Source organism: Mangifera indica, chromosome 4 (genome assembly GCF_011075055.1).
Source record: "Mangifera indica cultivar Alphonso chromosome 4, CATAS_Mindica_2.1, whole genome shotgun sequence".
NCBI classification, from domain to species: Eukaryota; Viridiplantae; Streptophyta; class Magnoliopsida; order Sapindales; family Anacardiaceae; genus Mangifera; species Mangifera indica.
This window is the reverse complement of record NC_058140.1, coordinates 4,623,714-4,695,802: the sequence shown is the minus strand read 5'-3', so window position 1 is coordinate 4,695,802 and position 72,089 is coordinate 4,623,714. Positions and strand designations below refer to the sequence as shown.

The window sequence follows — 72,089 nt, the reverse complement described above, 5'->3', positions numbered from 1 at the left end:
ATATTTTCTAGCTTTTTGAACGATTTTTCGATTATTAATATTCTAAGGTATTTCAATGTAAAGAATTCGAATTTCAGTTTTGTTTTTTTAATTTCACCGTTTTAAGATATATCGACTCATATTTTTCAGATTTTTGAATGATTTTTTGATTGTTAACAGTCTAGGGTATTTCAACATTTAGAATTCGAATTTCAGTTTCCTTTTTTCGAATTTCATCGTTTTAGGATATGTCGACTCGTATTTTCTAGGTTTTCGATCGATTTTTTGATTATTGACATTCTAAGGCATTTCAATGTATAGAATTCGACTTTCAGTTCTGTTTTTTCAAATTTTACCATTTTAGGATACCTTGACTTGTATTTTTTAGATTTTCGAATAATTTTTTTATTATTGACATTCTAAGGTATTTTAACGTATAAAATTTTATTATTGACATTCTAAGATTTATTGACTCGTATTTTTCAAATTTTCGAATGATTTTTTGATTGTTGACTTTCTAGGTTATTTCAACGTTTAGAAATTTGAATATCAATTCCGTTTTTTTATTTTCACCGTTTTATCATAATAAAATCCTATTTTTTAAATTTTGTCATTTTTTTTCAACATTACTATATTTGTGGTTACTTGTTTGTTTTTTATGAATGTTTTACGAATTTTTAAACTTTTTACAAGATATTTCTCGTAAAAGAAAACGTGTTGAAAGTGAGTTAAGAATCCCCGATGAGTTCTGACACTTTCAGGCAAATGTGATATGTCGTGCACAACGCATGTATTATCCAAGATTAGTTCTACACTGACCCTAGATCAGCTTCAACTGTTTGAAAGGACATTTTTTAGGCATCTCTTTCGTCTACCTGAAACCAAATTCTTGGGGATATTAGTTCATGCATTTCTACTACGATAGCTACATCGGCCCTTCGTCAAAGATGAGTTATAGTTTAGGGTTAGCAGGGTTGATGTGAGATTTGGCCCGTTTGAGTTTGCTTTGTTAACGAGCATTTCATTTAACCGACGCACAACTATTTCTTCATATATTCCTCGCTCCTCTAGACATAGGATCAGAGATACATACTTTCAGGGTTGTCCAAAGGTGCAGTATCATGACATAGAGCGTGTTTTTTTGGCTAGGCCATGGGGGGATGACGATATTGACACCGTTAAGATGGTCTTACTGTATATTCTTCACATGGTGTTGTTAGGGAATGATCGATGAAAGAAGGTATTTACGAAATACTTATAGTTGGTTAATCATTTAGACGAGTTTAATTCCTACCCCTAAGGCATTGTCATATGACAGATGACGTACGAGTCTATGTCACAGGCGAGTGACAGATTATGCTCCAAACAGATGCCTGAAATGTGTAAATACCACCTCTATAGATTTCCTTTCACATTTCAAGTAAGTTTTAATTTATTGATTATATATAATAATTGGCAAAAATACGAATTGATTTATTTAAATCGTTAATGGTTATATTGCAGTATTGAATATATGAGACACTAAACACCTTATACGATTGGGTTGACCTGATTGATATCCATGCATCCCCATGGATGTTTAAGTGGCGTATGCGGGACGTCTCTAGTTGAAGTCATATAGGCATTATTTTCACTGGTGACCCGGTATGTAATCGTTAATTAATAAGTCGATTAATTATTGAATATTGCAATTATTTTGACTTATATATCTTCATGATTAGGATGATATCACATTCTCGCTTCGTCCCTCACCGATGGAGGAGGGTTTACCATGGTATGCTGATATCTGCAAGTACACTGGTTTACCAGATGCTGATTCCTCCTCATCATCTTCGATTCCTTTCATGACAAGGGACAGGGCTTCTCTAGTCTCAGGACATTTTAATATACCCGTCGAGACTTTTGGATACTTGAGGAGCCTATTCAGCCTCTTGTTCTAGAACAACCTTTTTGTCCCCCTAGAGTTTAGAGCCTACAGACCACAAACCTTGCTGGAGTTGAGGATCGTACTACCAATCCAGTCATATTAGATATTGCATTAGCGCACTAGGATGCTATGATTTTATGTGAGATTTTGAGTTTTTGCAATGATATGTCTTCACAGATGACTCGATTAGAGGATCACTGACTCATTTGGAGGACATCATCACATGTACATGTCCAGCCCCAATCGATCAGGTTGTAAAACCACATCTCATTTATTACTTATAAAATGTGTATTTCGTTATTATTTTGACAGCTATATTATCTTCGTACAGGATAGGCATGACAGTATCGGGACGACCTCTCCCATTGATACTGCAATACCATCTCATTAGCCACATGAGGTCTGTATTTAATTTCAAAAATATATTTAATGTTAAATGTTGTTATTATATTATAATTTTGTTATATATGAAATGTTACTGATCAAGTTTTATTACTATTACCTTAAGGTAGTCACCACAAGAGGGCACCAGTTGACCCTTCTGTTGCATCACCTGTTCAATCTGAAGTATGTCCCTTATCGATGAAACTCTATTTTTATGACTGTTTTGTTATCGATTAATTCATTTTATAGATTCGTATAAGGTCTTCCTCATGAAGGTCTTTCGATCAAGTCTCTGGTTGCGTCAAATCCTCCACTTAAGGTATGAAAATTATTATAGATATTATATTTTATATGAAATATCATTTACCATTTTGTTCTTTTCATGCATATAAGGGACCCACATTGAGATATTATCGATCAAGGGTTCTCCCCGAACACCTTCCCTAGAAGTTGAGGTTATGTTTTTTTAAGAAATGTCATTGATCGATTTGTCTTTCCAATTATAATGTTTATTTAACAATGTTTTGTCTCTTTTTCAGGACGAGCGATTATGGTTACTTGTTGATATCTCGAGTTCTAACAAAAGGACAGTGAATATTAGTTTACAAGAGGAGGAATTCCAAGAGGACATTTCTGAGGCCATCAATACTGAGGTATATCAATTACAATTAGTATATAAATATTCATATATATTGTTCACATAGATTTTCAAAATTACAATTTTGCAATCTATTGAGGGGGCACGCATGGTAGACTTGACCATGATTTAGGATTCTCTAGTCAAACCTCCTCCGACATACATGGAGAAGGTAACATTAATCGATTAACGTATAATTGTTACTTAGGATGAAATAATGAATTATTTATCGTTCTTCATATGTTTTTATGTATATATTTATTGTATATGCATATGTGTATGATGTACTTTATCTATCATTATATATGGATATCCTTTTGATTTCACTTTTTTAAATAATCTTGTCATGGAAATAATTATATGTGATTTGAGTGATGTTACCATCAAACATGAGATGAAATAAAGAAATACTTAAACAACTCATTCCAACAAATATAAAATGAAGAAATTATTCATACTAAAGTTATTACATCACATGTGAATACAATTACACATTTGAAACAATAATGAAAATACATCGATTACATATCACTGAAATATAACAATGATGAATCATATAACTAACAAAACTAAATATAAGCTTGTTAAGATCTCGACCCTTTGCCTTTTTTGGATGAACGTTGCGGGGCAGAGCTCGGGATAGGTGCTGGGTTTTTACATTATGTTCATACATGGCCTGATTCATGGCAACAATTGCAAATCCTAGGTGTAACAATTTCTCCTTGCAAAAGACATCGATTTTTGTTGGAAAGGTGACTCGGACGACGACTATCCAGGACAAAGGGCAGAATAACTATTTCTTCTGGTAAGTGCAACCATTCTGATTGATTTCAAAGAGGATTGATAGGTTCCTGAAATATTGCATGGTAGAATTCGGTGCAGAAGAATGGATAAACCCGTGCATTGACATTTGTGAGCCTCATGTGTCATGCAACAACGATGACATGTTTGCACAAAATACGTGAAAGCTAAAACTTTCTACACGTACAAGACATTTAACTGAAGTGCACAATACACATGTATCCACCAAAACCAACAACCTGATATGAGTAGGTGTAATTTATCGAACCTCCAAGTGTGTAAACTTTGATAGACGACTATTAATTTTCTCCTTTATCCAAAGGGTGACAAAGTTAGGACATTCATTTGTAATTTGAAAAAATATTAATAACACATTTGTTAAAAACCAAAACTAAGGGGAAAAAGTATATGATCAAAAACTTTTAATTATTAACAATTGGATACTTACTTGCATGGTTTCTCCTCTCGTAAAACCATCGTTGCATGGTACCACGAATGAACTAGAGGAGCATTGTGATAGGTAGGCCTCATGCATGTCTGACAAGGGCGTTAAATAACTCTGCAATATTAGTTGTCATGATGTTGTATTGATGTCCTTAAAAGTGTGTTATACTCCAATGCTCAAATCCAACCTCACGTAGATAAGCTCTAGCTTGAGGGTTCATCGAATCAAGAGATCGCTTCATCACCTCAAATTCTGCTTCTGTGTATAATTTTGCAGCTTTATAATATGCACCTGCAATTTATAAGGTGGTAAAAAATATAAGAACTTTATATTCAAAATGTATGAAAAAGATAAACTTTTACAAATTTTAATACTTGCTTAAAAATTTTACCTTTGAGTCTCGTTTATACTTTGTCCGCATGTTACACAAAAGATGATGACAACAACATCTATGGTGGACATCTAAAAAAGACTTCAGCCATTGCCTAGTATATATCATGATGTCGATTTGAGATTATTGCCAGCTCAGAGAGGTCATGGATGCATTCTTTAATCCTCGTGAGAAACCAACACCACATGTCGTGATCTTTTTTTTTGTCGACATCGAAACCAATGGGATATATCTGGTTATTACTGTCAAGAGCCACCACAATGAATAAATGCCCTAGATATCGACCTTTAAGGAAAGCAGCATCGATGCAAATAACATGTCGGAGATATTCTCTGAATGCATGAACGAAACATCCTAATACCATAAAAAAATTCTTAAATCGATGGTCATCATCCGTTTCAATAACAGTAATGGTGCCCGAATTAGTGTGTTATAAATTGTAGCAATAATCTGGTAAGAGCATAAATAATTCCTCTAGTGAGCCACTCAATAAATTTATAACCTAGTTTCTTGCTCGTCACGCCTGTGAATATGAAATATCAATTTTATACCAATCGACGATGTCCACAATTATTTCTTTAGGTCAATAAATTCAATCAATCAACACAAACTTTGACCATATTAATTGACCTAAAGGTCGGGCCTCAGCTTGTTTGTGATGTGGCATGATTTGATCAATTGAAGATGTATGGGTAGGAGTCATATAGTTGATTCGAAACACTTCATCGACTTTGGATTTCTTTGCATGTATATACCACTCACAATTTTCAGCCTTGCACTTAATTTCCCATTGCACCCTGTCAGACTTTTTGACCATGAACTAAAATCCTTTAAGTAAGGCAAATTGCTTCACAACATCTTTCAATTGTACTTTATAATGGAAAATATCACCAACCTTTACACTATTCTCCTTTCGAATCGATCTGATACCATCTGATGATGTTGATGGCTGTAAAGAAAAATCAATAAGCCACATAAACGGATCAGTGGGGACATTGTCAAAAAATAACCCAGAATAATTTTCACCACCTAAAATAAGATCTTCAAGCTACAAACTATCCGTACCCTCGATAACTGGTGCCATATACTCAGGTTTTACCTCTTCAGAAGGAATATCGGGTATATCATTTCCATCAAAGTCACCCCAGTCGGGAACCCTATCTTTTTCTCCATAAGCCCATGAGTTTGCAATGTACAATGTGTCATTACTGAAATCAATCAAGTTTTCCAAATCATATTCTTTTTTCATTCTACTAATTTCTTCTTTATCTTCTTTTGTCTGCCCTTCAATTAGTGTACATGTAACAAAAACAGGAATACATTCCAGTAAGTACTGAGACATATCAATAAAACCTTGAACATCTTCATCATTTTGGATCTATACGGGATAGTCGAACTCAATTTTTCTTGACTTCATTGATAGTTTAAGGTAGTTTTTCATTGGACCAATACCACAATACTCTTTCAAAAGCTCAATAAATCCCTCAAATATTGTTCCATAAGGAATTTTAATCAATTGTTTGGATCCTCTAATATATTTCATTGTGTTATTGTCACATTGAATCCATTCTCCTTAGTAACGAACCGATGCATAACCATCCATTTTAATTATCAATCCTGCAATGATAAGTTTTTAGAAATAATTATTCATTTATAACAAAAAATTCGTAATAACTATGTAAAACAGTCTTACAATTATTAATATATAAAAACCCCTCATATTTTTTTAATATTTTTTTAATCCCCTATAATTATTTAACAATTTACGTAACACCTTCGTATGTTATCTTATATCAAAATGTATCTATCTGTTCTTAACATTTCATTTAAAATATTTTTACAATGTTTAATATCAAAATACCCCCTATATTTTATTTAATCTCTATAATTATCTAATATTTTATTAAACATCCTTGTATAATATCTTGTATCAAAATGTATCTATCTATTCTTAACATTTCATTTAAAGCATTCTTACAATGTTTAATATCAAAATACCCCCTATATTTTTTAACATTTTTTTAACCCCCCATACTTATCTAATATTTTATTTAATATCCTCGTATATTTCTTATTATTAAAATACATCTATTTATTTTTAACATGTTTTTAAATCCTTCATAATATTATAAAATATCAAAATACCCCTATATTTTTCTTAATATTTCATTTAACCCCTCATAATTACCTAAACTTTCATTTAACACTATTTCATGTTCTCTTGTATCAAAAAAAATTTATTTATTCTTAACCTATTATTTAAATCCTTCATGTATTATGTAATTTCAAAATACTTCTTATATTTTTTAATATTATTTTACCCCCTATAATTACCTAACATTGCATTTACCACCCTTGTATGTTGTCTCATATCAAAATATATCTATCTATTCTTAAAATTTTATTTATAATGCTCTTACAATGTTTAATATCAAAATGTCCTCCATATTTTTACAATATTTCATTTGACCCCCCATAATTATCTAACACTTTATTTAATACCCTTGTATGTTGTCTTATATCAAAATATATCTATCTATTCTTAACATGTTATTTAAATTTTTTATATATTGTATAATATCAAAATATCTCTCATATTTATCTAACATTGCATTTAACCTCTATATTATTATCTAATATTCAAATAACTCCTTTATAGGACATATAAACTAGATTTAACAAATAAAATTAAGTTTTTAGGTTAAGATTCGTATAAATACCTTTTTTTAACGAATAGCCTTTTTTCGAATCAAATTCAAAAATACAAATTTCTTCCATTCAAACGAACCCGTACTAATTGATATTGAGTAAAAATGAGAGTGAGAGTGAGTGTTTGAGTGATATAAGAAGTGTGTGTAATAAGAGTGAGTGAGAGGGTTTATATACATGTGGTAAAGGGTAATTTTGGTATTTTAAAAAATGTTTAGAACATTTTTGCTTAGAAATATGAAATATGGGCATTTTTGCTTAAGAATAGTGAAATTGGGCATTTTTGCTTAATGGAAGGGTAATTTGGCCATTTATTATAATTTCCTTTAATTTTTTAACGTGGTTCAACTCATTGCTCAAAGAGTCTACATCTACGTTTATGATATTAGTATCTTCATAAGTAGGGCTGGACTTAAACCGAGCTAGCTCCAGCTCGAGCTCGAGCTAGCTCCAGCTCGAGCTCGAGCTTAGCTTAGATGAGCCCAAAATGAGTTGACCCTAGTTGAGCTCGATCAAGCTCGAGCTCAAGCTATTCGCCAGATTTTCTAATTAAAAATTTTGATATAAAACGACGTTGTTTTGACCAATATATATTAAAACAACGTCTTTTTAATAACAAAAAATGAGTCGAGCCGAATTCGAACTAAGTTTGAACTTGGCTTTCATGAGCTCAAGCTCAGCTCGGCTCAAATCTAGCCCTATTCATGAGAAAGCTCTAGCAGAATGTTTACATAAATTACCAATAAATGCCCTAAAGGAGACTAGAAAGCAAAGGGATATCTCCAAAAAGATTGCTTGAGTTTGAGGACCCTTATCATGGACTTGGGATGAAATGACATTACCCCATAGAACATAAGAGATATCTGGTATCTATCTATGTTTGTTATATACTTCCTCTCTTTTTCTTTGGTAATTCTTAATATTTATAAGATTCAGAAAAAAGGTTACAGTGATAACGATTTCATATTTGAAATTCAAATTCAAATACCAACTTTCTTAATAATTACATTGATAATCAGATCATAATAATGATTAATTAGGTAAGGAGTTAATATTTTCAATCATAGGTAATTGACATGGATGGGGTGTCAACTAATGAGACTTGTTTTTTGGTCGAGGAATATCTGCCTACTAGTCGAAGCATAGGTTATGACTTCTATTGATTGATCACTTTTTTAGAAGACACTCTACAAGTAAGGATCTTCCATACAACAAATAAGGTTAGAGAATGTTTAAATCCAATACAACAATGATATTGTATATAATTCTAGTTTATATGGATCTCAACTATTTAAACGATCTTACCTATATTTTGATCAAAATGATGTAGAGGTCTTAATAAGAGGAGAATATATATATATATATATATATGCACATACACACAAAATATAAGAATTTATTAAATTTAATATTTATATTCACCAAATGAATTCAATAACAAATATATTTAGTGTTATCGTATGATTCATTCACTTTGAATTATAGATTATATAATACTTAATTATATAAAAACATACATAGATATATATATTTATTTATTTACTGAAAATAGATATATATATAATATTATTTATAATTTTATTTTTACTTTTTAATTTGTTAAGACAAAATTATTCGTATTTTCAATTAATATATAATTAAGACACATAAACCAAAAAGGAATCACACAACCGTAATTTATTGCGTCAATCAAGGTTTTGGTCTGAACTTGTTAGAACAAGTACAATAAAATATAACATGCGGCAAGTAGCTATAATTTGAAGTCAATTATTTCGTTCGTATAGAATGGAGCCATGGAAAAACTGCACAAGATTTACGTTTCCAGTCAACAGTTTTCCGAAACAAGGGGCGTGACAAGTTGTAATTTGATTTCCCTGTTATGTTTTTTTCGTTTTGTTCTTTTCAAATATCAACCCCACGAGTAGCATGCATGTGACCGATAGAGCCAAAATATTAATTTGGTCCGTGATTACTGAATGCTTTATTATTCCCTTTTTTTTAATTCATATATATTAGCTTTCAGAAATCACGGGATCAATTTATTATTTGGCGTATGTATTCTAAACAGTTAATCAAGAAAATATTAGGGTTTGCCATTTGTGCGGACAAGATACAATTTCTATTCGTTTTTCTGCTAACCCAGTGCATGCATGTCCTGCGGGAGAAGGCTGCTTTTGGGCATTGTTCATACTGTAATAATATAATTTCTCTACCAATATTTGTCATATTCTTTGTGGAGACAGTATTCACGAGCTTTCTCATTTAGATTTTAATATACCGCCATGCTCTGCAATTTTAATGTCCATGCAAGGATATAAATTTTATGTTAATAACTCAAACTAGTTATTGAATTTGGAAATCTATAAACTTTATATCAGAAACTCATATTTTTCGATATGAGATCTAAATTTCATATGTTACACTTAAGATTTATCACAAAAAAACTAATATTAGCAAGAAAAATATAAAAAATTAGATAAATATTTGATCATTATAAATGTTATTTGTATTATTTTAATAATCATTTAGTTATATTTTCGTTAAAAATAAATAAATTTAAAATTTCAACAGAAAAAAAATAATTATTGAAAGTCAGTTTTCTATTATTAAAAAGTTTTAATAATGGGAAAAATTTTGTTATCACATATCGTTATAATTCCTTATATTAAAAATGTTTTTGTCATTATTACTTTTAAAGAGAAAAAATTATAATTATATATAATGATGTGATTTTTTCAATATTACAATTTTTTAATAATAAATAATAAACTTTAAACAATTATTTATTTTTAACTAAAATATAAATAATTACTAACTAAAATAATTAAAATGACATTTATAATAACCATATATTTATTCACTTATTATTTTTCTTTCTTCGTTAACATGTTTTTTCTTTTTTAAGTGACCCTAACATCTATCAACTAAAATTCTACCGGCATTAAGAATTGTTTGTCCCAAAAAATAACTTGTGCAGAAGCTGCGTTGTCAGAGGTCTATCGATATAAGTTTTGTTGAAACAAGGAAATTCTTATGCACGTTGTAATCACTTAAGAAATGATTCGATGACATTGGGGAGCATTGATGGGTTTTTATTCTTTTTCCATGACCCCTCTAATGCTTAAAAAAAATATATTATTATATATATTTAATTTTAAATATTTAAATAATATATTATTAGAGAAATAAATATTATTTTATTATTAATTTGAAATTATTTAATTAAGTAATGATACATAATATAAATATCAAATTACATATTCAAAAATAGATATAGATAATATTATTATAAATGAAATACTAAAATAAAAAATAACATAATCAAAAAGAGTTTTTTTTGATAAGTGCGATTACTCCTCCAATCGCCTTATGAGAGTTCAAATAACCTTTATTAATGGAGAGACCTTTTACGATTGTGTTACCTGGTGGCACAATGGTGCTGGATATGGTGGCTAATGGCCATGTTTTGGTTGACAACAACTACAAGTGATAGAGAAGTTAGCCTCCTTGAATGTATGAAGTGGGTTTAATTTGGATTGGGGAACATATAAATCACAAGTAACTAGACATGTTATCTCAGTTTAATATAACTTATTTAATTCATATTAATGGATTATTTTATTAAATAATTAGTAAATAATCTAATTATCCCTTATAATAATTAATTTACATTATTTAACATATAATCCAAAAATTAATAGGATTAGTTTTTTAATTATTCAATTATTAAATTGAATGAATTTTTATCATTTTTAATCTAAAAAGGCCAAAGGACTATTTTCCACCCAAAGTATGCAATTTTCTCAAGTTTCCTCCTATTAAATTTGAAAATCTCATTTACCTATCCATAGACTGTTAAAATTAACATAACTCTAACCCTTAAAAAATTTATCTCATTTTTCCCCCTAAAATTTTAAAAACTAACAAATTTCTCTTAACCCAAGTTTTAAAAAACAACATTTTCTCCCTTAGGGTTTTCAATTTTTCGGAGTTAGTTTTTCGGTGCCGTTTCTTCCCCTTCGGCGACCTCCAGACGACATTTCTTCCTCTTTGGCGTGACCTCCTTTTAACGGTTATCCTAGGCATGGTCGTCGACGAAGCGCAATCGTCTTCGTCGATGACCGTGCCTAACACAACCGTCGAAAGGAGGTCACGCCAAAGAGGAAAAAACATCGCCTGGAGGTCGCTAGAGGGAAAAAAACGACGCTGGAAAACTAATTCTGAAAAATTGAAAACTCTAGGGGTGAAAATATTGTTTTTTAAAACTTGGGTTAGAAAAAATTGTTAGTTTTTAAGATTTATAGGAAAAAATAAAATAAAATTTAAGTTTATTTTTAATAATATAAACAAAATGATGATTTTACCTTTAGAACCGTTAATTTTAATCGGTCACGGATAGGTGAATAAGATTTTCAAAATTAACGAGGAGAAACTTGAAAAAACAACATACCTTGGATGGGAAATAGTCTTTTGCCCATCTAAAAACTAAAATATTAGACATATTCAATATTTCAAACATAATAATCAACTTTTAATGTTACTTGTCAAAAGTTTTATAATTAAATTATATTTATTAATAATTTAATAATCATAAATTATAACAAATAGACAATCTTTGACAATTATTATAAGCATAATTCATAATTATAATCGGATAATTGATGTACCATGTCCATGCGCATAAGGCGTGTTTTCACATCCTCTCGCCTGATATCTAGGCAATCTTCCTTAGTATGGGCCACAGGCGGCTCGAAGCTCTAATTTAATATGATCCATTTTGGCCCGTTTATCAATGGCTTTGTCATCAGGCTTCATCAAATTGTGCTAGGCTACAAACCATTTCTCAACACAAATAATTGTTTTCAAGAATTTAATTTTAATGTACCATTGGTAAGACTCTAACCTTTATTAGAAATAAATATGAATTAACTAAACCTGAATATTTTTTATTTTAAATTTAATTTAAATAAAAAATATTCGATTTAAGTTTGTTGAGTCAAAATTAAATTTGGTTTAGATAAAAAATGGCTAAACTTGGTTCTATTTAAGTTTAGTTTGATTTCATAGTTAGAATTAATTGTTTGAATTTATAGCTCGATTCAACTCAAATTAATGGTTCAAATGTATGACTCAAATTTTAGTTTATGATTTATTGACAAAACGTTATCGTTTTACTCAAATAATATTCAAAATTTCTTATTTGAGTCACGTATTTGAGTCAAATCAAGTCATAAATTTAAACTATCAATTTCAACTATAAATTCAAGCTGATTCAAATCGAATTGAGCTACAAATTTGAATTATTAATTTGAGTTAAGAATTTAAATCAAACTCAAGTTAAACCAAATCGAATGCCTCCTAACTCGAGTTTGACTTAGTTTAAAAAACAAGATAAATCTTTTAATTCGAGTTTAATTTAAATTTGAATTAAATAAATTTGAGTCAAATTGAATCGATTATCTAGACCAAACCAACTTTGATCATATCTAGACCTAACATTTACTCTAATGTGTCAGATTTCTCTTCTTTACCATTCAAACTATTTTTTGAGATTTAGAGTCGCTCAAATGCTTATCCTTTTTTTATAAGCCAAATGACTTTTTCCCACCTAAAGTTTAGTGTTTTATTAAATTTTTTTTATTAATTTTAAAAAACTTAAATACACAAAAATATTTGATATTTATGATTTTTAAAGTTATTTGATAAAAATTTAAAAAAAACACTAAACTTTGTAAGAGAATAAATCCTTTCTCCTTCTTTATATCATCAAACCTGAGGTGAAAAATAGTCTTTTTTTAGTCTTAGGAGTAGAAAATTTAGTCCAGCTTTCCCAATTAAAGGTCCAGGTCAAGTCCAAGTGTCTAGATCAAAAATTTATGTCAGCCTTTAATCCAAATTGTATTCATATCAATATAATTTGATATATCATTATTTATATATAAAATTATGTATATAATTTTATTATTATTAAATTAATTAAACAAGATAACAATAGTAAAAAAAAATGATTTTTAATACTATTGAAAAAACACTACATTACTTAAGATTAGTTTGAGTGATAAAAGAGAAGGTTTCATGTATGAAAGATTATGAGTTCGTTTCCTTTGATGACATATCAAAATCAAATTTTTGACTTACTTGGTTACAAGGTCGATCATTGGAGTCGAGGATTGTTTTGTTTGGTATGATTAGTTTGGTCTTAAAAGTGACAATCCGTTAGACTTGATGTTTGTCTTGTTTAATGTAATTAATTCAGTTAAACTCTTGATTTACTTGGTTAGGGATCGATCATTAAATGCGATAATTGTATTGTTCAGTGTGATTAGTTCAATCTTAAAAGTAACAATTTATTGGACATGAGATTCGCTACGGGTGTTCAAAATTATCCGATAACCAAATCGAACCGATTTTTAAACCAAAAACCGAACCAAAAAATAGGTTATTCGAAAAATCAGTTTGGATATCAGTTCAAAAATATATAAAAATTGAATTTTCGGTTTGGTTATCGGTTTGCCTAATTTTCAAAATTGGTTAACTGAATCGAACCGGTTTAAAAAAAATTGAATAAAATATTAATAGAATATTGAATATATTTTCAAAAAATTAGAAAAATAATAAAATATGATAATTTTTTGAAATTCGGTTCAAAAATTGGTTAATCAAAAATTTGGTTCGGTTAATTGATATTTTCAGTTTGATTCAAAGTAGGTTAATCTTTAAATCGGTTCGGTTTTGGTTCATAATTCTTTCCAAATTGAAAATTTGGTTCGGTTCAAAAAATTGGTAAAGCAGTTAAGTTAATTAGTTTTGAACACCTCTAAGATTTGCTTTATTTGATATGATTAGTTTGATCTTAAAAATAATAATTTAACTCGAATGAGATTCTTTATTTAAAAAAAATAAACACTTCATTACAAACAAACTTTTAAGTAGCGGTTATTAAACAATATTATATGTATCCACTTTATGTATATAAATAAATATATTTATATATATTATCGTATAATTAAATATTATTTTATTTTTAATTTAAAATTATTTTATTACAAGATAATAGATATAAATGTATAATTCCTAATTTTATTGATGGTTATTATACGGTATATCAAGCAATTTGAGAGGATTGATTCATTTCTTGCCGAAGAAACGCCAACCTATGAAACAAAATCACCAGAGAGGGCTTCTCTTCTAATTCCCAATCTCAATGTCTATCACTGGCTATGTTAGTATGTGTCGAAGCGGCGTGGTTCCAAGCAAGCATGCCTTTCACTTGCTTCTCAAGGCGTTTTCCAAGTCCGAAAACAAAAAACTAAACCCATTTCAGTTTTACGCTCATATTATCAAGTTTGGTTTTGATTCTGATCCATTTATTCGTAACTCATTGATTGTTTGTTTCGGTAATTGTGGATATCTCAAATTCGCGCGCAAATTGTTTGATGAAAGTTCAGTGAAGGACGTGGTTTGTTGGACGGCAATGATGAATAGCTACATTAAAAATGGTTGTAGTGTTGAGGGATTGCAGTGCTTCCTGGGGATGAGATCAATGGATGTGAGAATCGATGAAAAGAGTATAGCGAGTGTTCTTAATGCAGCCGGAATGGTGGGTGATGTTTGGTTTGGAAGGTGGATTCATGGGTTTTATGTAGAAACAGGAAGAGTGCAAGTGGATATTTATATTAATAGTGTTCTTGTTGATATGTACTCAAAGTGTGGATATTGTGATGATGCTCGTAAAGTTTTTAATGAGATGCCGAGTAGAAATGTGGTTTCTTGGAGTACAATGATATCAGGCTATGTGTTAAACGATAGGTTCAAGGATGCATTGCATTTGTTTCAAGAAATGTTAATGGAGGATGATGTTAAACCTAATGAATCTACGTTGACTAGTGTTCTCACTGCTTGTGCGCAGCTAGGTGCTTTTGATCAAGGAAGTTGGATTCATGGGTATATAAATAGGAATACAAGTGAATTACATATCAATTCATCAATACTAGCAACAGCCTTGATAGATATGTATTCAAAGTGTGGGTGGGTGGAAGAAGCTTTAATGGTTTTTAACAATTTACAAGAAAAGAATAAGAATGTGTATGTTTGGACTGCCATGATTAACGGGTTGGCAGTACATGGTGATGTAGTCAGTTGCTTGAGTCTCTTTCAGAGCATGGTAAGGAATGGGGTTCATCCAAATGAAGTCACCTTTATTGGTGTCCTGAGCGCTTGTTCTCATGCTGGAATTGTAGAGGAGGGGCGCAAAGTGTTTAAATCAATGAGAGATGATTATGGTGTGGAGCCTAATATAAATCACTACGGTTGCATGGTCGATATACTTGGCAGAGCAGGGTATGTGGAGGAAGCAATGAAGTTGATTGAAGACATGCCAATGGAGCCTACTCCTGGTGTATGGGGAGCTCTATTTGGTTCCTGTATGAATTACAAAGCCTTCCAGCTAGGAGAATACATAGGGAACCATTTAATCAAGTTACAGCCCGATCATAGTGGTAGATACGCGCTTCTGGCAAACTTGTATTCAAAATGTAAAAGATGGGATGCAGGTGCTCATTTGAGGAAACTGATGAAAAGGAAAGGGGTGAAGAAGACTCCCGGCCGTAGTTGGATACAAGTGAATGGTGTAGTTCATGAGTTCATTTCCCTTGGTAGATTACATTCCGAGTCTAATGATTCATATAAGATGTTGGATTGTATTACTGTACAATTAAAAATTGCTGGTTATGTTCCAGATTCTAACTTACTAGCCTTTGATATGGATGCTTGTTGAGACAATTAATGCATCACATTTACTGGAATTCATTTGGCCAGCCAAAGTCCTGGACTGGAGATTTCATGCTTCGGCCAGGCGGCTCTGCAAGTGTATTGAATATCATTAGGTTGATTAGATACAAAAGTCAATAGATGATGATAGAGGATAATACTATAAATTATGTGAAAGTAAAACAAAAAATGGTAATAATTCATCAGGTCTTGATGTATGATAGAATAGTAGAACTATTGAGTGAGCGTCTACATAGTGACCTTAGATGAAATATTACCTATATTATCTTGAAACCCAAAAATGTCATCAATGTCTTATAAATAAAAGATTGTAATGATTTTGTTTGTATTATAGTCGTTGCAAAGAAGATGATACAACTTGTTTATCTGTTTTTGATGGCTTTTCTAAAATCAAGATAAATATCTTAAAATATTATTTCTAAAGCACATATATATGATAGTTAGGAATACTTGCGTATTGAGGGAATAAGTATGAGTTGAATCCCTTCTGAACTTTTGTACAGGGAACAATATCATTCTCCCATGGGAGTTAATATTGAAGTTTAAAATCTATATAAAGAGGGTAACCATTGAGGATTGCATATATGGATATAAGAGTTGGGGTGTCTTTGATCGGGCTCATGAAATGATATCTTAGTCAAAAAAGACTTCGACTTTGACAATTTGTTCAATGTTTCCTAGAGTCCTACAGGCAAAAACAATTTTAGTGTCAAAATTCAATTATCTTCCATGTGGCAACCCAGACCATCGTCATAGATTATAGAAAAGTTAGGCGAATTGTCGAGTCATAATACATGTTCTAACTCCAATAACAAGTTCTGTGTTGTCTAGGATTTTAAAGAGAAGCGGTGCTGTTCGCTCTTCCGGCAGCAGTTGATGTTCTTCACGTCATGGTTGGGATTCTAAAAATGTCAATTGTTATTATTCCTAATGTATTGTACAAGAAGTTAATTGTACGAGGCAAATGTTTTACTTAGTTATGTAATTCTTTACATTTTGAGAATCTAAACAATTCAAAATGTAGTTAATTGAGGCAATAAAACTTTAATTGTAAACATTGTCCTTTAATATTAATCGTAACACAACTTTATTAAATCCTAAACTTTTATCTTAAACTTTAAACCATAAACTCTAACTCTATATCCTAAACTTTAACATTAAATCCCAAATTCTAAATTTTTTCTGTCTTAAATCTAAACCTTATCCTCGTTCTTATTTATGGGGGATTGTTTTTATCTCAGTTGTGTTTATTTCAAAGAATCTCCTCTCCGTATAGATTAAAACATGGATTCGATATTTAAGGTTAAGTTATCGTTCTTAAGTTAAGCTGATAATCAAATAACCTCTTATATTAACTATCACATTATTTTAATAATAGAAAAAATATTGAAATACACCTTACACTAGTAATAAAAAAATATATTGCCTATTAACAAAAAAAAGAGTCCTGAATCAAAGGGCCTTTGGAGATTATGGGATGGATAATTTTTTAAAAAATCGGCCCAAGACCGGTAAGAAGATAAAGCGATTACATTGGGATTCCACTTGGGACTAAGTTATTTTTGTGTTTCTTGTTTTCACGAAAGGCGGGCGGAGGGGTATTTCGGTAAGTTCAAAAAAGGAGTGGTACTAAATATAACCCTAGTGTTAAAAATAAAAAAAACTGTATTTTATTAATATACCCTATTTTTTCTTATTTCATTTTTTTTTGGTTTTTATATCAATAAAACAGAAAGAAGTGGTTTTTTTTTTAAGTTTTTTCTCGTTTTAAAAATCAAAATTACGTCTGGGACAGAGGAGCCAAGCTTCAGACCCTCTTCCAACTGACTGTAATCCAACACCAACCCGTTCTTGCTATCGAAATTAGATGGAGAGTTAGGTCAATGCTTACTAGCCCACCCTGCATGTGATTTTGTTCCTGTTATCTCGAGAGGACTCACGATTCGGTTTCGATCTACCCAAGCCTCCACTTCGTTACATTTCCTTGATCTAAGAGAGGAAGTTGTATTTTTATCTCCACAATGGCTGCCTTCATCAAGCTTGAGGATTCTCCAATGTTTCAAAAGCAGGTGAAATGCGCTGATTAGCTCGAATTCTTTTTCTTATTGAAAATTTACTGAATATAAAATTGTCGAATTTCTTTTATTTTTGTGAGAAATGACTTAGTTCGAGCTCGCACTCCTATTTTATAACAGTGATTGGTGTAATATTATGTTAATTGGCTAAATATGTTTTAACTAGTTGATTGAATAGTATGCGTGTTGTTAAAGTTGAGGTAGGGGTAGGGATTGTGCTTATTCATGTGTTTTCTGTTAATGGGCAGTTATTTTCTCTGGAAGAGACAGCTGACGAGTTAAAAGATCGATGCCAAAGTCTTTACAGAGGCTGCAAAAAATTTACGTACGTGAAACTCCGTTTTAGTTTATTTTATTTATTTTACTAATTCACTGTTATGATTGCTGAACGTTCTCCTAGAATTCAACTCAATTATTTTGTTACTACATGTATAAAGTTCTCTGGTAATTATGTCAAGTGATTGGCATTATATTACTCAACTTCATGTTAATGATTAGATGCTTTTGTGAGTGATATAACCATGACAAATCATTTACCACCTTATGAGATACAATGTTGGGATATAAACTTTTTAAGAGTAGCAATATTTTGAATCCACCAAGTGATGTGACAACCAATTTGTTAATATCATAGTGATGATTAGGGATGATAATAAGGAGAAGTGGGACCGAATACTCTATTCCCCGACTGTGATCCTACTCTTGTTATGGAGATGACAAAGATTCTTTATTCCCTTCTCACTGGAAAAAATATCTTCTCTATCCCCTACCCTAGGAGAAAAATCCCTTCATTGTCTTTATACCTGCGGAGAAAAATCCTCTTCGCATACCTTATAAGTACAAATGAAATATATTAAATAACAAAATTAACTAAAATTAAGATAAATTTATTTCAAATGTCATAAATAATACATGTTAACTATCATAATATGCACCATAAAAAAATGAATAAATTTAAAAAATATAAATAATTTAAAATTTTAAGGATATATTAATATTTTAAATAAAAATATTAATATAATGGGTTAGGGTGGAACGGAGCGGGGAGAGGACGTAACACATGTATCTTTGTCCTCATTGTAGAGATATTTTTCGTCTTTGTCTCGTTCTCCATTTTTATTGGAAAGTCTCCTCCTCGTTAGGATCGAAGATCCTAAATTTAAGCCAAAATTGTTATCTCTAGTGATGATTAGGGATAGATTTGAGCCAAATTGAGCTGACTTAGGCTTGAATCCATGTTCGGCTCAAATGTGCTGAACTCAAGCTAGAGCTCCAACTTGAGTTTGAGGGTTCAATGGTGACACTGTTCATCCATTTGGAGACATTGTTGATCCCTCGAGCGACATTGTTTCACTAGCTTGAGTTGAGCATTCTAGATTTAAGTTGACCCTTGTTTGAACTTGGCTTGTTTTGAATTCATCTTTAGTGATGATGGGATTATATGATGAATGATACAATCGTTACATATTAGCTGCCACTTGACTTGAGACACAAAGTTAGATATAGACTTTGTAAGTATAGCATTACTTTAAAAGGTCATGTAAATCTTTTTATGGGTTTTTCTTCTCATATTTCATGTTTTATTTATGCTAGTTTCCAGATTTGTGTGAGTGGATTTCTGTTTTAACCTCGTGTACTGAAGAAAAAAAAATAGAGAAGAATAAGTTGTTTGTATGTGTTGGCCAAGTTGAAAGCTTAATTAAGGAGCTGATACTTTGGTGGGAATTGATCTGGGAAAATGGGCAGAATCCTCTTGATTAAATGGGAAATAACCTGAATAAGGTTTATGTATTTTGCCCAAAAAATCTTTGATAATTAAACCATGTGGTCAACATAGTTGTTGAAGACTTATGAAGCAAATTAACCTAAAAATGGAAGCTAGGTTAAATTCTCCACATATTGAAATCATGTAGATGGCTCCTTGATATTTTGAGTACTCCCTTGCTGTAGAAAAATGCTTCCAGCTTGTCTAGTAGTGTTTTCTAGATCTTGCTTGGAAAAATGAGAAGAAGAAACTGAATTCAAGATTTAAGAATGCCTACAAGATCGTTATCTGAATATAATGTTTTTACAGTGCAACACAAAGAAACATGTTTATGGAGTTTTATGGAAATAAGAAAGCTAAGTGTTTTACATTGTTTTTTTAATTCCTTATTATTGTTCTTAAAACTATTGAAAGTTGAATTACAGTTACTTTTAAATAAACAATGAATATATTAAATAACTCAGAAATGCTTTCTGTGAATGAATTTGTGAAAATAGGAAATCACTTAATTCCTTTACAAAAATTAGAAAAATGATTTCTTATTTTGTGTTTCAGAAACTTTAGAAATGGTACCAAACATGTTTATCGTTTTCTCTTCTTTTCTTTTTGTTCTTAAATTTAAAAACACAAAATCATTTTTTATACATGACTTCCGATGCACTCCTACTGGTCCATTTCCAAAATTCATAATCTCCATGTTAAAGATTTTGAAAAACAACCATTATATAAAAGTTAGCACTTGGTAAACTTATTTGATATATGCCAATGATTTATTGAGAAACTCTATGAATCTCTAAGTCTCACACAATCCTAAATAGGAGAGTGAGCCCTGTATTATGATCCCTATACAATCTTCAACTTGGACATACATGTTTAAATTATATCTTGTATGTTAGAATGAATACAATTTTTGTTAGGTATTTTCTAAGGAATAATCTGTGACATTTTCATGTCTTTATTCACACTATCAACATAAGGATGCAATTCTACCAACTTTTTTTTTCAATAATTTTATAGGGAAGCTCTTGAAATAGCATGTAATGGGGACACAACATTTGCAGATTCCTTAGAGGCATTTGGTGGTGGAAAAGATGATCCAGTTAGCATTTCCATTGGAGGTTTGTTGAGTCTTCAAATTGCACATAGTTTGATAATTGGTTTTTGGTTCTTGATTATATTAGCTTTATGATTTTCTGTTGGAGAATAGTGAAATATAAGATTCATGTTATTGTAACTAGCTGTTTCGTATTGGATGGCTCTGTTAAGAAGTCTTATATTGATATTCATCCTCAGTGAATGGCCAACCATTCTAACCAAACTTTCTTTATCTAAAGCTCCTGTTATTGTTATTGTGGACTTTATTACAAACGATTTAAGGGATTTTTTTCTTTTTATATTGATTACCATGTGTTTTAATATGTTTTTTGTGTTTGTTTTAGGTATATCACCTTTTTCTTTTTCCCTTCATCATTCCTTTGGTTCACTTGAACTAAGATATACCAATAGTACAGTTAATAGATTTGTAGCTTCTGCTTCTTATAAAAAGATTGAAAAGGGTATTATTTCCTTTAAATCTGTGCTCCTCTATTTTCTATTGTATATGCTAAAATTTAGGAATATCTGGTGTGTTGGGTTATTAGTTGTCTTGTATTTTTTATCAAAACAATTTGATTCTTCATTCTTGTCATATTATGACTGAGAATCTGATCAAAATAAAAAACTTATAAGAGTGTGTTACTGCAGTAAATGCCATAAGGATGGTTAGACAATAAGAGATCTTTTAGTTTATTATTTGGCTGCTTGGGAGATGTGATTCTCTATTTTCCATTTTTTTGACATTTTCCATGTTATGCCTTCTATGGTGATTTAGCCTGAAAATGAATGTTGATAGAGTAGGTTTTAGTATATCCCTTGCATTTTCTTTCTTGCATTCGTAAAGCAAGGATTACAAAAAAAAAAAAAAAAAAAGGATTTTGGGGTTTTTGTGTTTGAGAATGAGACTAAAAGATTTATGATTAACTTTTTGAGGATATTTAGAGCTTGTTTCAGTAGGATTTGGTTTCGTAATTGATACAAATGTGCTATTATATTTGAATTTATTTTTTAAAAAATTTTGGCAGGACTTTACAAATAAGTCTTTAAGTTTTTTCTAGGTTTAAATTTGATTTTGAGAGCATAATCTTTTTATTCTCTTATCTTTGTTTCTATTCCTCCCCTATCAAACTTTTGTTCTTTCCTCCCATATCCTCTTTTTATTTAATTTGTTTCTAGTTGTTATTTTCTTCCTCGTTCTCTCTTTTTTAATTTGTTTCTATTTTAATTTTTGGTTCTAGATTTTGAAGCGTCAAACTTCTGTCAAACAAGATTTATGGTGGTCCTAAGATTACTACTCTTAGTTATATTTATCATCTTGCTTTGATGGAAGTTATATTTTTGTTTTATAAGTACAGTTTTTGCATATATTTTTCTGTGACTACCTTTGAATATGTACTCTCTATCATATCTTCTTTATACATTATATCTTAACATAGAAAGAAAGGCAATGATAGTGGATTCCAGTTTTAAGTTATCTATCATCTTCTAAGTCAACAGTCATGTTTAAAGAAGTTTTGCATAAGATAATGCTGAGAGATAGAAAATTCTACCTTTTGTTCGTTTTTGAGTTTATTATCATCCATATGGATATTTTATGAAGTAATTTGCTTCTTATGTGGTTCAATTCCTCAGGTCCAGTTATATCCAAGTTTATCAATGCATTTCGTGAGCTTGTTACATATAAAGAGTTTCTTCGTTCCCAGGTGAGTGCTTAAATTGGAATCTGTGGGGGTTTCTTATTCATGTAAGGGATGGTCTATGAAGCATATCATTCTTTAAGCTATGTCTATGTATTACACATCCAAACTGGCTTGGTTTTATTCTTATAGAAACTCCATTAACTAAGAATTACGAGTTAAACTTCTTATTTGCTAATAATTCATTGATCTGATAATGAAATCTTTTCCTTCTTTTTTCCCTTTCTGAAACATGGTTACAACTTTATATAATAGCATTGGTTAATTAAATAAGTTTCTTGGAATACCCACATTTTACCCGCAGATGTTGCTGCACATCACGAACAGTATCTGTAATTTCTAGTCTAAATTGATGGATTATTCTACTTGGGATGATCATCACTTACCATCATTGTCTTTTGCTAAGACAATATAAAATGTATTAAAGATAAAATTAGATTTCAAGAAGTGGACCAAAAATCCAGAAATTAAAAGAAAGACAATGAATCAATAATTTATTTAGAAGACAACTCTCAAATAGGTAATTAGAAATTTATGACATTACCGTTGCCCAATCCCATTGGACAAAGGGGAAAAAAACCTTTAAATGCTTTGTAACTGATGCCCACAGAGAAACAAGAAGATGAACTCTCTCCCGTGGCATATCTTAAGCATCATTTTTATCTTCTTAAAACATTCGTGTATTTCTTTCTATCTAAATACTACTAGAATTCTGTCAAAATACATCTCTGCAGGGCAAAACTTTCATTACTTTGGAATAACCTTATCCATTGGGCTTCTAAAACATAGGAACCATAATTTTAAAGCTGCAGAAGCATGAAGAATCAAATGGTTAATGCCTTCTGTTTTCTTTTTACACATGACGTACTAATTTGGATATAGCGAAATCTCAAACCAACTAGATTATGTAGCTTAAAGAATTTAATCTTTGCACGAACAACCAACCATGACAAAAGTTGAACTTTAGAAGGACATTTAGATTTCCTGATTTCCAAATAAACTCTCTCAGCCGAAATTTAGCCCAAGAATTATCATCAACCAGCCAATTAATGAATGATTTTCTGGAAAAACATCCTAAGTAATCTAGCCTCCAAATCCTCTTGTCATCTTTCATTTCCTCCAAAGGGTTACTTTTTATTAAAGTAAGAAGGGAATAATTTGCTCACGTACAACCCTTAGTTTACGCATAAGTGCCATGTAGAAAGACACATTTCTTGGGGTGGAAAGTGTGTGATTACTTGTCATGTTTAATTTTTTCTTCCTTTACCCTGTATCTCTATTTTATGATTTCTTGTCATTAACTATAATTTTAGGCTGTTTCTTAACCATCTTGATCATCACAGGTTCAAAGCACAGAAATGTCTGCTCTTAATTAATATTACCCTTTGTACAAGTGAGATTCTTTAAAATAAATTAATAAGAAGTTCACTCTATGGCATTAGACCAATTAATTGCTAAAGGACTCTACTATTCAGGAGTAGAAGTTCCTCTGAAGTTATCCACAATATTATAATTATGAAACTTATTTTCCTTCCAAAACCCTACCAAAGAAACTCTCTCATGGTGCTTTCTAACCTTTTAGCAACAAAGCAAGATTCTAATATACAAACATAGAATATGTAGGAAGGCTAGACAAAATAGATAGTATAAAAGTAAATCACCCTTCTCTAGAAAAGTGAGCTTTCTTTTTTTTTTTCCAGCTAAACTTTCCTTCTGCCATATAAGCTTTCTTCCTGCTAACTAGTCTCTTCTCTGCCTTCTCTAAGATTGGATTCCAAAAGATCAATGCTATATAGTTTCATGTAAAAGTTAATCCAAGATATTTCACAGGCCAACCTTACACTTCAAAGCCAGTAGAAGATGAAAAAAAAAAAAGGTTTTCACTCTTGCAAATTTATGTTTGAGAGAACATGTGTCTTTAAATTGAGTTTCATATCAGAAAAAGCGTAGAACAAGTGTATTGCTTTAAGAAGGTTGATAAACTTTTGCTTCTTCAGCTGACTGAAAAAGGTACTGTGATCAACTAATTTCAAGTGACAGTGAAACAAAACCCTCTACTAAATTAATATCTTTAGCTCTATCAACAAGTTTGCTAAAAGTATCAACCACTAAATTGATTAGGAACAGCGAGAGAGGCTAACCTTTTCTAGGCCCTGTTGAACCCTTAGTCACACTTCTAGGTCTTTCTCTTGGAAGATAGAGATAGTGATAGTATTTATGAAGCCCTTCATCCATTTTTGCCTAAACATCCAAGAAATCTCAATCAACATTATTGTTGGCCAATCGCACCCAGTTAAGAATTAAATGAGTAACTTCAGATGTACTTAAGAATGTTTGAAATCTATGGCTCAACCTATATGTTCTCTTGCCATTATAAATGATTTGATTCAGATGATTGACATTTTTATTGACTTGTGGCAAATTTCCTGTCATAGGTTGAGCATGTGTTAGTTGATCGGCTGATGCACTTTGTAAATGTTGATCTACAAGCTGCAAAGGTACTTTTCTGTTTCGCGGTAGCTGTTACAGTACATCACCTAAATGGGTATTATTAAGAGAACTACATATACTTTTCAAGCTTTTACTTTTTATTTGGTGCACTTCTAGAGCTCTTAGTAAATGATACTTTTTTTTGTATTTTGGTTTGCTATGAAATGATTTAATGTGAGAAATTAGATTACTCCTACACCAACTATATTGTTTTTAGGTAGTATTACAGTTGAGTCCTGGGACAATTCCTATAACTTATTCTGATATGCTTTTGTAGGAATCCCGCCAGCGCTTTGACAAATCTAGACATGCTTATGATCAGGTCTGAAAATGCTAAAAGTTGTCTTTTGTCAGTGAAATCTAGACATTTTATTCTTTACTATTGTGTCTTTTTATTTGTTAGTATCGTTGTGATGATATTGAGGGGAAAACTCTGTGAAGTCTTCTGGATTCAGAGGACTAGAACTGAAATTACTCCAGACACCATTGGAGCCAAGATTTCATTGGAGAAATCAAGGGAAAATCAAACCAATTAAAAATTAAGACTCTAGAGAAAATACTAACATTTAATTTGTTGAAAATCTAATTGGGTAATGTTATATGTACATATTTTTTAGTAAATATTTAGGTATACAAATGATATGTCATTATGTGGTTGGATGTTATTTTATCTTTAATTCAGAATCACCCAATCACATGATAACACATCATTTATATATCTAATTATGTACTTCAAAGTGTGTATAAATTGTTTTATTGAATATGATTTCATGGTTGACAATTGCCCATCTTTTAAGCAATAGTCTACTACAATATTGTGGAGAACTTTTGACCTCCCTATAATGTATTTAAAGCCCTTACATTTCTCCAACACTTCATTTACTGATGTCTTTCAAAAATCAAGGTTTACTTTGTTTCAAAACTCCTTTTCATATTTTCTAATTTGACTGTTTGGCTTTCTTATTAGTTAATTTTCTTTCCCAATATTCTTTTAGTGATTGCATAAGGTAGTGTCATAGAATATGATTATGAGCTCTTCTGTACATTGCTAGATGAATATTCTTTCACTATTCTTATGATAGCTCAGAGAAGGTAAGAATAATTAAAGAAAGTGAACTACCCATGACTGCATTACTCATTTTCCAGCAATTTGACAACTTCTTATGACTGTATTGTGCATCACACGTCATGGCAAGTTTGTGGAGCCTTAAATATAGGGTTGCAGACATTCATGAAGATATTTTTTTGTACAAAAAAAAAATGGTGGCGATTTAGATAGAACACTGAAATGTTGAATTCATTATTATTACACGAAAACAATTCCAAATTTGTTGCAGTAGATTTTTGGAATTATATCATTTTTTAATTATAACATATTTGTTTCTTTTGATTGTATGAGCATTTTTTACACTCTATTCAATATTACTGATATCTAGGCACGGGAAAAGTTTGTGTCGTTGAAAAAGAGTACACGAGATGATATTGTTGCTGAACTAGAAGAGGTAACTTTTTAAAAATTCTTTGGTAGTTCACTTTTATTATGTTTTATTGAGTTGGAGTTGCATGTTTATTATTAGCTTCTTTGTGGATTGAGCTCTTCCTTCTATTTATTATATCATTTTAATGTTGATTGGCACTACGTAACTGTGTGTCTAGCTTGAGTGGGCTTAATGCATATACTAAGATTGTTTCCTTGTTAAGTTTTTGGGACAAACATTACCCAAGCAGGATTTGGATAATTTATCTTTGAGGTTCAACATTTGAATTCTGAATGTCTAATGCATCAAGCGTAATTGATATTTACTGCACCATTAATTAAATTTAGTTGTAAAATACCACCTTTGGACACTAATTGACACAAATAGGGGCTTAAAAATTTGTGCAACGAAACAAAATATCATTGGTTCATAACGTTGGCATACTTCAATTTCCTTACTGTGAATTTATTTAATAAGCAGTTTAGATAATGTCTTTATATTCAAAGTACGTAGCTGAATTCAGTGGAAAATTGTTCATTTGCTTTGCTTCCTTTAATGAGAAGCAAGCAGTAACACCCATATCATTTGCAAGGATTTTTGTATTCATAATTTTCAAGTTGGTTCAAAAGAAAAAGGTCAGATTAATGGGTGATCCTCTTTTTTAATCAGTACTTATTTGTAGAAAGATAATTATCTTAGAGCCATATTATGATGAGAAATCAGTGTTTCTTTGCACATCTTTTTTCTGCGTTGCAGTAGTAAAGTTGTTGAACCTGATACAAATTGAATGGTAAATTCAATCTTGTTATTCTTTAGTACTAATCCGGGTTTATATTCAATTAATAGTATAATATACAACTGAAAACTAAGAACTAATTTGATTGACTTTTCGATCAAAAAATAGGAAGCAAAATAAAGGAAAATAAACTGAATAACAAAATTGAAACTAAATCTCTAACAAAATAGTAATAATCTATGGTTTCCTAGATAACATGAAAAATGTATTTTTCAACACTTCCCTTCAAACTAGTGAGTGGATGTCTTCCATTCCAAGCTTGCTCTTTGTCTTCTAACAAACCGCACTAGGCTACCCTTTTGTGAGAATATTGCAACTTGACCACTAGTAGACACAAACGGTACGCATATTGAGCCATTATCCACTTCGACATGTTTTGTCTTCCTATGTTGTACAATTTTATGAACAATGTTAATAGGTGATTTTTTGTCACAATAAAGCGTTGTTGGACCTTTTTATTTAATCTACAAATCATCCAAGATTATTCTAAGCCAGAATAGCTACAGGTTTCCAACACCATTGATATAAACTTGGCTTTTGCGCTTGATCGAGTCATAATGTTTTGCTTTTTATTGTTCCATCTTACAAGAGTTCCTCCCAAAAGTGTACAAAAGTCTCTTGCCGAGAATGTGCAACTTCAATCTCCAAAAAATACTTTAATCTCTCTAGTTCTTTGATTTTGAACTCTTTCACTAATCACTTCTTCAAGTTCTCCATTCCATCTACCTCATTCCCTATCACTATAATATCATCCATATATACTAGTATTGTTGTTACTCCCTTTGAAGTTGATTGTTTCACAAACAGGGTAAGATCACTTTGATTCTATCTATATCTCATATACTAGGTATAACTTCCTTGGTGGCACTTCCCTGTAAATTTTCTCCTTTGGATCACCATGCAAGAATGTATTTTTTACATCAAATTATAGTTTTAAATCTAGGTTGGCAACTAAAGACAATAACACTCGTACAATATTCATCTTAGCTAATTGAGCAAATATTTCAAGAGAATCTACTCCATTTGTCTAACTATACCTCTTTTTCACTAATCTTGTCTTGTATCGTTCTAGTGAGTCATTTGACTTATACTTCGTGATGAACACCTATCTACACCTTACAAGTTTTATTTTTTCCACTCAACAACTTCACCAACTCATGCCTTTTTTTCTGTAGAGCCTCCATCTCCACTTTTATGACAACTTTCTAATTCTGGTCATCTTGTGCCTTGAATAAAGTCTTAGGTATGAGAATTGTGTTTAGGTTGGTCAGGAAAACTTTGTGGTTGGGGGGCAAGTGTTTGTGGGTAAAAAAACAAGTGTAAAAAATGTTTGGTGCAAGTTCTGATATTTTTTCTTAATGGTAATAGGAACATCTAAATCATTTAGATCAAGAATTTTAATTTCATCAGATTTAGGAGCAATGTTTACTTTAACAATTTCAAAATTCGGACTAGATTTGTGCAATTAAACTTGCCTAGATTGAGTAGTTGACATCTTTCTCTTTGAATAAACCTGTAGTAAATGAGTCGTATCTAATTGTTTTTCCTTTATCAACTCTTTTGAATCAATGTGAGAAATTGACTTAGAAGAAGTCAGAACATTAAGAGACTCAGACTTGAGTAGAGTAGGACATTCAGACTTAGATAAAGTAACAGTGTGAGACACAATAAGAGTAGAGACTAGAATCAAGGACTATGAAAATTCAGGCAAGGAACATGAATTGACCTTTTCCAAGAATAATATACCTCTCTAACGTAATATCGATAGAAACATAGAATTTCTTTGTTTGAGAGTGATAACACTTAGAACCTTTTTGAGTGGAAGAGTAACCAACAAAGGTGCATCTAAGTGTTTGTGGGTCAAGTTTGCCTCTAGTTTGAGAATGAACGTGTACAAAGGACACAAAACCAAAGTTTTTAGGGACCACACTACTAGAGACCTTAAAGATGGGAACGAATTTTGTGAGGAGTTGTACTGAACTTTGGGAATCAAGACTTTTTTAGGGTTATTTATTTATAAGATGGGTAGTTGTCAAAACTGCTTCCCTGCAATATTGTTTTGAAACATTATTCTAAAGTAGAAGTGCTCTTGTAATGGTTAGAAGATGTTCGATTTTTTGTTCAACAATCTTATTTTGTTAGTGTGTTGACACATGACAACTTATGAATTATATCATTTTCTTGAAAATAAAAGCTAAAGATTGATTGAGGTGATATTTTGCATTATCTTATAATTGCAATATTGAATTGTGTTTGGTTTATATTGTAGAAGATGGGAAAAATTGAGCTCACTTTATATTTATGAAAGAAACAAACCATTCAGCCCCAAAAACATTAGGAATAGTGGAAAACCCTTAAATGTTACTATAAACAATTGTAAAAGGAAAAAAACTTATTTTATTACTAACTGAGAATTGAACTCAGTTATGTTTTACAAGTTCACAAACATCACAATGAAAATCTTCAACAACTAATCTTTTGAGCAATACAAGAAAGATTATTTTGAGAATACTAAAGGAGAGATGACCAAGACGAAGGTGGTGAAGCAAAATTTTTTGTCTTTATTGGATTTGGATGACTTGACATGAAATGATAAGGGTGAAACACTTGTTGGATTAACTTATCCTCTAGTTTCTTCAAGTTGGTAAAGTCCTTTCTAGGATGTCTAATCATCCTCTTTGTGTCCTTTTCTTGAATCTCACAATGAGATAGATAGAAAATAACACTACAATTAAAACCTTTGGTGAGTGTTTGGATTGATACAAAATAGTCTAGGCACATGAAGTACTTTTTTAGATTGAGATAATTATTTATATAAACATCTGCTTAAACAACAATGGTAATTATTGAACCATCAATGACAGTTATTTCCTCTTACTTGGCCATGATGTATATGAAACAAATTTGTCGGAAAAATAGGTCATATAACTTGTGGCTTCTGAGTCAACTATCAATACAGTGGGGTGGGTTATATCCGAAGCATTAAGTGCATCAGAAGAGGAAGAAATACTTGAAGGCCAGAGTACAACTACTTATTCATGTTTGTTTCTCCAATGACTCCAACAAACTTCTCAATTTTTTAATCTCTTTTCTGTTCTTGAACGTGTTTGACAACCCTCTTCTGTAGTTTGTTGAGTATTTGCCATATATTCTTGTCTTGCCCTTTTGTTTGTCCATTTCTAAGAGGTTTATCATGAAGTTTCCAACACTGGTCTATAGTGTGACGAGCCTTATTACAATAATTGCACCATAAGAAGTCTATGTTGTCTGGCTATGATGGGTCAAATTGCTTCTTAGATTCATCAAAATATCAATTTGAACCAAAATTCTTTGCATTTGATACCTTAGTGCCAATATTGATTCTTCTATTGTAGGTGATTTAAACATTACTTCTCTCATTCTTTAGCACGAACAATGAAAAACACTTCATTTAAGGAGGGCAACATCTCTTTCCTGAGAATTTTTGCTCGAACTACATCAAATTTGAAAATTTAGACTAGTAATAAAATCATAAATTCTCTCCTTTTAAGAAAAACCTTTTGAGGACTGTATTATCACTGCATTTATCTAGATACACTAACAATAATCCATCTCATGCCATAATGTCTGTAAGAGATTGAAGTACTCAATGATTGTACAAGTTTTCTGTTTGGTAACTATCACTTTAGTTTTGATCTCGTAAATTTGGACAACATCACAAACTTTTGAATATGTAATCTTGACGGTCACTCATATCTCCCTTGTAGTACTCAAAACAATATCACTTATCTCTGGCACCATCAAATTTCATAGTCAGGACATGGCCATAGTCTTTTTCATCCCAAGCAGAAAATATTGGATCCCCTTCTTTAGGCCCAGTTCCAAGTATATGACTCAACTTTGCCTTTTCCTCTTAAGAAGGTGTGAACCTATCAAGAATGCTTTAAATAGTTCTCCTTGTTCAGTCTGTATGTTGTTTGGATGTTTTGCAACTTGTTGCTCTGAATCGGAACATCTCCTTTGATGAACATAATTGTCGTTGTTGTTTTCAATATGCTACTTGTCAGGTTTGTGTTCGTCATAGTTTTGCAATCTTAAGGGTGATATTAAGAGCGGTGTAAGTTGAATTTCAAGAGAAAGAAATGCCCCCAGTCCAAGCATAATTAATGTAGGGTTCTGATACTATGATACAAATTAAATGGTAAATTTAATTTTGAGGAAAATCAAGAAGATTCAACTATCAATGATAATGAATCACTAGCTGATCAAGTTTCCTTTATTTGATTTCTAAATATAACCTAGTCAACTCTTGTAATTTAGGAAATTAAATCTGTATAGTTGTACATAGTTATTAGTTTTCTATAATGTTGTTTTTCCTTTTTTATTCGTTTGAATTTTTCTATAGAAGGACAACCATGTATACATTTTTATATAAAAAGACTAATAAAAATAAGTCTTCTCTTCAATTTATATGGTATCAGAGTCTCCCTAAACCCTTGTTGTTCACCTAAAGTCTAGTCATTTCACCATGTTTGAAATCTCATCTAACTCTAGTATCCTTGCTCCAATCTTGAACCCACACAAAAGTATCAACACTCAATCCTGTTCTATTCGAATTACCACTATCCGGTTGAATGGTGATAGTCTTAATCAGTTTGGATGTATAAACATGGGCGAGACAAAATACACAAAGGTGCCAAATGAGAAGGACTCAACCTATGCTGTATGGGACGCTGAGAATTCCATGATAATCGCATGGCTCAGTGTCAAAAGATTTCTGAGATAATGCAATGCTTCTCATTCAACTTCATTGTAGGCAGAAGCTAAACTTTGATGCTTTTCATTCAACATGATTTTGAGGCAGCAGCTAATTAATTTTATATTTTGTCTACTCGTGGTTTCTGTAGAGGTCTGTCTTGTTTCTCTGGTTCTTTCTTGCTGCTGTACAATTCTTTTTGTAAAGATGGGCCTCTAAATCACCATTTTTGTGTATTAACTTTTTTTTCACCAATATAGTTTTTCTTTTCATCAGAAAATTGTATCAAAATAAAAATAAGTAAGAAGGAAGAAATAAAAGAAAAAAAAGGAAACTTGTTTTTAGGCAAACAATATGAAAATTTATTTCTCTATCATGTGTGGCATTTAGGCACCCTTCATGAATGAAATGATTAATTTTTTTTTTTTTCCATCATTTCATTTTTTTTCTTTTCATGTGACAATTTTGAAATCAAGCAATACTTCTATTCTCATTCCTTCTTATGATTGATAGGATTTACAGAACTCAAAGTCAGCTTTTGAGAGAAGCCGCTTCAATTTAGTATGTCTAATACATTTTCCAGTTTTGTTCAGTTTCTTCCTGAATTATTAATGTCTCCTTAACTCTTCTTATGATATTTTCTCTGTTGCTTTAAGGAATGCAGGTAAGTGTACTCATGAATATAGAAGCGAAAAAGAAGTATGAGTTCTTGGAATCTATAAGTGCAATTATGGATGCGCATCTCCGATATTTCAAGCTGGTTTGTTTGTTTTTTATTATTTTCCCTGTTTTATATACATTTGACCTCGTAACTTCTTGATTTATATTTTTTGTTTTTTTAATGATTTAGGGATACGACTTGTTGAGCAAAATAGAACCATATATTCACCAGGTAGAATCATGAGTTAACTTTTCCTCTTTTATTATATTGTTGATTCGCATGCTCTATCTAGCGGTAGGCCTGATAACATTGACATGCCTTGTGTGACTTTAACTTATATATTGTAGATGAACCATAGTGCTGTTTCTGCAGCCTGTGCACTTCAATCTTAAGAGAGTTCCAAGACTCTTATTTCATGATCATCCACCTTCATTGGAATTTACAATGGATAGATAATTGATTTTTAGTATAAGTTTTTTTTCTCACACTAATAAAAATTGTTTTCACATCTGTTGTTTCATTTTCATAAATATCTCTCAACATAGTAAATTGGTGTTAATTTGAGGTGCATTTGAAAATAACTCAAAAATCTATTCCATCATCTTGGCATCTTTTATGTGTTAGGACAACTATATTTATTTTCAATTAATAGAACTGAATCACATGTCATGGTTAACAATTGCGTAACGATGCATAAAGGCACTCAATGGCTTGCAGCCAGTGACCTGACAAATTTCAATCTGATTTTCAATTCTTTTGGCTTTATTTAAAGGTGCTGGGACTTTCATGCCATATGATCTTTAAGATTTAAAATGCCTCATATTTGTTCTTTTTGGGGGTTGCATTGCGTGTACAAATTAAATAAACTAATTTCTCTTTTTGTACTGTGTTAAAAGTTTTTGAGTACATTTTGTTGAACTGCGTTTGCCTCCCTCCCAAAATGGAGATTTGACACCATAGTGGATATGTACTTTCTACTCTTGTATTCCTCTCTTTATATTAGTATAATTTTCCATATCTTATAAAAAAGATGCTGTTAAAGATGAGTAGTTATCAGTAGTGAGGTTGACGTATGGCTGGTTCATTGATGCGTACCTGGATCCTCTCTTCCGCAATCTCATAATGCTTTGATTCTGCAACTGTCAGAGTCTCACTACCTGTCCCTGCTTCAACTCAATTTCCAGCAACCCAACACACAACAATGGCAACCAATTGAACAACTGATTATATAAGAAAACTTTGCTGTGTTAATATTCAGTAAATCCGAGAAATGACATTCAAGAGTTCTTACAAATGATTCACTCAACCCAAGACAGTATTTACAATGAAACAGTAACTCAATATCAATTCAATCGCTTGGCATTCGAGAGGCCATCTCTCTCCTCCCCTACTCTTCTCTCTTTTTGCTGACATCTTCCTTGCCTTCTCTTTTCCATCCAGCATAATATCCCGCTTCCATAACTGCCTTACCTTTCCTGTGCTGCCACGTTTCAGCTCTACTTGCTTGTGGTCCAATTCCTGGAATGCTGTGTGTTTGCCAATTGCCTTACTCAACTTGCTGCCATCTTTATTCTTTCTTTCTCTTTCTTGAATTTGCTTTGCCTTCTTATGGGAAACATACACTTGCTGCCTAACAGTCATACAAGAAATAATGGGATGGGTTATATTTCAACATTAATTTTAAACATGTGGTTAATTTGGTCAATTTCTTTTGTTTTTTTTTAAAGATGTTGTATGGATGGACTTGGTTCTTATTTATAATATTTTTTATATGAAATAAAAGTTCTGTTTTGTATTAGAGGACAGATTAATTGTTTTCTCTCTCCATAGGTGCCATTAAGTTTTTGCAAATCAAACATGCATTTATTCTAGAATTTTTTTTGGTTAATAGCTAGTCTACATCTGCCTTACAGGTATTAACATATGCACAACAATCTAAAGAATCAGCTAATATTGAACAAGATAAGTTGGAAAAACGGATCCAGGAATTCAGGACTCAAGCTGAGTTAATCAACTTGCAAGCTTCTGTTGATGTGGAGCCTTCGGCAAGTTCTGATGGTATTCATGTTGGTGGTATTAGCTCTTGTAAAAACACAGAAACAATAATGCAGTCCAGTGTCAACGGTGAGGTAAGTAATTTCGGTTTGTATTCTTTCTCTACATATATTAGCAACATTTCTCAGTCATCTGCATCGTCTCTAGGCACAAACTTCCTTTAATATACATAATAATTTAACTTCTCTCACTGTCCCTTTGTGCTGAATTATATGAATTTAAGAATTGCATTATTCTATAATGGTTACACTACTACTAGAGAAGCCAGCTAATTTTTTTTTTATGCTGGTCCAGACAATCAAGCAAGGGTATCTCTTAAAGCGCTCCTCAAATTCGAGGGGCGTTTGGAAAAGAAGATTCTTTGTGCTGAATAGTCAAGGGACTTTGTATTGTTACGGAAATGATGGTATCAAAGCCATGGTATGCTATGATCCTATGTTAGTAACATAGCTTCATCAATAGACTTTTACCTTATTTCTTGTTTTTTTTAATTACTTAATTGTTATGACTGTCATAATTACTTATCATCCACATGTTACAATAACTTTTTATGTTTTGTTTTTATCTGATATCTAGATGGTAAGAGAATTGTTAAGCTGAATTACATTTTTACTTGTATGCTTTTCACTCTAGGGTTCTCACCATTATTATACTGGCTCAGTTGAAAACATGGGTGGTGTATTTAGTAGATTTCGTTCAAGACACATGAGAACATCATCACTTGGTGAAGAAACACTGTGTTGCCGCTCTGTTGATCTTCGAATCTCTGCAATAAAGATGGATGCAGAGGATACTGATCTACGACTTTGCTTCAGAATAATTACTCCAATGAAAACATACACATTGCAGGTGATCTATTTGACTCTGTGTTGATATTTAATTATGATGCCAAATTGTAAGTATTTGGTTTGTGCAGCCTCTAAGCAACTTGCAAAAGCATTTGCCCTAACAACTAGAGGTTAATAGAATAATTCTGATTTTAGGCCTAATAGCTTGGAATCTTGCAACATTTGGTAGAGTTGAAGACATAAATCACCTGACAACATATTTGCTGTTCCAAGCTGGTTTTTACATCTATATCTAGACATAAAAGTAGTTAATTAAAACAGATTATATAGACAATTGGAAATCCTGTAGAAGATCCACATCTATAGCCAATTTAAGGTAAAGGTTATTATTATTATTTTATTTTCCAGTTCGATTTACAGTTAGTTTTATTTCAAATATGTTTTGAAATATTTTTACTATTTTTTTTACCACAATTTCAAACAATTGATACCAAAGTTTCTTTTTTTTTTTTTTCCCCAATTGATACCATAGTTTCTCATTTATTTTTATTGGAATATTACAAATACCCCCAAGGGTTGCCCAAAAATAGGGAAAACCCCTTCAGGTACCAAGAATTATGGAAACCTCTAAGTATTTGTCAATTTCGTTAGTTTCAATGGGAAAGGGGTAAAACAACCTTAATGCCTTTGGGTTCCTATGCCTAGTGACAATATCATACCTCTACTGAGACTTGCCACCTGAACCCAACACATCTCATGGCTTGAATCCAACACAACAAATTCCGTCGTAACCATCAATCCCCAACACCATAAAAACACCTTCAATCCCACCAAGCCATCCAATCCTTACCAACAACTATACACCTATTCAACCTTTCCAATCAACAAGGAATAAATGTTAACATTGCAACCCCAATCAAAATATTGTCAATTTTTCTTATTCACTTATCAAATAATGGAGCTTAGAGTCCCTCTCTTGATTCGAATATGGGATTTCATCCTTGGAAACAAATCAAGAGTATTAATTCTAAGTATGAAATCCTAAATTTGACTCAAGAGGGGATGCACTTTGGCCCCATTAGTTGAGGTGTGTTGGAGATAAAATTCAACAATATTTTGACAATAGTGTAGGAAACTAGAAATAGATCCTTAAACTTGATTAAAATTCCAATTTAGTAATTGAATATTTTTTTTAGTGTACACATATGTGAATAACTTTGAGAATATTTTTAATATATATCAAAAGAATGAATTTACATCAATATTTATATGAAATTCTAAATCCTACTTTAAGAAAGATTATATGTATTTTTCTATTTTACAAAGATACAATTAGCCTAATTATTAGCTTCCTAATTTAGAGATACAACTCATATATAACTCAACACTCCCCTTCAAACTGGAGCATACAAATCATATGTACCAAACTTGTTATAAATGAATTCAATACGAGAACTCCTAAGAGACTTGGTAAGGATATCTGCAAGTTGATCATTGAAGCTGACATGGTTGGTAGTTAAACAACCTGATAGAATCTTTTCTCGAATGAAATGACAGTCTAATTCTATATGTTTCGTCCTTCCATGGAATACTGGATTAAAAGCAATATGAAGTGCTGCCTGGTTGTCACAAAGAAGCTTCATCTGTGATATATCTACGAATGAAATCAACCATACAAGCTCACAGGTACCCAATGTCATAGGATGATATTCTGCCTCTGCACTAGATCTAGCCACAACATCTTGTTTTTAACTTTTCCATGAAACCAAGTTGCCACCAACAAGAATACAATATCCTAAAGTTGAGCGTCTATCAGACGGAGATCTTGTCCCATCAGCATCAGAATATCCAACAATCTGAGTATAATCTCTATCTTCATAGAGTAATCTTTTTCCTGGTGCTCTCTTAATATACCTCAAGATTCGAATAATTGCATCCTAATGAGAATTGCACGGAGATTGGAGGAATTGACTAACAACACTAAATGAAAAAGAGATATCTAGTCTTGTGATAGTCAGATGGTTGAGTTTGCCTACTAACCTCCGATATTTCCCAAGGTCTACAAATGGCTCCCCCTATCCTGGCACAAGTTTAGTATTAGGGTCTATAGGAGAATTAATGGGTTTACAGTTCAACATCCCTGTCTCCTCCAAGATATCCAAGACATACTTCCTCTAAGAGATAATAATACCTATTTTAGATTGAGTAACTTCTATCCCAAGAAAGTATTTAAGTGTTCCTAAGTCCTTGGTCTGGAAATGATCAAATAGATGTTTTAACTGATCGATACCCTCCTAATCATCATCAGTGATAACAATGTCGTCGACATAAACAACCAAATAAATGTACTTCCCTCACAACGTGTCTGTAAAATACAGAATGATCCGACTCACATTGAGTCATGCCAAATTTTTGGATAATTGTACTAAAACATCCAAACCAAGCACGTGGAGATTGTTTTAGACCATATAGTGAGCTTCGAAGTTTACAAACCAAATTAGATTCCCCCTGAGTAACAAAACTAGGCGGTTGCTCCATATATATCTCCTCCTGAAGCTCACCATGAAGAAAGACATTTTTTATGTCTAACTGAAACAAGGGCCAATGACGAATGACAACCATAGATAAGAATAACCGAACGAAGGACATTTTGGCCATTGGAGAGAATGTGTCACCATAATCCAAACCATAGACCTAAGTATAACCTTTAGCAACCAACCTGGCCTTAAGACGATCAATAGTACCATGAGGACCAATTTTGACTATGTAAACCCAACGATAGCCAATAGTGGAGTGACTCGGAGGTAATTTAACCAACTCCTAAGTACCATTATGATGTAACGCAGTCATTTCATCCACCATTGCTTGCCTCCAATTTGGATTAGAAAGAGCCTCACTAACAGATTTAGGGACTGAAATGGAGGACAAAGAGGATACAAAGGCATGATATGGTGAGGATAGATGATGATAACTAAGAAAAGTATAAATAGGATGAAGATTACAAGAGGATCTTACAGTTTTACAGATGGTAATAGGAAATTGGTCATCAGGAGGTAGGACCTCAGTCGGGCTAGATGCAGGAGTAGGAAGTGAGTCAACAGAAGCCGTTGGAGCAATAAAAGTGATATCAGTACCTGTAAGAGAGTCAATGATCTAGGGAACAGGTTCCAAATTTTGTATGGGTGTACATTGTGAGATGATGATACGAACCTTAGGAGAACCATACCTCAAAAACTAGCTACTGAGATGAGAAAACCCAAGGTTATATAAACCCCACACTAGTTGTCCATACTTTTCAATGTGGGATCCAAGTCCCATACCTTGCACTTGGGATCTTAACATACTACCACGCTTTGCAGCCCTGGCGCCCACGTGGGTTGGCTGTGCGTTAGCTCTCTGCTAGCCCTGGGCGAACACTACAATGCCGGTGTCACCACCCGCGCCACACGATTGCAACTAGGAGACAGTGATGACTCTGATACCAAATGATACGAACCTTAGGAGGACTACATCTCAAAAGCTAGCTATTGAGATGGGAGAGCCCGAGGCCATATAAACCCCATATTAGTTGCCCATACTTTTCAATGTGGGATCCAAGTCTCATACCTTACATTTGGGATCCTAACAGATGATTGTAGGACGTACATCGAGAGTAGGAATAAAAGCAAGTAATGGAAGACTCTCAGTGATAGGAGATTAGATTTCAGATGAAGAGAAGTAAGGAGAGGACTCGAAGAAAGTAACATTAGTGGAAATAAAGTAATGATGTGTTATAGGAGAGTAACATTTGTAACCTTTCTGGAGACGAGAGTAACCAAAAAATATACATTTGATAGACCTAACAAATAATTTATCATGACCTGGGAAAAGGTTATGTACAAAGCATGTACAACCAAAGACACTTGGAGGAATAGTGTATAAAGGACCAGTAGGGAAGAGAATTGAATAAGGAATCTGATTTTGCAATACTAAAGAGAGCATTCAATTAATGAGATAACAAACAGTGAGAACTGCATCAACCCAAAAATGCATAAGAGCATGTGAATGTAATAATAATGTACAAGCAGTTTCAATAAGGTGTCTATTTTTGCGCTCAACAACCTTATTTTGTTGTGGGCTATAAGTACAAGAAGACTGATGAAGAATCCCTGGTGAAGACATGAAATTTGTGAAAGGAGTGGAAAAGTATTTACTCGCATTATCACTACGTAACGTGCGTATAGAGGAATTAACTTATGTTTTAACTTCAGCACAAAATGATTGAAAATGAGAAAATAACTCAAACCGACTTTTCATTAAAAATATCCACGTGCAACACAGATAATCATCAATGAATGTCACAAAATATTGAAAATTTAAAGTAGACTTGACTCGACAAGGATCTCACACATCTGAGTGAACTAACTCAAATGGAGAAAAAACTCGATTATTGACATGCCTTGGGAAAGAACTACGAGACTGCTTCCCAACTTGACAAGACTCACACTCAAGAGATGACACATTGGATAAACGAGAGACCATCTTCTGAAGCTTGGATAAACTAGGATGCCTTAAGCGGTTGTGGAGAAGAGTTGGAGACTCAATAGTAGTGCAAGCAACGGAAGAAGGTAGAGACAAGTGATAAAACCCTTGTGACTCACGTCCTGTGCCAATCGTCTTACTCGAACTTCAATCCTGTATAACAAAGACATCATTAGTAAATATAATAGAACAATTCCAGGCTCGTGTTAATTTACTAACTGAAATGAGATTAAATGGACAATTAGGAAGATAAAGGACAAAATCTAAAGATAGAGTGGGTAACGAGTTAGCATGTCCTATGAGTTTAACTACAACTTTTGTGTCATCCACTAGTGTGACAGAAGAAAAGGATTTGGAATGATTAAAATGTGAAAATAAACTAGAGTTACTAGTTTTATGATCCGAGACACCTAAATCTAGAACCTAAGGTCCTAGAGTGGAAGACTGTGATAAGCAAGCGATCGAGTTACTAGATTGTGCGAAGGAAGCAACAGAGGATTGAGATGACTGTTTCGTTGCCTGGTACTTAAGGTATTCTTTGTAATCAGCTCCTGTGAGAGTAATTGACTGAGGAATTGATTGAGGCTGTCTTGCTGAAATTTCTGGACGATGATCAGGAGGAGCTAATTGAGGGACTAATTATGTAATATTAACATTGTGTGTAGGCCTCCCATGTAGCTTATAACATTTTTCTCAAGTATGTCCCCATCTGTTACAGTAACTGCATTTTGGACGATCGCCTCTACTCCTGTGGTCCCTTGGCTCTCTAGAGTGGCTCGGAGATCGAGAGACTAAGGCAGTAGAGTCGGTAGCTGAGGGTCCTATGATAGAGGAAACTTTGAGCAAACGAGTAAATACATCATCTAAGGTTAGAATGATTGCACTACCCAGGATTTAATCTCTAACAGGAGCAAGATCAAGATTGATTGCAGTGAGAGTTAGAACCATAAATAACTTGTCGCATTGTGTCAAATCCTCGGTTGCAGTCTTCCCAGCAAGCAGTATAACATTAAATTCAGCCTTTAAAGACGACATCCGTCCTAGGAAGTCTGGTATACTCATATCTTGTTGTTTCAGATTACCCATACTAGAGACGACCGAATATAACCTTTGAATATCATTAGTGTAGAGTAATTTGGCTTGATTTCAGATTTCAACACATGTTTTATAGGCCTTGTACATAGGATAGAGAGATGGATCAATAGATTGCCACAATAGACTGCACAATAAAACATCAGTTTTGACCCAACTAGCCTTATCAATCTTAGTTTCTTTTAAATCGGTAGCTTTGATGGTCAAATGGTCTTCTAAACCTTGTCCTGTAAACCATAATTCTATAAATGCAACCCATGATATATAATTGACACTTCCTAATAACTTTTTAGTAGTAATAATAGGAAGAGAGAGAAATGGAGTAAATACATATGATTTCGAAGATCCTTCACTGGCCATTAATAAGAAATAGCAAATTTAGCATTGTTTGATTTTCCGATGATAGCGACGGCGACGGACAGCGATGAGATTATGAGGTTATTACTCATCAGTCTTTTGAGTTTAACGGTGTAAGCGGTATAGGCTAACGTGCACCGAAGAAGTAGATCGGAGAAGGCTATCCAAGACAAAAACAACCGGTGCGTGCAAACAATTCTGATGATTGATGATGATGCAATCATCACAGATTGACTTGCCGGCGTCTTCTGAGTTGATTGGGAGAGGCGGTGTTGTCGCACGCTTGCTGAAGAAATAGATTGGAGATGGAGGTTATTGAGAAGACTGACAGCGCGTGTGGAGGTGAATGGTGGCTCTCTTTTCAGGAGATTGTTGGCAAAGTCGTTCTGATCACAATGGTATAGACACGGCCACTGAAAAAGGACAGAAACACGATGGTTGGAGAAGAACGTCGGAAAATGATGTGAACTTCACTAGAAAATAAGTCAAGATTACAACAAAAAAAAAATTCTTAAAAGCCTAATATCGACTCTGATACCATGTGAATAATTTTGAGAATATTTTTTTATATATATCAAAAGAAAGAATTTACATCAATATTTACATAAAATTCTAAATCTTACTTTAGGAAAGATTATATGTATTTTCCTATTGGCCAAAAGACTATTTCCCACCCAAGGTATGCTGATTTCTCAAAGTTTCTCCCGTTAATTTTGAAAATCCCATTTACCTACCAATGGTCGGTTAAAATTAATAGAACCCTAACTCCTGAAAAATTTATCTCATTTTTCCCCTGAAAGTTTAAAAACTAACATTTTCTTCCCCAAGCCAAGTTTGAAAAAATCATATTTCCCCCTTAGGGTTTAGTTTCAAAATCCGGTCACTTTCTCCGACGCCATCGTCGGCCGTCTCTCCCTCCCGATGGTTCCTCTTCCTTCGACAGCCTGCCTCAACTCTATCTCAACCCTTTCGGCATCCAGAAACGTCGTCTGGGAAGAGGAATCGTCTTCCCAGACGACAAAGACAAGATCAATCGTCGTCTGGGAAGACGAGTCTTCTTGTCTTCATCTAGGAAGATGATTCCTCTTCCCAGACGACGTCTCTTGACCTCAAAGGGGTTGGGGTGGAGGTGAGATAGGTCGTCGGAGGAAGGGGAACCGTTGGGAGGGATAAACGGCCGACAATGGTGTCGGAGAAGGTGATCGGATTTTGAAACTAAACCCTAGGGGGAAAATGTGATTTTTTTCAAACTTTGTTTAGGGAGGAAAAGTTAGTTTTTTAAATTTAGGGAGGAAAATGAAATCATATTTAAGTTTATTTTTAATATTAAATATAAAATTACGATTTTGCCTTTAAAATTAACAGATTTAAACGGCCATGGGTGGGTAAATGGGATTTTCAAAGTTAATGGGGGGAAACTTTGGGAAATTAGCATAACTTAGGTGGGAAATAGTCCTTTGGCCTTTCCTATTTTACAAAGATACAATCAGCCTAATTATTAACTTCCTAATTTAGAGATACAACTCAACAACATATTTGATTCTTTTTCCTAATTTAAGTTGATTGTTTTCCCAATTTGTTGTTTTAAAATATGCATAAATTCACATATTTACTATTTAATGAAACTAAGCAAGAATTATTTAGATCTTTATTCTTATTTCATGGCATCAGAGCATAGGGTCTTAGAATTCTTTTTTTTTTTTCCGTGTAATAAACTAGAATATTGTTGGAACCTTGTTAGAATATTGTCAAAAAAGATTTCAGACCTTAGATGCCTTCAAAGTCCCTCTTAGTCATCACAGAAGTCGTTGGAAGTCAACAACATCCACCTGAAAAGTATAGATGCCATTGAAAACCTAAGATCTCCTTGGAAAATCTTCAGATCTATCGGAAGATCATAGAAGTTGTCAATTTGTTTTCAGGATTGACCAGAATTTGCCAATTTACGATCTGTCAGAAGTTTCAGTTTGTCGAAAGTTTCTAAATTTGCCAAAAATGTCAAAGTTGTTAGAAATTGCTGACCTAGTGCTTGTTGGAAATTTAGCTACGAATCTATTGATGACTGAATAGTTGCCACCCTTTTGTTGGCAATTTTCAAAGACCTTCACAACAAATTTGAAAAAGCCTCTTTTGTGGCAAATATAAAAAAGGCCCTCTTGAGGCAAATTTAAAGAAACCTGAAAATTTTTACCACCACATGGGTTCCTACGGCTCAACAACCTACACTACTTCCTCTGTTCCTCTTTTATTTTCTGTTGAATCTTCTGATTCTCCTACTACTACAACCTTAATTGGTCATAAAGGTACTTTTAACTCTGCTTTTGTGTTTCACACCTTATTGCAGTATGTGTGGATTGTTGATACTAGTGCCTCAGATCATATGACAGATTATGTCTTTATGTTCACGTTCTTGCACTTTATACTGCTGATTTAATGGTTCGATGGCAGATGGTACTGTTTGTGATGTATCTGGTTGCAAGACTATCAAAGTATCTGATTTAGTGTTGGACTCACATCTTTGTGTTCCTAATTTTTCTTATAATCTTTTATCCATTAGTAAATTATCTAAGGATTCTAATTGTACAGTAGCAATTTAACACCCTCGTGAATTCCAAGACCGATCTTGAGGGATGATGATTGACAGCTAAGGAATGCAATGACATATATTATCTCAAGAGCATTTCATCTGTTTTAGGTTCCAAAATTTTTTTAACTTTTCTTTCTGTTTTTATTTTTTCTAATAATCAGGTATTTCTTTAGGGTCAATGTCTTTAGCAACCTAGTTTTAGCTTTTTAAAACATTTGTATCTACATCTCTTTATTAACAAAGATTTGAAAGTTTTTCTGTGCGAAAATTGTATTCATTCTTAACAATTTAGACATTCTTATCCTTTGCTATTGCATAAATCATCACAACCATTTCTTCTCATTCATAGTGATATTGGAGGGCTTGCTCATTCTGCAAATTTAACTCATACTAGCTAGTTTATTACATTTATAGATGATCACGGGTTTGTATGGTATATCTTATGAAGCACAAATCTTAAACCAATTCTATCTTTTAGCAATTCCACAAATTTATTGACAGTGTTTTTCAAATCTGTTTAAAATTCTCCACACTAATAATGGTTTGGAATATATGTTTTAAGACTTTCAAAAAATATTTCTCTGATCATGGCATATTTCATCAAACATCTTGTGTATACACTCAACAAAATAGTCTAGAAGAAAGAAAGAATAGACATCTTCTAGAGGCTACTAGGTCACTCATGATTGCCTTCAATGTTCCTAAGTTGTTTTAGGGTGAGACCATATGAACTACAACCGACCTCATAAAACTGTCTTCCTTCTAAGAGTCTAATTTTGAACACTAATCAACTTGTTAAAGAATGTATTCCCATGTGCACATTTTTACTTCTTTACCTTTATATGTTTTCGGATTTACTACTTATGTCTACGACCATTCTCCCATTCATTTTAAGTTTAACTCTAGAGCCTTACACTGTGTCCTTGTCAAATATTCCTACACTAAAAAGGGTACAAATGTTACTATCTTCTTTCCAAGTGTTTCTTTGTTTCAGCCAATGTCTTCTTTCTTGAGAGTCAATAATTCTATCTGAATGCTCCTCTTCAAGGGGAGAAATCAAGTGCAACTTCACATTGTATCCTACCATTTCTATTCCCATTCTTCTCTCTTTGGGTCAAAGTAATGATTATTCTTCATTTACAACACCTAATCTAGGGGAAGAAACCCATGACATGATAAACACCCAAAATTCAAAGGAGTCTTTGTTTACTCCAGGAGGTTAAACGTTTTTCCTACAACCATCAAATATGGAGTTTGGTTTTGTGATGAAAACTTCGAAGATAAGTGATGAATAACAAAACAACTTCGATATTCCTATTGCTCTTCTAAAAGGAGTAAGATCTTGCAAATAACATCCTGTTGTGAGCTATGTTACATACTCAAAATTGTGTGATTGATATAGGGAATCTACTTCTAGGATAGATGTATTTCTTACAAGTTCAGAGTAGGGGTTTGCAATTATAAAAGAAATGAAGGCATTCATGAATAATGACACTTAGTAGATTGTTGACTTACCCAGATAAAGAAGGTTGTTGGCTACAAGTGGGTTTTTACCATGAAGTGCAAGTTTGATGGAGCTACTGATAGGTACAAGGCCAGATTAGCTGCTCAGGGATTTAAACATTTGGGATTAATTATGGGGAGCTGTGTGTTCCTATTGTAAAACTAAATTCAATGAAAGTATTACTTTTATTGGTTATCAGTCATAACTGGAAACCATGTTAGATGGATATTAAAAATGTTTTTATGAATGAAGAGATTTATATAAAGATTCTATCTGGTTTAGAGAATAAAGTATGAAGAGGTTAGGTAAGGTATGCAAACTAAAGAAGTCATTGTCTGGATTAAAATAGTCTCCTAAGGTTTAGTTCCAAATGTTTTAGTTTGACTGTCAAGAGCTATGGGTACGGTAAATTGCAAGTTGACCATACACTATTTACCAAGCATCCCCATGATGATAAAGTATCTATCTTGATTGTTTATGTGGAAGATATTATCATAATAGGAGATGATGCTCAAGAAATTGAGAATTCGAAGAAATACTTAAGACAAAATAGAAATCAAAGATTTGGGAAATCTTAAATACTTTCTTGCTATGGAGTTGGCACATAGCAAATAGAGAATTTATATCTCTCACAAAAAGTATATCCTTGACTTATTGACAAAGACTAGAAAATTTGGGTGCAAACCGATTGGTACACCTTTAAAATTGAATTGGAAGTGCAGAAGTACTCAAGAAGATCCTCTAGTAGATAAGGGAAGACACCTTGGTATTCTCAATCGTATCCTAAGGTATTTTATAAAGATTCTAGGAAAAGAGCTACTATTTCGAAAGACTGATCAAAGAGGAATTGAGAGCTATGCAGATATTGATAAAGCAAGGTCTGTTGAAAATAGGAAGTTCTCTACGGGTTGTCGCACAAAATTGGGGAAATTCTGTCACTTGGAGTAAGAAGCAGTCGGTTGTATCTCGTAGTATTTTTAAAGTTGAGTTTAGAGTTGTAGTGTATGGTGTTTGCAAACTAGTTAGGCTGAAACAACTTATGACAGACTTGAGGATTTTCTAAGCAGGTTCTATGAAGCTCTATAGTCATAGTAAATTTGCAATCAGTATTACACACATTCTAGTGCACCATGAGTAAATTAATCATATATAGATTGATAGACACTTTATTTAGGAGAAAATGGAAGAAGGGATTATCAACTTATTGTATGTCTCAACCAAGTTTCAAGAATCTGATCTACTACCAAGGCTTTGCCTAAACCTTGATTTGAATTCTTTGTAAGCAAGTTAGTTATGATAAGTATCTATTTTCCAGCTTGAAGGGGAGTGTAGAAACTGAGAATAAATCTCTAAACTTTAAGTATAAAATTCCAATTTAGTCACTGAATATTTCTTTTTCCTAGTTTAGTTTGATTCCTTTCGTAATTTGTTGATGTAAAATATGTATAAATTTACCTAGCACTATTGAATGAAATCAAGCAAGAATTATTCAAATCTTCACTCTTGTTTCAAATAGGCTGGGCTGTTACCATAGAACCCCATTCAACTCCATAGCACAAACCACCTTCAATCTCCACCATCAGCCCTTTCAACCCCCAGCATTGAATTCTAATCACATATTTTCTTGGCACCAGTAAATCATTGGTTTAATGTTTTGAATGAAGCAATTCGCTATTATCATCCTCATATTTTTGCTGTGGATGATCCAGGCTGGATAGAATTATTACTTTTGGGAGCATAAAGTTGATTGCCTTTTCATTTTCTATTTTAAAACAGTAGCTTTCTTTAGTAAATTTCAAAATTTCAGATATTCTTCAACAGTTTATGCTAAACTATCCCCATCTTGCTTGTCAGGCTGAAAAGGAGGCAGACAGGATGGACTGGGTTAACAAAATTACAGTAGTTATCGCATCTATTTTGAATTCTGATTTCCTGCTGCAGGTTGGATCCTTGTTTTTGTATAACCCATTATTAAGTTCTTCTCTAACATGATATTATTAAGTTTGTGATGACTAGAGCATTTATCTTTTGCAGCCTTATCCTGGAACAAAACATCTGGACAAGAATGATTATGCTGGTGGTGCTTGTGATCTTCTATCACCCAATAATTCTCATAGTTTAGAGAATAAAATGAAAGCCAGTGTGCCCAAGAGTGTTTCTGTGATCCTTAGACAGATTCCTGGAAATGATATTTGTGCAGAGTGCAGTGCTACCGAACCTGATTGGGCTTCTCTTAATCTTGGTATATTATTGTGCATTGAATGCTCTGGTGTTCACCGGAATCTTGGTGTTCATATTTCCAAGGTGTGCATACTTTAATGTTCAAGTGATTAAAAGAGTCTCTGAAGTTGTTAATTTTGTGTATGAATATTGATTTTAACTTAAAGCTAGAGTAGTGATATAGAATTATCAGGAAGTACTAGGGGACCAATGTCTCTCATCTGTTATCCATTTTTTCAGTCATTAAATGTGCCTATCTTTCAACACTCTATATATATGTGTGTGCGCATTATTGTTAAACACCCCTATTGATATCCTAACTCTTTCAATTGACAGTCAAAGGTTTTTTGGGTAATTTATATGAACTATTTTCTTGTTATGTAAACATTCTCTTCCTTCTACTGCAATCCTTTGATGACCTGTCAGTTATTTCTCTCTAATTTCTTAGGATAATTGGAACCTTCATAAGTTCCAATTTAATCAACTGCAATCTCTCTCACAATTTCTTTTACTTCTGGAGTTCAAAAATACATGCACTGTATGCATCACTGCACGAAACGGTAAATAATATTTAAACAGTCACTACTCAACAACAAGGGGAAAACTAACATGATCATTTTGACTTATTCAATGAATTATTTCTGTTTCTTGCCATATAAGTAAGATAGTAAACTTATGCCTAAATTTTGATGTAAAAGATAATACAATTACTATGTCAATAATTTGAAGAAAAGATTACAGTTTACATTACACTTTTTTGCTTGCTGAAGAGTGAACTTGATGGTAGCACTAGTAGATGTCTAGATATCATGATCTTCAGTCAATTCTAATTCCCTTCAATCATATATCTCACAATACAATGACAGGTTAGATCTTTAACGCTGGATGTCAAGGTCTGGGAACCTACAATCTTGGACTTGTTTAATGCGTTGGGTAATGCTTTTTGCAACTCCATATGGGAGGGATTGCACCTACGTGATGCTGGAAGGTAACATGTTTTAGTTCATTGTTTGTTAAAAAATTTCTTTTGGTAAATACAGTTGTGATTGTTCATGTTGTAAACTTCTTTCTGCGTGGGGGTTGGAGGTGAAATACTCATTGTTAGTGCGATCATTGCATTGTTTAGGCGAGACAATAAATGACTCTAGACTTTAGTTGTCTTTTATAGATCCTAATCACTTAAACTTTGAACTATAAACATTTTACCTGTCACTTAGATTGCTAGTGTACCTTGCCAGACTTTTCCAAGCAAAACAAACATGTGACAGCCCTTTTTGGTTTCTTGTTTGGGTGTTTAAACTTTGAAAGTTTCTTCCCTTGGCCCGAGATGAGGGGGAAGAATTTACCTTGATGTAACAATTGGTAATCCAACATCTGTGAAATAGATAAAACCTACTGATCTTGGTGCATCAATTGCTTGTCTTCCAAAGCATTGAACACCTTTAAGACTTCTGTCAAAGAATACTGAGGGTGTGCTCTTTTTATCTATTTTGTATTTTCATTTACATTTTTTTTGAAACTTCTGAAATTGATTGTAAAATGTAAAAAATGAAAATGCATTTGGCATGTTTGTCTAAAACTTAGGATTTGAAAATGTGAAAAACAAAAACACATTCGCCATGTTTGTCTGGGAACTAAAAAACAAAAAAGGGAATGAAAAAAAATATGAATTTATCACACAACTGATAACACTCATTTAAAATATTACTAACTTTCCTTATCTCAAAGAGCTTGTTTCGAATAGGGATGTTGTCCAATTGAGGTTACAGATTTTTCATAATATGTTAGAAAACAGACAAGTTTTAATTTGTTTAATTTAGAGACGCTAAAATAGTAACTTTGTTCAATTTAGAAACAAACTGTTGCGTACCTGGGTTGTTGCACTCAGTAATGGCTTCCTCTCTCGCAATGTCCTCTGCACTCCACTGCTTTGGGGCTGCAGTTGAACCAATTTTGCCACACAACACTTCCCAAACTTCCAGCAATATCGAGACAAGAACAAAATTATCCAGCAGGAACTCTTTAGTAAATAATTAATCAGAAAGTTCAAACAATTCAAAGTTGTTCAAAGTATCAGATTCAACATAAAATATATTAGATATTCTGTCAACAAGGTGCAGTTTCTCCCTAGCTGAAGCCCCCAAATCCTAGATTGACTTCTAAAATCCTGCCCTTTTCTTTCTACCCTTTACCTTTTATATGTTGATTAACTTGATTTGCTTCTTATCCATCTTCCTCTCTGCCAAGTGTGCCAATCTTTCCTTCCCTTTTTGAACTGATACCAATCCATTTCTTAGCCCATTTCTGCTGCCCCCAATCTTTTTTCTTCTTCGGTAGACTTGCTAGGTGATCTAACACAAACATACACTAATTTCAATTTGTTCAATTTAGAGACACTAAAATAGTAACTTTGTTCAATTTAGGGACACTTCCTATTAAAATAAATAACTAGGGCTTGTAAGTCTTTTAGTTGTTTTCCGTCAAAATTTACAGTAAGTTACTATTTAGTGCTCCGAAATTGCACAAATTGAAATTAGGCTCTGTTTTGTCCCTAAATTGAACAAAGTTACTATTTTATTGTCTCTAAATTGAAACTATTGTCCATCTTGAAGCATTTCAAAAAGGTCTACCTGAATTAATAAAATCCTTTTCCAATATCAGTTTTTTTTTCTTTTTTAAATTTTCGTTCGCAATTTTGTGATTAAAATATTGATTTGAAACTGAAAGTTTTTTTTTTATGAGAGGAGAGACAGTATAAAGAGAAAATAGATTTTTAATCTTCTTTCTTTTTTGTTTGAATTCTATGTTTTATGGAAATAAAAACAAAAAATTCATATACAAACACTTATTGCAATTTTCGCAAATGAAAAAATGAAAAAGGAAAAATGAGAGCATAAACAAACAGGACATATGTGTTTCCTTCAACAAATTTTATCCTTGCCAAAAAATCCCTCTTCTGATTAATGTCTTGATCAGTATACTATTTAATCCAATGTAGAACTTACATATGATAAAAACAGAAAGAGAACACATTAATTAAGAAACTGATATTTGGGCAGGCCCCATAGTTCTTCAAGAAGCATCCTGTGGATTTTGTGATTCACAACCTGCCAAATTGTCTCAACTAAGTCTAATATTAGCATAACATTCTGAAAAATCTTACCGTCTCTACATATTTGATTGCACAAGGAGGGATTGTCTCCAAATGGAGAAGGAAATTATATGCTCTCTTGCTAAAGAAAGCTATTCTTCAACTAAGCCATTTCAACTTCCTACTTATGTGGCATGATCTGTGATCCTATTCTTCAACATCTAAGATGGAGATAAGTTTACAGCAAATAGTTGCCTAAACAGTTAGAATTTCATCTAATGAGCTATGGCTTTGTTTAGGATAATTTAGCAGCTGTGCTTTTAAAAGAAAAAGGGATTGAAACATTAGTAATATGTTGGAAAGAATTCACTGTTTACATAAGATAAAGGTTCTAAAAAAAGAACCATATTTTCATGAACCAAAACTAGGAAGGGTATTTTAATGTTCTGGGGTACAGACCTTTTGGTTACATGACCAGTATAGTTTCGGGTTCTCTTAGTGGAATTATTTAGGTTGCCCCATTTAATGGATTTTATGTTAAATAGCATGAGAATTTTTTAAATAAAAATCTTGACATGAAATGATAATTATCCATCTATTATGATCCCACAACTTAGTGAAAATATTCAGCAGGTAACAATAGATTGTTCTTTATGAATGGTTGTGAATTTATGTCAAGATCACAATTCAAAAATTGAAGTTACAGTGGTTCAACCTTTTTGAATTATAATTTAAAGAGTTAATAGAATGTACCAAATTCTTATTTGTACTTTTTGCTGCTCTTTCATTAGATGCAAATAATTTGATTACTTATTTTCAAGTATAATAAAAAGAGTGAATCTTCATTGAGATAAAATGCTTAAAGTCGTTGAATTATGATTTATTTTCAGATTAAGCTTTCTTTAACTTTTCCTACCTGTTATCCTGAGTGGTTAAAATTCTATAATTTCTGTTGAAATAAAACCCATGCAGAATGGACAAATCAATTGCTAGTATCACATCAATTAGGAAACCATCCCCAAAAGACTCAATTGGCTGTAAGGAGCAGTACATTTATGCAAAGGTACTCAGTTTGATCCATTTATTGCATTCTGCATGTAAACACGAACTACCCTTGCCATTTATGATGAAACTCATATAATTCATGGAAAAGACAAGTTTCTTATTATTAGAATTAGCTTTTTTTTGCAATGATTTAGGTGTTTTCTTTTCTTTTCTTTTTTTTGTTAATTATCTTTTATAGAATCTACTCCAAATTACGCTATCATGTTCCCTTAGTACTTCTGTGTACTTAGAAATTGGACACATGAAATATTGAATCTGTGTATCCACATCTGTATTCATTTGATTGTTTTGAAAACAAATTGCCTGCTGGTTTACAAAATCTCTGAGCTTAATAAGTCCTAGCTTTGGTTGGTTTGTTAAAAAATAACCAAACTGCTCTTCCCGAGCAGCAAAGGTTCGTGAATAGAGGACATTTGACTATTTAGACGTGATAAAAAGGTTCTATAGGAGTTGATGCTTTTAGTTTTGTCTGGTTTATCTGGCAGGAATGAAATCAGGAGCATTTTGTACAGATTAATCTAATCATTGATTCAAATGTATTCATTCTCAAACAAATGTTGATGCATATTGATATTTGTTCATGATTAACACTGGACTTCCTATAAGAACTACAATTGTTGACTGCATAATTTTGTTTTCTCTTTTTTTGATACTGTATCTAGTCCAGTCAGTTTCCTGGGTTTGGTGTGCCAGAGTGACAAAGTTCTGTAACAAAATGATTCTGACACAGCAGTTGTAACATTGTCTGCTGAAAATGGCAATTGAATCTACGGCTATGGAAACACCATACTAATTCCAAAGCCTTCTAAAGAGCAGAAGTAGGAGTATCTTGTTTAGATGTGTGTATAATGTTTATTAGCCCTTGCTCTTTTCTCTCTCTCTCTTAGCACATTACTGTATACTTTCTCCATTCATTTCTCTAGCATTTATGGAGCCCCTATAGAGATGGATTTTGAGAGGTACTTATCCTTCTAAGTCATCTTAAAAGATTTTGAAATTTTCAACCAGAAAATCGGCTATCCTGTCAAAATAGCTGGTTGAAGCCTTCATCCTCTTTACTCCTCTATCTACCCTTATCCCAATAAAATTTCAAATTCTCCACCCGCTCCATTAGCCATTAGTAATCTTGCAAATTCCTTTCAAAATTAAAGTTTTATATCCAGTTTAGACAAAGTGAACATATGGGATATGAAAATGAATAGATACATTGATAGTGGACCAAAGTCTAAAATGATGAGTGAAGTGATTCTAGAAGCAATATCTCTCAGATTTTATACTCTATTTCTTCAATGGCAATTTGTTGGAGCATAGTGCCTTGCCATGTATTTAATTTTATAAATCAAGCTGTAGGTTGACAAGTTAGATTATTTTCGTTCATATTATTATTATTATTTTTTTTGGTAAGCAATTTTCACAAGTTTTTACAAGCATGACAGAGGCTTAAACTCAGGTTTTCTATCTGAAAATTCGAATGCTCCATCAATTTTGCTAATCCTTGTTTTTTTATTTTCATTCATATTATTTGAGAAGAAATTTCTCTCTCGTAATGTTTTCTAATAAAAAATGTTTTACTTATGCTTGTTGCCTTCAAGGTACATTATGATCTCCTGCTAATGTGCTGCTAATCCTTGTGCAGTCTTAAAATAGTTTTTACTAACTGCATCTACTAAGAGGCAGTGACGTTAAATTTTAAGCTTTTGTTATCTTAACCAGTATGTGGAGAAATTGCTAGTCATCAAAGATAGAGCTGCTTCTGAAAATGAATCTCAAGCCAGAAGCATCTGGGAAGCTGTTAAGGCTCAAAATTTGCGAGAAGTATATCGCCTTATTGTGACATCAGAGGTAGATATCATTAATACCACCTTTGATGTTGTGGTTGGTGTAGATTTATATCACCATGTCTTTGATGCACAAGAATCAAAATTTGATAACGAGAAAGCGAAAAAGAAAAACTATGATCCTGCCATTTGTCAAAGAATCATTGATGCCAACGATCCGGGGATGTGTCTTCAAGGCTGTTCACTATTGCATCTGGCATGCCATTTTGACAATCCTGTGATGCTTGAACTTCTGATACAATTTGGTGCTGACATAAATTTGCGTGATTTCCATGGGAGAACTGCTTTGCACCATTGTATCTCCACAAGGAATAATCCATTTGCAAAGCTCCTTCTTAGAAGGTAAAAAACTTTCAATAATTCCTATTTCCTAAATTGAACAGTTAATTAGCATATAATCAATATAGCTTCATTTCACTGGTAGATTTTAAACATAATATTTGGATTTGTGTACCATCCAGAGGTGCTCGTCCATCAATAAAAGATGGTGGGGGACTAAGTGCGCTGGAAAGGGCAATGGAGATGGGAGCAATTACTGACGAGGAGCTATTTATTTTGCTTGCTGAATGCTAGGGAGACTGACACATAATGCCTAAATGTGTTGTTCTTGTGCTCTTAAATAAGAAAGCTTTCCATTCGTTGTTTTCATTAATTTATATATTGGTTACACATAATATTATTCCTCAATTTGAATTAGTTATTTGGATAAAAAACTTATGTTTTTATTGTCAAGATCATGTTACTGGATTGTGTTGTCACCTTTTTCAATGATTATAGAGGATATATGAAGAAAACTTTTTAGATGATCTATGAAAAATTTCAGCGTCTTATGTCTGGATGATCTTTTGAAAATAGTAACTTATTATAATTCACAGGATAGAGAAAGTTAAGAATGTTAAATTGACAGAAGTTTATGTTAATTGTTATGGAAGCTAAAATGTTGATAAATATGAGTAGGATATTTGAAACATTTCGTATGGCTCTGTTAGAGATTTTTTTAATTCAAAATGACTTATATTTATTCATCATTGCTTAGGGCTCAGGTAGATGTGAGTATGACTTTGGATGTGCACATTCATGCAGGTTGTATTTTGCTGTTGTCTAAGGTTATTAATAAACATTCATGTTGTATGAATTTTTATACCTATATTATGAAATTACGATTATGTGTTAATGTGAAAATCCGTACAACAATGAGAAGTACGTAAGATTGGGTATTATGCAAAAAGATGATAATGACGATTGGAATTAGTCTAGTGATTTCATATCCACTATATGAGGTGATCTGTGAATGAAGATATAATGTTTTCAACATTGTTTGGCCTGTTGTTCTGGAGTTTACGTCCAAAGTTATGTTTGTTAATAATAGGATTTACCCTAACGGGAAGTATACTCAACAGTGAAAGATTCAGTGCTAGAGGTTATAGAAATTCAAGTCGGAGAAGGAAATCTCATATTTCAAAATTTTTCTCTTTTTAAATTATTTTGATGAATACAGTTATTGAAAAGGAAAAGTAAATCTCTTATGTCAATTATTTCCCTTTTTATGTGTTTTTCTAATCTTTTCAATCGCATCTTTATTTGTTTTCATTTCAATTCGATGATTTTTTTGTTAGTAATTTTTATAGTACTATGATTGTCGAATACCCAACCATTGGTTTTGACTCCTACCAAAACAGGGAAAAAAAAATATGATAGATTTGAATAGGGGTGTGTAAATTATCCATCTAGAATTGAAATCACTTTATATCTTGCCGTTGACTCCTACCCAAAACAAGAAAAAATATGATAGGTTTCAATAGGGGTGAGCAAATTATCCGTTTACAACTTTAGTCACCGTGTATCTAGTCATCAATTTCAATTTCTACACAAATCGGAAAAAATAGAGGAGGTTTTGAGTAGCCTAATAAGAGAACTAGGATTTCCCAAGTTTGGTTCTAATTCTTTGCTGTAGGGAATTGGTATCAAACTGGAATCAAGCCAACCCAAATGTTCAAATAAGGGTTTAGTTTAGGTAACCAAACAAAGTAATTAATTTTTTTTTAACAACATTATAACATCAAATAATGTCATTTTGTGAAATTAATCACTTAATTAATTGTTTTCAGTTTATATAAGAAACTAAAGGAATAAATTAAAAATAGGGTTTGGGTAGGAATTCGAAAGCTACACAACTGACAATCCCAGTCCAAGGTGGGAAACGGCCTTAGTTGGTTTTAAATTTGGTTCCTGTTTATTGGAATTGGGATTGGTTGGTTTTTGTTTCATTTGTTGTTCCTTAATTTATTGCAGGGTATCCTGAGGCTCACTCCTAGGTTCTGAGTAGTGAAGAAATAGGGGAGACAGCAAGTTTTGAGTTGGTTGTTGTTTGTAGTTAGATTTGAAACCAAAATCGACCCAAAACTGATGCAAATCTTCAAGTAAGGGTACAGAATCAAGATACCCAAAACTCATTTTTACAATATTACAAACATAAAAGGCATCATTTTGTGAAATTCATTATTTTATTAATTTTTTTGGTTTATACAAAGAACTAAAGTAAATAAAATTTTAATTAAAAGAATAGGTTCTAAGTAGGAATCGAAAACTATCGAAATTTGACAATCTCGATTTTAGGTAGGAATCAACCAGAGGTGGTTTTGGTTGTAGATTTTTAATTATAGGAACTTATTGGTTTCGATTCTTTAATTCTTTGAAGAGTATTTGGAGGCTCCCCCTTAAAGTCCTAGTAAAATATGGGAACCAACAGGTTCTAAGTCTAGTTTTGGTTTTTTGTTGTAATTGGAACTAGAGATGATCTAGAACTAATTTGAATCTTCTAATAAGGTTATTGGATCAAATATTTGACTTTATATATATATATATATATATATATATATATATATATATATATATATATATATATATATATATATATTTATTTATTATTATTATTATTATTATTTTGACAATACCACAAACACAAGATAACGTCGTTATGTGAAATTAGCGACTTAAATATTTCTCTTTATGTTTATTCAAAGAATTAAAGTATAAGAAAGACTTTCAATTTAAACAACAACTATGAACTTTAATAAGATAAATATTAATAAAGTTTGTTACAATTTAGGTTAAATAAATTAATTTTCTAATAAAGCTATTAATTATGTATTAAATTATACTAACTTAAAAGATAAAAAAATTAAATTATATTGAACAAAATTAGATTTTATATATTTAAAATAAGTAAATTTAAATTATGCAATGTATATGATTAATAAATTAAAATGTGATTTAATCTTTTTTCCTAAGGTATATTGAAAAATTGTTATAGTTTAGTCTCCATATAATGTTTAAAATGATTCAAACTACTTGTGACATTAAATAAGTTGTACAGTATCAATTCGATTCACTTTAATCCAGTTTAATTGATTCAAATCACTCATAAGTTTAATTTTAGGCAAAGAGAATATAGTTCTTCTTATTTTTTTAAATGGTATCAAAAAAGTCTTAAACTATTCCAACAAGGAAACTGTTTAATCATAGCCGCAAAGAATTATGACAACCACAAGCAAGGTTGGAAAAGCTCCCCATTATCAATTAAGCAATTCAAATAGATCAGGAGATCAACTGGTCACAAATTTGTTTAAGGGAACCAACTATTTACGCGGAGAAGTGCTGTTATGAATGCATCATATCTACGCACAACATGGTCTTCATTGATGGTAGGCTTCCTAAACCAACAGAAGGCGATCCAGATGAGGAAGATTGGATAATTTGTAATTTCATGGTAATGTCTTGGATACTTAATTCCTTGAATGAAGAATTACATGACAGGGTCATATATCATGATACAGCTCAAGCAATATGGACAGAACTAGAAGAAAGATTTTTTCAAAGTAGTGGTCCGAGGATTCAAGAAATTAAGAGAGAATTGAGCAACACCCAACAAGGAGACATGAACGTCTCTACATATTATGCAAAGATGAAGAATTTATGAGAGCAATTAGACACTTTTTCTGAGCCTCACAAGGTTGAATGTAAGGGGTGCACATATGGTGTAACTATAAAAGAAAAGGAGGAAGAAAGGCTCCATCAATTTCCTTTAGGATTAAATGAGACATATGGCATTGTTAGATCCAACCTTCTTTGCAAAGACCTTCCACCAAGTCTTTCAAATGCCTATTCGCTCCTACAATCTGAAGAAGCTAGTATCGGAAGACCTTATGAAGCAATAGCTTTTAAGGCACTCAGTGACAGTCACAACCAAGCAAAAAGGTTGAACATGTAAAAAAGAATTGTTTTGAGTTGGTGGGATATCCACCTAATTGGCAAGGAAAGAAGAAAGGAAAGCATGCATCCAATGCAGCCGCAGTAGAAGAGAATGAGCCAATTCACATGACCCTTTCACAAGAACAATACAATCAACTTTTGGTTTTGTTAGCAAAAGAAAATCATGCAGAGGCTACTGTAAACTTCATCGGTAACTCTAAAACTAAATGGATTCTTGATAGTGGTGCATCCGATCATATAGCTTGTGATACATCATTATCAAAATCTCATACAAAACTAGTTTTTCCTATTAAAGTAACTTTGTCAAGTGGACATAAACTTAAAGTACAGTCAGTTGGGAATACATATATAACCAAAGCAACAACTCTAAAAGATGCTTTATGTTTACCAAATTTTAATTACAATTTAATTTCTGTTAGTAAACTGACAAAACATTTGAATGGCTTGGTTTTATTTCTACCTAATAAGTGTGTGATACAGGACCTTGCGACCAGTAAAATTGTAGGAGAAGGAATGCTCAAGGAAGGTCTTATCATCTAAATAAGGAGTCTCAAGTTAGTGCTGTAAAAACTACTCAAAAAGCTGAAACTTTTCCACTGAAGATTAGGACATATTTCTTTTTCAAAAATGCAATCTTTTTTTGATATTTTTGTTTCAAATAAAAAATTAGGGCCTTGTGACATGTCACTAGGCCAAACAATGTCAAATCAAGTTTCCAATTAATAATAACCAAGTTAAAGAAATTTTTGAACTTATTCATATTGATATATAGGGTCCAGACAATACAAAAACACATGATGGTTATTCTTATTTTTAATGCTTGTTGATGATTATTCAAGGGCAACATGGGTGTATCTCATGAATAACAGAGCTGAAGCACCAACATTGTTTAGACATTTTGTGAAAATGATCTGAACGCAATTTGAGAGACAAGTGAAATTCATTAGATCAGATAATGATGCAAAACTAGTTTCAAGTAATTTTAGAGAATTGGTCCTTAGTGAAGGAATAATACATCAAATATCATGTTCGTACACTCTACAATAAAATAGGGTAGTTGAAAGAAAATACAAATACCTCCTTAAGGTCGCACGAGTCTTGAGGTTTCAATCCAACATACCACTTTGCTATTAGGGTGAGTGTATCCTAACTACTGCTTACCTAATAAATTTGATGCCCACACCACTTCAGAACAAAGTGACTCACAAAGCATTTTTTGCTCTCTTTTCAAATATAGTCTAAACATTATTCCTAACAATACTGTTGTGGTAGGAAATTGTTTAAAACCAACAAATTTTGAGGAAGCTTCTCAAGATCCAAATTGGCGAGGGGAGCTTAAAGCATTATGCGATAATAAAACTTAGAGCCTTGTTGAATTGCCAAAGGGAAAAAGAGCCATTGGCTCAAAGTGGGCTTACAAAATAAAGTACAATTTAGATGGAAGCATTGAACAATACAAGGCTAGATTGGTAGCCAAATGATATTCTCAAATTAAAGGGCTTGATTACAATGAAACTTTTGCCCCTGTTGCCAAGTTTGCCACAATCAAATGTTTAATTGTAGTTGTATCAATAAAGGAATGACCACCAATCAATGTGAATAAACATTCTAAATGGGATTTAAATGAGGAAGTATACATGAAGGCACCGTAAGGTTTACGCACCCAAAATACCAAATTGGTCTGCAAGCTTCATAAGTCCTTATATGGCCTCAAGCAAGCTTCATGGCAATAGTTTGGTAAACTTTTTGAAGTCTTACTTGCATATAGTTTTAAACAAAGTGACTTAGACAATTCTTTATTCACTTTTCATTAGGACAATATAAAATCAATCGTTTTAGTGTATGTTGATAATTTAATTTCATTGGAAATAATGATAAAAGATGTGCACAATTTAAGAAATATCTCCAAAATTGTTTTCAAATCAAATATTTAGGATATTTGCATTTTTTTTATGGCCTTGAAGTTCATAGGAATGAACATAGAGTTTTTCTTAGTTAACACAAATACACAAACAATATCATTGCTGAAGCAAACATTGAAAGTTCAAGGAAAGTTAAAACTCCTATTCAGCAACATCATGGACTCTTAGTAGGTGATGGTGAGCTCTTAACAAGTGCAAGAGAATATAGAAGGTTGATTGGAAGGTTGTTGTATCTAACACTAACAAGACCAGACTTGGCTCATACAGTCAATTTATTAAGCCAATTCCTTCAGACTCCAAGAAAACCACATATGGAAATGGCACAACGAGTTGTTCGATATTTTGGTAGTGTTCCCAACCATGGGAATTTTTTATCCCAAAGACAGTAAAATTATCCTCAAAACTTTTAGTGATGCAGATTGGGGGACATGCCCTACAACTAGAAAATCAATGATTTGGTTCATCACATTCCTAGGTGATGCTCCCATCATAAGGCGTTCAAAGAAACAACCAACCATTGCACTCTCTTCAACAGAAGCAGAATATCACACCATGGCCAAAACAACCAAAGAAATAATTTGGTTAACATTTATCTTCAAAGATATGTTCATAGATGTTCTTAAGCCAATCACCTTATTTTGCAATAAGAAGTCAGTGATGCACATCGCTATTAATCCTGTTTTTCATGATCAAACCAAGTATATTGAAATTGATTGTCACTTTATTCACAAGAAATATGAAGAAAAACTGCTCAAATTCAGGTTCATCCCTTCACATCATCAACTTACAGTCATTTTCATTAAGGACTTACTTACGCTCATTTTCAATCCATACTCAAAATTATTGGTCTTGGGCATGACACATGTCAGATTAAGGAGGTAGTCCTTCAAAAGAGATTTCCAGTTTTACACACTTGGTAAACTGACATATGATTTAGTTTTAGCTTGAAGGAGGCTATTGAAAGAATTAGATATCATGATTCTTTTCTGAAATTATTCCTTGCAATCCAAAATATTTGCAACAGCTAGTTTACAATCCAAAAGATTTGCAACAACTAGCTTATAATCCAAAAGATATTTATTTCTCCTTATCTGCCATATTTTTTTTTTTTTTGTAATGAGTATAGTTTGTATTTTTATATTCTTGTATATATGGTGTACCATTCTTATAGAAATAGACATATATATATATATATATATATATATATATATATATATATATATATATATATATCATTCTTCTCATATTTTTTACACAAACAAATTCAATAATTATTATTTATTGAAAATGATAGACCTAAACTAAGCTAACTTAGACAAAAAAGACCAATTAAGCTCGGTTTAGTTTAGTTTGAATTTGTTCAGTCGATTTGTTTCAATAGTATGTTTGATGATGATGTTGATAGCATTGATGATGAAGATTTGCTAATACAAGATTATTTATGAGATTTTTCTTAATCTTTCATATGATGTATGTTTAAAAGCTTGGACATGTTTTGATACAGTTTCTATTTTCAAATGATTATACAACTTCAGGACAGGTTTTGATAAACATATTAATTGAGATTTAATTTCTTTGATGTTTGTATCATGTTTTTTTCCCTAGCATCCACAACCATAAGTTTGGATTTGCTTGGGAATGTCTATCAATTTAAGATAGATATCGATTTGTAAGTACATAATTTTTTTTCAATATTAAAAAAATTAATGTAGTTTTTTGTTATATTAATATGGTTACTAGTACGTACATTGGAGCTCAGTTCAATTATTTTAAAAAGTTTTAGGGAATACTATGATAAAAGTTTAGTATGGTGCAGAGGAGTATAAATGTAAGTTTTAGGGGAATAAATGAAAAATTTTAGGTTATAAGTGTAAGATTTTAAAATTTAGAGGTTTATGATATTATATATCTCACCTAAGTTTGCAAGTTTAGGCAAACTCTCTTACTCAATGAATTGAAAAACAACAAACTTGAGTCATGAGAACTCATGAGTGACATAGCTCATTTGTAGCCCTAATCCCAACAATTTGAAGTTTAAGATTAAGGTGTTGATGAACCAAAAATGGATAAGGGTCTTGCTTATATTTCCAAATTGAAGAAAGCCATGTTTTTAGTAGACATTTAAAAATAGTCCTTCAATAATTTTCTCATCATAAAAATCATTAACATTTTCAAAAATTTAATTTGTTAACTTAAAAATGATTCTTGCTAGTAATAGTATTTAGTTACTCTTGAAATGAGAATTGAACATCTTAAGCATTTTTAAGATATAAAAATGGTCAATATGTCAAATTTATTGCCACCTAGGAATGTAAAACTCCATCCTAAGGGTTGTGTATGTATATTGAGAGTGGGTAATTAATGTAAGAGCAATATTATGGACACTTAGATACGGCAATGGGTCGAGCCAACTTTGGCTCAACCCTTTGGACTTATGGACGGAGTCGGAGTTTAAGCCCATATAGTAATAAGTCTTCGAATTAGGTCGACCCATAGATTTTTGAAGGTCTAGCCTATTTAAACAATTTTTTTTAAATTAATTAAAATTATTAAACACAAATTATTTTTTAATTATTAAAACTACAAACAATACTCTGAACATTTTATTTATAATCCTTCACTTATGGTGGAGGAATACCTTGGTTACATAATGAAAAATATTATAAGTTTATAATATAGTACAAATAAATTAATTTACATATTGTATAAATTATAAACATAAATAAAATATATATACCATACCATTTAACTACTCATCTTCAACAACCAAATCTTTGAATTCTTCAAAGATATTTTCTGCCACATGATTATGTATTTTAAAATTAGTTTTGACCCAATCTTTCATACACATTATCGTCTCGACCATGTTTGGGTATAAATTGGATCTCCTACCATCCAACACGCATCCGTTTGCATTAAAAGAGGATTATGATGCTACAGTTGACACAGACAATGTTAGTAGATCTCGGGCCATGGCAACAAATACAAGAAAAGTTTTTGCTTTGTCTTTGCACTATGTCAAAACATCTAGTTTTTCAGCATTATATCTTTGAATAATTTTCGGATAATGGTCAATATTGATATAACTATAACTATAAAATTAACCATAATTTGTACTTTGATTGGCAAGTTATTTACCTTTGCGCAAAAAAGACCATATGCATGACTTTTTTTTGTGTGAACTACTAGAGCTTACCTTTGGTACAAAACTTTGTCCAGTCCTTCTATATTTTTGTTCATAAATATTGTACATATCAAATAAAAAATCTTGAACATATTCAATAGAATTAACATTGGTATTAATTGACAAATTTTCATTAATAACATCAAATAAATTTTGTAGTCATTAGTTTTTGTCCTAAAATATAAAATAGTAGCTGCAAAATAAAGTAAAGAATTTCACTCCAATATTTTTAAAATTTTTTTTCTATTTACCTAAATATATTTTGAAAAGTATGATGAGACTCATGAAACATATATTCTTTAAAAATATCACTTATTTTTACTATATTATATATTATTGAACAAGTTATTAGATAATATACACCTGACAATGGTATGTGACTGTCTTCAATGGCTCTAACATGTTCATTAGAGTTATAGTTATCTCTCAATTTTGATTTGTCAAAAAAAAAAAGGATTCACCGAATCTTTTGGTTTGGTATTAAAGTACCGTGTTATAAAAACTTCATACCCTTTGCATGCTTTCAATATAAAGTATGTTGAATTCCACTTAGTTTTAGTATCTGCTTTTATTTTTTTTTTCTTTTTAACCCTATTGATTTATATAATTGATTATGTGTTTGTACCCATGATGGAGACAAAGAAATATATGCAATGATATGTCTAATTACTTGTATATGTTTTTTAGTCAAACTCAAACCTTTTTGAACTATTACATTAATAACATGACATGTGTACTTAATATAAAATAATTTTTCATTAAATGGAGGAGATAAATGATTTATATATATATATAAAACTTTATCATTATTTTTGACATTATCAAAAGTAATTGAAAAAATAAAATTAATAATTTTTTATTCCTCAAAATATTTGTTAATGCATGATAAATTGTAATGTAATAATTTTTTTGCATAACTGTCAATTAGAATTAATATAATAGGCAGTTGCACAAAGATACATTATATCTTGATTTGTAGCAGTACATAAATTAGAAATTATTGAAATAACACTATTATAATTACTTAATTCTCCAATAACTTTTAATTTTATTAATTCATAATTTCTTAGAATATCTACCCTAAAAGTTGACCTAGAATTTTTCTAAATGCCGGTTAAATACTATTTTGCATTATCCATTTTAAAATTTCATTTCTGCATAACTAAAAGGTTAATCAGAAGCAACTACATATTTGGTTATGTAGTCCCGCATCTTTATTTGATCATATGTGAAAGTTGACATTTCTCTCATATGTCCGGAACTGCTTGAACATCCTGCTGAAGTGGCATCAAGACCAATGGATCGTGATCGGGTGAATGCAATTTGTTTTTGTCCTCTTAGCTCATATGAATTTTTTTACAGTAATTAATAACGTGTCAGCGAAGATGTCCTATGCCACTTGTATTTGCACATGTCAAACAAGAATCACAATGTTTACATACTGCTCGATGAATTAATTTTTCTTCTATCGTTTTCTCTATTCTATCGAAGTGCTTCCACACCATTTACGTTTATTTTCTTTTTCTCTCTATCGAATAATGCGAATTTATACCTGTACCACTTTTACCTATTAGTGCTCTATTTATTCCACTTTGTGCACATCAATAATATCATCAATGTTATATTTAAATAGATTAAATTCATTTGATATTGAATATATTTGTAATATTTTGTAATGATAAAATTGAAATGAAAATAAAATTTTAAACAAAAAAATTATTATTTATGAATTTAGATATTTTCTGAAAAAAACTTGATGAGAGAAAATAAGATTGAGAATATAATAAAAAATTGAGATTGAAAAAAATTGAAAGTGAAGAATAATTGAATTGGTTTATATAGAGAAAATAAATAAATAAAAAATTAACAAAATTAAATCAACAGTAGCCGTTGAAGGCTTTTGTTTGGTAGAAGGGAAGAAGCCCTTGGCTTCTACCATCTGTGCCATCTGCTTGTGGCAGAAGACTCAGTTACTCCTGCCACAAGCAACTAAGTTTCTCTACAAAAGGAATTTTTTTTCAATTTTTATTTTTTTAAATAATGACAACCGGCCAGCACATGCGCTAGGCCTAATATGCTATAGTATCAAATCGAGTTTTTTTTGTCAAACTTCAAACTTCAAATCGGTATAGAACAAGAAGCAAAAGACTAGACAAGCCACAGGTATTGCTTTTTTCTTTCTTTCTTTTTTATTCTTTAAATTCAAAATCTTTTTTTATTCATTGAGAAAAACATTAAATCACTCTTAGCCATTCTATTTTCATTTCAAAACAGCTGCTCATGACTGAGGACACCAGGTGTTCACCTTTGAAGATCTTATATACAGAATTATCCCTTATAACGAACACAACCTCTAGTACTATATTTTTTCCCTATACTTTTCAAATGATGGGTAGGAATTGATTGACCAATCATAGTTCTGGTATACAACATTTATGGGACCCCCATCGCTCAACAGGTGAGTCAAGAGACCAGCCCTGGTTGCATCCAGATATTTGACTACCCACTTGAGGATTCCTTTGTCCTGTGCAAAATCCGAACTGAACCTGTGCCACAAGCACAACAATTATATGTAATTAAATTGATGATGAAAGATCTGCCCATGGATAATGTTGAAGCAAATCTTTGTAACTCATCTTTGATGAGCCAATTAGATACCCAAATGTATCATCGTGTCATTAATAACATTCAATCACATGATAACATATCATTTGGATACTTAATTAAGTATTTAAAACTGATTTTATAGAACATTGTTCTTATATAAAAGATAAAATATATGTGTGTGTATGTATGTATGTATATATGTATGTGTCTCACTCACCACTTCGTAATCCGAGTGAGATAAACCGTCCTCTTATCCAAATTCACTTCCATTCCACCCCTTTGAAAGAATTCTCTTGTGGCAAATCTTAGTTCAGCTTCAACTCCCTGGGATGTGAAAAACCTCACAGTGGGACTTGATTTTGTTCCATTGCATAGTCCAAAGTGGATTAAAGGATTCAGTTTCTCAGGAGCGAGCTGGCCATTTAATTCATTAATAATAATAAAAAAAATCAATATATCTTCAGATTTCATGAACTGCATTCAGATTTCATAAAATTAACTTACCTCTAGGCGCTTGTCTCCAGAGGCAAAGGGCTTCACTAAGGAGTAGGTATCCCTCCGATTGATTCTGAGGATTCCATTCTTTATTGTACCCAAGGAATAGGGATACCCTCCAACTACATATTGGAAATCAGAGAAGAAGGTTTTCCTTTCAATTACTCCCTCTGGGTGACCTATCCTAATTATAGCATGGATTACCATGGCATTGTACAAGTTCAAGAAGAAGGCTAATGTCTCATCTGCTGAAAGTGTAAATAGGTTCACCCTTTGAAGATCTTGAGCTAAATTAACATATCTGCACTCATAGCAATAAAAAAATCAATGTTTGAAGGTTATATAACAGTAAAAAAATTATATAAGAAAAGAAGGCTGTAATACCTTCGAAATTCCTCACTTTTGCTGATGGCAACATAATCAACATGGCATCTATCATCAGAGGCGTAAGACTCAAGTATGGCAGACATTATCTTGTTTAGTCTTTGTGCAACAAAACTGGCAGTCTTAGGCTCAAAATCATTTGTGCATCCTCTAAAATTATAGCATTTTGGAATATAGGGTTCATGCTCTAGGAAACGATAGAAATGGTTTCCATCTTCAAAATCTTTTTCTCTGCATCAAATTAAGTATAACATAAGCATGACCAAACATAACTGCCCATTAATTTTTTTTTTTTTGGGGGGTAAATATGCTGTTGATTGATCTGCACGTTTCTTACCCGAAAACATGATGGATAAAATGCTTCTTGCTCAGTTGCTTTCCAATCTCAATACCCTGCATTTTTTTAAATGTTTCAAGTAACAAGAGTCGTTGTGATATAAGAACTAACAACTATAAAAAGGAAATTTGTCATTTCTTGATTCACAAGCTTAATTGAATTTTATCACTTGTGCAATTCCTTCTCTAGATGCAAAATTCATTTATAATTTTTAAAAGTAATAAAAATCTAAAAATGGTAAATATAAATGTACCAATAAAATTACGTGCATTTAAAATATGTATGATATTAATATAACATGTAACTATATTATTTAATGATTTTGAATTAAAAAATAAAATAATAACCAATCACAGATAACTCACATCATTATTGATACCTAATTTTAAACGTAACATTACTCTTGTCAGATATTTATTAATCATGGAAAATAAACAAAAATGACCTTTTTTGAAGGGCTCTTTGATAGTTTCATCCAGACTGATAACTACTATTTTCGAATGACAGTAACATCCTCAAATTTCAGACCGTTTTAGTAATTTGAACAATAAATTTTCTAAAACTGGATAGAAACAATGCATCATAAGATAATAAAACTATGCATACATATTTTATATACACAAATATATATACACTTGATATATATTACATGTAATTAGGTGATTTTTGAATTAAGAATAAAATAGCACTCAATCACATAATGACACGTATAAATATAAATCTATTTATATACTCAAAATAGATATATATAGTATTACTTATCACAAAAATATTTTTTAAACTCCTAAAGCAGATATGAGTGAATTAATAAATCAATAAATATATTTATACTGCATTTATAAGTATCACTAATTTACTTAAGTGACATATTAATCAATTACATAATGGTCCTTTACTAAATATTTAATTAAATATTTCAAACTAAATGCACAACTTTTAATAAATAAACATGCGCACGTGAGTTTTTTAGCTCAATTTTCTTATGGGCCCACATCTCTGTTAACTAGAGTAGGAAGCCAGTTATTCACTCTAAAACTTTGGGACCTTCCCCATGCCAGTTCCTATAGCTACCATCTTCTTAACTGCATTCCCACGCGATGATAATGGGACGCTGAAAACACGAGTTTTGCCTTTTTCTAGCAAATTGATTCTCATCATAATAAATACGTTATTTTAAATTAAAATTTCAATTTTCCAGAAAAATCAAATATTAATTTAATCTATAATGTTCATGTACCATGGTCACCAGCCTCATTACTATATAATAATAACAAATAAAATAAATAAATATAATAAATACATTACCATAATAATAATAATTAATTAATGATATGATTGTTTATTAAAGTAATTAATTAATAATTACGCTTTTAGAATTAGGAAGTAGTTAACTAGTAGCGGGCGTTATCATACATCCCGCGTGCTCGCCATCATTAACTTTGCGAATGTAAACGCTAATTTTTCGGTTTTTTTTATTTTTTACCCATAAAAATCATCAAAAAGGAATATTTCTTAAAATCCAATTTAATTATAAAAAAAAAATGGTCTTAAAAATATTTAAAACGTACCTTGCTCCTGCTGCAATCCAGGTGGTGGAGCAACACCTCCACCATCTCGCTTCCAGCAAAGCAGTTCTTGACAATCTTCATCTTCATCAGACGGTCCTGAATTGGCAACTTTTGTCTTAACACTCTGATAATATCGAGCAAATCATCCATGGATTCATCATCATGATCATCATCAAAACCATAGACGGGTGGTGCAGGTGCATCACTGGAACATTTCTTCCCTAGCATTTCCCTAAAACGCTGGTCAAAATTCCCACTGTTCCTCAGAGAATTCAAAGCCACCAAGCCTCCAAACAGCTTATCGTTGCAGAATATCTGCGGCACCTGAGAAGATCCTGTTCTTTGAATCAACTCTTTTTCTCGTTTTGGATAGACGTCGATGTTAATTTCAACGAATTTCAATCTTTTTTGTCTAAAAAAAGTCCGAACAGCTGTGCTATCTCTGCAGTTGGATCTTGAAAAGAAGCTTATGCGGCCTTTTATATCATGGCCGTTTATATTTATATTGTCATCTTCATCTTCGTTCTTAAGCTTTACTATAACTTTGAGTCCAGAGAGGTTGAACTGAGTTACCTCGTCGGATTTGTTCGTTGCAGTTTCTGACCATGCGTCTTCATCGATGTTTTCTTTGATAGAAGAGATTTTTCTGGCGATTGCAGCAGAGAAGTTGTTGCTTCGTTCACGGATAAATTTACCGATTGTAGGCAAGTGCATGATTGAATTCTCTGTAACTTGAGGAGCAGGAGGCGATTCTGGTGAAAGGCCAGGAGGAGGTTCAGGCTTTGGAAGGTGTGAATGAGGTTGGATGATCCCCACTGAATCACTTTTACTTTGAATTGAATTTTCAACGGCCTCTTCATTTGAATTTGAAATATTATCTGGAGAAGGATTGTGGGTATTTTCTGAGATTCCATTGGAAATCTCAGCTGATTCCATCTTCATTTGTCGAAGGGGATGGAACAGAGTAAAAGAATTTAATGAGAGATTAACAAAATTAACAAAAACTATAAAGTGGAAGCGATGGATTCGGAGAGGTTTTATGGAGGAAAATATGTGGAAAGCTATAACAAGAAGAGGTCAAAGGCGTGAAGACAATAATAAATAATTGGAAAAACAAGATAAATCTTTCCCTTGAACCGGCGACCAAGCACTTAAGCCGGCTCTTTGATAATATCTGCGGCCCCACTTTCCGCGTACCTACCTATGGAAACTATATATTCTTTTGCAAATACTATTCCACCCTTTCAAATCTGCCGTTAAATTGGCAGTTATAGACTAGGGTTTGTGGGTTTAAGGTAATTTGATTTTTGACTTAGTTCGCCGTTGATTGAGGCTAAGTTAGTTGATACAGTCTAGCGTGGGATTGAGTCAGAAGTGTTAAAAAGCTAGTAGCTTGCTTAGGTGAATAGTGAGCTTCCACGTGGCGTCTTTTGTCATCCTATCACGGTCACCGAAACGCAAATAAAGTGACAATTACCCTTTGATGTTTATACAAAAGAATGATTTTATAAGTCCAATGTCCGAAGTCCAAACATTATAATATAAAAAAACATTTTCATCCAATTATACTTTCATAATAATATTTTTTTTTTTTTCAATTAAAAAAATATCCTGTAGAGATGTCTGTTGTTAGGAGATTCATTCAAACTAGAAGATGCGTATAGACTTGCAATCACTGGAAAGATTTGCTCAAGTCACTAGTCAGGAAGGGCCTGGTCAGATACGAAATCAAAAGTCATAGCAAAATTAAAAAAAAAGGATAGAAATCGTTATTCTTTAGAACTGGGTCTTTCCCTTAGTCGGACCCCTTCTGGGGATTTACATGACCTCTTCCACGATCAACATACAGAGGATTTTTAGGGCTGTATTTTTATATAATAAATAGTATTATATGTATAATTTTGTATTTAAATAATGACATATTATTATATAATTAGATAATTTTAAATTAAAAATAAAATAATATTTTTGAGTTTAGGCGTGCATATGAATTTTTTTAAAGCTGATTCTTGTTTGCAATTTTGGATGGACATGTCAATTGGGTTTATTGAATTGGATTTGATTTGTTCAAAGCTCGGATTCAAAAAAATATTTTGAGCTTGAACTTCTGGCATGTACACTCAGGCATCAAAATTTTCATTCAAACCCGATTCATTAAACCGAATTAGGCTTCAGATCTATTTCAAACCTATTTTGGGCATATTCTTGTAATTTTTAAAAGCTTTAAAATGAGTGGTTTGTGGAATGTAAACAGTAACCTCCCCTCATTGGAGTTGAATTTGCAGTCGAGAGAACCATTTAAAAGTGTTTGATGTAGGTGTTTTCAGGTCACCGAAAACCGGTGAGGGTAGCAAAATATAACATAAAAGTTTCAAACAGCCAAAACACCTAATTGAATTATATTTTAGGATTAGTTATTCACGAATTATGACATAACAATCATGGAGGGTTACAAAGAGAACAATTCATGCATTAGTTAGCTCCTCCAATTTTTACGTAGCAAGTGAACCTCTCTCCAACATAGAATGATGTGATGTCTTAGTAGTCATATAAAACAAGAAGAAAGGGAGACTAAAAACACTCACAAGAGGTTGTTAGAGTTTTGTGAATGAGGAAAGTGTTGGGAGGAACAAACGTTTCTACGTGTATTTTGACAAAAGATACGAAATTATGAAATCGCGTTCTTATTTATAAAACGTCATAAATAATTCTTCATGTTATCCTTGATCCATATCTCATACGATCTATAATTTATCTGGATCCTCAAGCATGAATATGAATAAAATTTTATCTTAATCTAACTCACCATAAACAATCATTTATGGTTAAAAAAAAATCAAACTGTGTTGATTGATTCAATCCTATTGGATCAACATAATCCATTCCTAATTTTGCTTCAACTCAAACACTTCAAGATTTTTGCCAAATTTCGTTTAAACTAAATTTATAAATTCGAACAAATAATATAAACAATAAAATTACATGTCTGTGTATTTAATCGGTATTAAAATGATGTGTTAGATTAACAAATTTTAAATTAGAAATAATATAACATTTAATCATATAATAACACATCATATAAATATTTAATTAGATACTCAAAACTGATTATACATAACATGATTTTATTAAAAAAATATTTGAACAAAAATTGTAGTAGAGATGTTTGTCAATGGGAAATTCATTCAAACTGGGAGATGCGTGCAAACTTGCATCACTTGAAAGACTTGCTGAAGGGGTTTGACGGTTTTCCTGGTGTACCCCTTCAATACTTAGTCAGACACGAAATCAAAAGTCATAGCAAAGTGGTCTGACTCTTGACGGGACTTAAACAGCCTTTTGCCTAT

The 72,089-nt window shown here is 32.1% G+C and overlaps 3 protein-coding genes across 4 annotated transcripts; 2 read left to right on the top strand and 1 right to left on the bottom strand.

Annotated features, from left to right (window-relative positions):
• Positions 1-14,391: 14,391 nt before the first annotated feature.
• LOC123213523 (pentatricopeptide repeat-containing protein At1g50270) lies at positions 14,392-16,108 on the top strand. Its single transcript, XM_044632978.1, has one exon. The coding sequence runs from the start codon at positions 14,478-14,480 to the stop codon at positions 16,047-16,049; it is 1,572 nt and encodes a 523-aa protein (XP_044488913.1). The 5' UTR covers positions 14,392-14,477; the 3' UTR covers positions 16,050-16,108.
• Positions 16,109-17,805: 1,697 nt separating this feature from the next.
• On the top strand, positions 17,806-54,781 carry LOC123213518 (ADP-ribosylation factor GTPase-activating protein AGD4-like). 2 transcript variants are annotated; one of them, XM_044632971.1, is made up of 19 exons: positions 17,806-18,132; positions 18,387-18,463; positions 20,921-21,021; positions 22,631-22,701; positions 25,131-25,193; positions 25,463-25,507; positions 26,622-26,687; positions 32,708-32,755; positions 32,859-32,954; positions 33,045-33,086; positions 34,769-34,984; positions 35,205-35,330; positions 35,544-35,759; positions 47,614-47,700; positions 47,794-48,063; positions 48,846-48,967; positions 52,043-52,133; positions 53,849-54,315; positions 54,435-54,781. In XM_044632971.1, the coding sequence occupies exons 1-19, from the start codon at positions 18,085-18,087 to the stop codon at positions 54,544-54,546; spliced, it is 2,364 nt and encodes a 787-aa protein (XP_044488906.1). In that variant the 5' UTR covers positions 17,806-18,084; the 3' UTR covers positions 54,547-54,781. The 2 variants fall into 2 exon arrangements, with proteins under 2 accessions (XP_044488906.1, XP_044488907.1); XM_044632972.1 differs by lacking the exons at positions 17,806-18,132; positions 18,387-18,463; positions 20,921-21,021; positions 22,631-22,701 and having other exon boundaries at positions 32,851-32,954.
• Positions 54,782-65,585: 10,804 nt separating this feature from the next.
• LOC123212813 lies at positions 65,586-69,844 on the bottom strand. The gene is made up of 6 exons (XM_044632013.1): positions 68,743-69,844; positions 67,175-67,230; positions 66,838-67,068; positions 66,463-66,754; positions 66,176-66,372; positions 65,586-65,897 (listed from the first exon to the last, which is right to left on the bottom strand). The coding sequence occupies exons 1-6, from the start codon at positions 69,682-69,684 to the stop codon at positions 65,711-65,713; spliced, it is 1,905 nt and encodes a 634-aa protein (XP_044487948.1). The 5' UTR covers positions 69,685-69,844; the 3' UTR covers positions 65,586-65,710.
• Between the last annotated feature and the right edge of the window lie 2,245 nt (positions 69,845-72,089).

What these genes read in the sequence shown, in the direction of transcription:
- LOC123213518 (XM_044632971.1), top strand. Translation starts at nt 18,085, where the DNA reads ATGGCTGCCTTCATCAAGCTTGAGGATTCTCCAATGTTTCAAAAGCAG. An exon ending in ATTCTGATTTCCTGCTGCAG is followed by an intron (nt 47,701 to 47,793) that starts GTTGGATCCTTG and finishes TATCTTTTGCAG; the next exon opens with CCTTATCCTGGAACAAAACA. An exon ending in TTGGTGTTCATATTTCCAAG is followed by an intron (nt 48,064 to 48,845) that starts GTGTGCATACTT and finishes ATACAATGACAG; the next exon opens with GTTAGATCTTTAACGCTGGA.
- LOC123212813 (XM_044632013.1), bottom strand. Translation starts at nt 69,684, where the DNA reads ATGAAGATGGAATCAGCTGAGATTTCCAATGGAATCTCAGAAAATACC. An exon ending in TTTATCCATCATGTTTTCGG is followed by an intron (nt 67,069 to 67,174) that starts GTAAGAAACGTG and finishes AATTTGATGCAG; the next exon opens with AGAAAAAGATTTTGAAGATG. An exon ending in CTCACTCGGATTACGAAGTG is followed by an intron (nt 65,898 to 66,175) that starts GTGAGTGAGACA and finishes CTTGTGGCACAG; the next exon opens with GTTCAGTTCGGATTTTGCAC.
- LOC123213523 (XM_044632978.1), top strand. Translation starts at nt 14,478, where the DNA reads ATGTCTATCACTGGCTATGTTAGTATGTGTCGAAGCGGCGTGGTTCCA.